Raw genomic sequence first — 72089 nt, 5'->3', positions numbered from 1 at the left:
TTGTCTCCTATGCATCAGTAACATCTGCTTTTCAACTACTCTGAGGTAGCAACAGTAGCTGAAGCAAAGAAAACAAAGCCAAACATACACTTGAAATATATGCCAGCAGTAGCAGATAGGCCACCCCAGGTTAGCCACAGAAATGTTTCACGTGTACAGAGTGTTACACTTACATTTGTGGGACACCCACTGACACGTACACAAAAGCAACAAAAATAACCAAACACTTTGGATCTACATGCAAAATGTGAGCTTTTGCTTATGACGTATACGTGCAGATGCAAACATCCACATGCAAGCGGCAAAAAAGTTCCTGTGTGAGTCACAGTAAACTCTGACAGATAAACATGATGTTGGAACGAGTTTATTTGACATTTGTGTCGGTCTCCTTCCTTTTGTGGTGTCTCTCTTGGCCCATCTTTAAGCATGACCTCCTGTTGTATTTGTTTTAGAGGTGGGACTCTGTAAAGCTGTTCAAAGAAACACAGACATGGATGGACACGCAGTATGGATTCGCACAATCGCACACACATACACAGTACATGCACAAACAAAAACATTGGTTTAACAGCCTAAACTCTAGGGTCACCTGCTGTTTGACTTTATGGATAGTAATAAATTCTGTCTCGACTTGTTTAGCTTCAGATTAAGATCGGAGAGACAAGCACGTCTTTCGACACTGGGAAGTAAACAATCAGAGGTAAACAAGTATACCATTGGTTCTCGCCTTTAATACTAAAAGTACATTGTGTCCATCATGAAATCCTGAAATGTAATAACAAGAAATTATGAAAACAAGCAAAACCAACAGCTGGCACATGCATCTCTGACTTTCAGGGTAAAATATCTAAGTTCTGGTCATTTATAAGAGCTCAGCACAATATCAAAGATCTGCACAGGTCTGGTTCAGATCTTATTATGGCTGCTGCTTAACAGATTCAGAGGCATAAAAAGATCTACACTGATTAAAGAACTGTTTGTTGGTTGGAGAGAGATACCTAAACAGAACACTGAAAACATACCATATGTTCAAACTGAGAAAATGGACCGTTATAAGCAAAAATAAAGTCATTTTGAATTTGAATGCAGGGACACATCTACAGAAGGTTTGGGCAGGGCCATGTTTGCCACTGTGTAGCATCCTCTCTTTTTTAAGCAACAGTCTGTAAACCTGTGGGGACTAACTAGACCAGCTGCTGGACCTTTGGAGAGGAATGGCGTTTAATTCTTGTTGGATAGACGATTCTAGCTGTTCAACAGTCCTGGGTCTTCATGGGTGTATTTTTCATTTTTATGATGCAGGACCCTTCTACTATCAAGCCATGCTGTTGTAATAAATGCAGGATCTGGTTTAGCATTGCCTTGCAGAAATATTCGAGACCTGGATGGGAGCCCATATAAAACCTGTTTATACCTTTAAGTTTTTTAAGATGCTTTTCCAGATGTGCAAGATGCCAACTCCATATGCATCAACACACCCCCATACTCTGATAACAAGCTGCATGGTCCTTGTTGTTCCCACCACAGAACAGTTTTCCACTTTGCTTCAGTCCATTTTAAATGAGCTTTGGCCGAGAGGATCCTGTTCACGACTGGGGCCTTTTATTAAATGTTAGAGCTTTAACATGTCTTTATGGATTGCATGGTGAACTGTGTTCACAGACAATGATTTCTGGATGTTTTACTAAGCTTATGCACTGATTCCCATGACAGAACCATGCCTGTTTTAACAGAGTGCTGCCAGAGGGCCCAAAAATCACAGGCAACCAGTTTTGATATTCAGCCTTATCCCTTGCGATTTCTCCACATTTTCTGAATCTTTTGATGATGTTACATACTGTAGATGATGAGATATTCTATAAGTCTTTACAATATTATGTTGAGCAACATTATTGTGAAATTGTTCCCTAATTTTAAGATCTGAAGATGCAAGTTTTGCAGTTTGGTGACCAATCTGTACTTCTGAGAAACTCTGCCTCTCTTTTATAAGTACTCATGTTACTGACCTGATGCCAGTTAACCTAATTAACTCCAAAATGTTCCTCCATCTTTTTATTTTAGTATCACTTAATTGTCCAGCCTATTTTTTGCCATCAAATTCAAAAGGAGTTTTACTTAAACTGGTCACACACTCCCAGTTTAAACATCTGTATTAATTGTGAATAAAATTGAGGTCGATTAGATTTGAAAAGCACTGCATTCTATTTTCATCTTTTTCTAATTACAACTAGTTGCATTTGAAATAACCTGCAATACACTAACACAAGGATTTTATGCCTCCAGCTGCTAATTGGTTGCAATGCGAGCAGTGATGTACTGATGATGGATGACTTCGGGTAAAGATAGATTGACTGCTCTGTAAATAAGAAAAGGTTTTATTGTATTGAGTAAAGTACATGAAAGAAAATAGAGAAACAGATGAATACAGACTGAATTTAAAAGTCAGTATTTTCTATTACTACCATCACGAAGTCATTAGTTAAGATTTGATGATGATGCACGTTCCTGGGTAGTCTTTCATCCCATACTGCACTGATAGCAAACATACCTTTGTTGACTACATGGTAATCAGGGAACTCCCACACATCAGTGCACACACACACACTGAACACACTCATACTCCCAGCCTGATTCATGCACATGCAGGCTAATGTGTGAGAGGTAACATATCAAAAGGAACTCCACCTAGTCTGTTCAGAAACAAAGATAAAGTACCCTTACAGGGACACACACACACACACACACACACACACACACACACACATCTGTTTCGGAAAACAATGAGGAAAAAGGCATCAGCTTTCAGGTGTGGAAAATTTGGAATAAACATCCTGAACTAATGTGAGCGGATGATGGAAAAATTATCTGGCAGCAAATAATAAACGGTGGTCTTGCCTAATAGTTATTAGATTTTATTGATAGTCCTTACAGTGACAAACAGCTGACTGCATTCTGTAAAGCAGAGACTGGAAGTCTGGAAATATTAGCACATGAGTGTAAGCCAGTGTAAAACATGACATTCTTTCTCATTATTTCATTCTTAAATGTGTTTTTAGGGCCTGGGGCTCAGCATGCTGTTCATCATATTTTGGCTCTGTCAGCCCTCATACTGTACTTCATTTCAATGATCACATACTGTGAAATATCATATTCCTGCTTGTTACACAAGTTCAAAACTGCTGTCTCAAAAATGTTTTCAACACAGTCATGCCTATCTCATTTCTAGTGCTTGGACAGGTTCGCTCATTTTCGCATATCTCGAAAGAATTGTCCAAAATTTAGCAATAACACATGCTGATTATGTCTATCCTCTTTATGCCTTCATAACAGTCTGCTTGAGCCAGCACCAGAACTTTTGAGATTTGATACTGAAAAAATTAGAATAGCCGTGCATCCATGTTCGGCCTTACAATGGCTGTGTTGCATCTGACCGAGTTTGCATGCACTGACTTCACTCCATTGCTGTGCATTGTTGGAGGTTTGGAAGAATACCGCATCTAAAGCAGGCTTGACGGTTTAATTCCTCTGACTCTAAAAGTGTTATTAAAAGACAAGTGTAACAATGTTGGTCAAGAATTATCTTAAGGCCAACAAGAATCGATTGTGGTCTTTGGGTTCAGCCTGTCACCAGAACACTGGAGACAAATCCGTCTCAATGCATATTTTATCAGGCAGCAAGACAAACCACACTCAAAATCAAAATCAAATGGACCACTTTCTGCTAGAACAATATTTCTCTTCTTGGGAAAGACTCCAAAGGCAGGAAAAAATATATAAAGGTTTTCAGGCTTCTTAGCCTTGTAAGGTGCAGAGTTACATGCTTTAACTCGGTTCTATCAGGATATCTCAAAAAACAAATTAGACCTGCTGCAAGTAACACATCAAATCTGGAACACCAGGGCTGCTGGTTAGGCTTGTATCTCTTTGTCTCTATCAGTGTCTATTTTTTGGACTCATTGTTTTTAACTGCTCAGACTGTTCCTCACCAGAGAAACAAACAGCTGAAGTGTGACATTAAAACACTCTGTGTGTATACATGATTCCCCCCCCAACCTGCATTGATCAATTAAACAAGCTAAAGTCTGTTTGAGCTGATAGACAAGCTGTCAATCAGCGCTTTTAGGTGGAAAATGCTCCTTATTTGAGAATTTTAAAACTTCAATTTATACATGTGTGTGCCACAAAATATGTGCATGTTTATATCTTTATATGCACACATACTAAGTGAAAACATACAGATTAAGGGGCCTCGAGAGTAAACAGTAATGGGACACATATCAATAACAATAACCAGAGGACAGCAGGGAACAAACAGTTACAGATATCAAAGCAAGTAGGAGACTAATGGGATGGAGAGGCCAGAGAGTTAGGTTTTGAGCCTGGACTTAAAAGCAGAGATGGAGGGTGCTCTTTTTATGTGAAGCTATAACCGATTCCACAAACATGAAGCAACAACTGTCACCTTTCTGTTTGAGATGTGACCTTTTGAGAGTTTTGCCAGTAGGTCTAACAGCACAGGGAGCTGAATGTGAACAAATGGGATATGCTGGGACATACGTACTAAGAGCCTTGAAAAAAACTGACTAAAATCTTAAAGTGATACATATATTTTTAAAGCACTGGTCAGCAGTGTTGGTCAAGTTACTTGAAAAAAGTAATCAGTAACTAATTACTGATTACTTCCCCAAAAAAGTAATCCTGTTACTTTTCTGATTACTTATTTTCAAAAGTAATTACTTAGTTACTTAGTTACTTTTTAAAAACACGATTTACAACCTGAAGAGGTGATAAAGCAATAGATCTTTCAGCCCAATTCTACTTTTTCTGCATAATCCATCATACAAAATGTAATCAAATGAAAAAGTCTTTTTTTTAAAAACTTGTTTTATCAGTTTTAATCTTTTAACTTTATGCATCAAGCAAAAATTAAATTATATGCACCATTCTCTGACTTGAAGAAATTAGTTTAACGTTTAAACCTATTTTTTGCACATTGTAGTAATAGTACAGTAATCCCTTACTTTACTCGTTACTTTAAAAAAGTAATCAGATTACAGTAACGCGTTGCTGCCCATCTCTGCCGGTCAGTAATTTTGCTGCTGAATTCTGGACCATCTGCAAACATGTCAAAAGAGACAGAAATTATTTGAGTTTATGTATGTTTACTGTATTTAAGACAACAATAAAAATTTGTTTGTCATGCATAAGCCTTAAAATATAAAGTGAGATTACTTAACTTGCTGTTGATGGAGATTTGGAAGAACCAAAGATGAAAATCTCAGTGTTATCACTGTTTAACTGGAAGAACTCCAGTAGGGGCTGGAGGGAATCGTGAAATTTTTTGTGGGACATATCGATAAATAAGTAACCAGCATAGTAATTAAGAGCAGACGTATATCTCCTAATAATAATAATAATAATAATAATAATAATAATAATAAGTGGAAAGGCAAGTGGAAACAATCCAAAACAAGACTGATGACAAGTGTTAGTGCAACTTCAAAAAGTGTGAGAGAAACAGAAAATGGAAAAAGGAGATTTTTGGTGCACCACCGTACACCTCTTTGGAACCAGTGACTGCCAACAACTACTCGCCAAATGCTTGGAGAATTAACATTTTTCCCTCTGGTTGCCACTGGATTACTGATCCCTCTTTAGGCCTCCATGACTCCATGGCTTTAACATCTGATTTCACCAAGCAACCACTTACCAGCCAGTAAAGCAATACACCGTTTCCTTAGCAAACAGTTGTTGTCTCTAGGCCTGTGTGCTTCACATTGTGTGCTCTGTCGACAATCATTTTACCCAAAATGAGAGTTCTAACTACAGTCATTTTTTTTTTTTTTTTACCTGCTGGACTGAAATATAACTGATTAAACAGAAAACTGACCAAAAGAGAAAACTCAGCTGAACAGAACATAGTTGGGACCATAAGTAGGAAACAACTAAAGGATAAGTGTAATTAGGCATAGTAAAATAAACAAGCTCTATTCTTCTGTTCATTTGTACAGTTTAGCGCTGCTCTGCTGTTTCTCATGCACCCTGCAACAGCTGAGGAACATCTCATTCAGATGCTGTAACATTCACACACGCACACAAAATCCTAAGACACGCAAATGCATTTACACAAATACAATCCGGCACACACTTTCAAACATGCTCACATGCACGGACACACACAGTCAGGTCACGGCCTCTTATTAATATTTCCTATTCTGGAGTGTTTTTTTGGCAGACTGAGCTGCACTGCTGCAGTGTGTGGCCTGGCTGCACAAACACATCAGAGTTTCACAAAAAAAAGCTCACTAGATTAAGTTTTATTGCCATCCTGGGAGTTGACTCATTGCACTGTCACACTAATGAGGGGTTCCCCTACTTCAATACCATTTTTCTCCCTTTCTGTTTATTTATGCATGCCGGTGTGACAGGTTGAATGACTATTGCATATAAAACTGTTCAGTTAATACTAATTCATATCAGTTGATATAAGGACGAAAATAATGTAAATATGGTAAGAAAATGGTTAAGAGTTTATTATTTTTCATGTTATATTAATGGCTTTCATGTTACTTAAGAGAACTGCAATCTATACATCAGTGATCGGCTAGTAAGCCTTTTCTGGGATCGATTAGTAGTGTCTCTATTCTCCACTAGGGGGCTTTCGCGCGTTCTCCTCACTGCAATAAACTACTGCATGAGAGACGCAAGTCATAATCACTCTCGTGATTCTTTTCCCCCTGTTTTCAGGTAAAAGTGTTTAAAAGTTGATATATTTCCAATGTGTACACTGTTAAGATATTTAAGAGGTAATCCTTCATTGTTTTGTAAGCGTTAAAAGCATTACATTGCAGTTTTGTGCACATATACGTGGCGGTTTTGAGCTGTGTTTTGTACTGTGTAATGGCCATTAAGATAACGGCAGGAGCTAAAAACACCGCGATTGTCAGCCATTTTGTCAGGAAACCTGCTCAAGTATATGTATAGTAAGCACTTTAGTATTTCGGTTTATTATTTAGTGTTTTTCTTCCACCATGTGACATTTAGCAGTACAGAATGTGAAACGTTTCTGCTCATTTTCACTGCAATAAACTACTGCATGAGAGACGCAAGTCATAATCACTCTCGTGATTCTTTTCCCCCTGTTTTCAGGGGTGTAACATTTGGAGGCACCGCTGGGATAGCTGCTTAGATGTCCGGTGTCCACAATCTGCACATCGTAGTCCAAGCCAGCTAAATCCCCCCCACTACAACCCAGGCAGACTGCAGTGAGGAAAGTGTTGCTGTCGAGGCGAACTGGTAGCTGTGTTTTAGCGCATGTTTCCTGAGGCCAGCCAGAGATCATCAGGGGCTGCAAAAGCGACTCAGCTCAGCGTCACCCGTACATGCAAAATTCTTCCAGCCTACTGCCACAATGTCTTCGGTGGAAGAGCTGCGAGAAGAGGTTGTGCGTGAAATGCACACTCTGTCCAAAGACCAACTAGTGTCAATCTGCGAGTTCCTTGGCATTGCAGAGAAAATAGATGTTAGCAGAAAAACACGACTGTCACTGCTAACACACATCCAAATACACATTGAGAGAGAAGGTATAACAGTACTTGAGGATGAAGGAATGTCAGAACTGTTGTTGCTTAATGATAAGATTGCTGAAATAATGAAAGAGACAATTGTTGAGACTGAACCAAATGCAAATGAAGAGGGTGATTCAGGACACAGAGAGCAACCAAATACTGCAACCTCACTGGTAACAGAGACAGCTAATGCAGTTAACACAGCAATTATTTCTCACTCCCAAGGTAATCGCTTTGTCCCTAACTCATCTGTGTCAAGTACCCCCCAACGACCAAGCCCTTACTGGCAGAAAGATTTCAAAATATCAGGCCAGATTGGCGAACCAGGTCAAAAAGACAAACTGACATTTTCCAGTCTTGCTCACCAGATCGAAAATGGACTGAGCAGAGGTTACTCAGAGCTTGACATTGTAGATGCTGTCATCAGAGCTATCTTGCCAGGTCTACAACTACGCAGAAAGGTATAAAACCACAAAATGTTGGTCAGCTCAGAAAAATGTTAGGCCTTCTCTCCTACTACAGACAATACATAAAAGACTTCTCCAGAAAAGCAGGTTGTTTGTATGAACTGTTAAAAGCTGACAAAACCACAAAGAACTCAGACACCACAAAAGGGACAAGGGCAAGACCAAAGAGAGCCAGTCAAGTTGTGCCCTCCTCAAAACAAATCGTGTGGACTGACCAGCATCAACGTGCGCTTGAGGAACTAATAGACTGTTTGCTCCACCCACCAGTGCTGGGGTTCCCAGATTTCACACAGCCGTTCATCGTACACACAGACGCCTCACACAAAGGGCTAGGCGCAGTGTTGTACCAGAGACAAGATGGTAAGCTGCGAGTTATTGCTTATGGCTCCCGTACTCTAACAGCGGCTGAAAAAAACTACCACTTCCATGCAGGAAAACTAGAATTTTTAGCATTGAAGTGGGCTATCACTGACAAATTCAGAGACTATTTGTACTATGCCCCAACATTTACTGTCTATAGCGATAACAACCCGCTAACGTACATTCTGTCAACAGCCAAACTGAATGCCACCACATCAAGATGGGTCGCTGAGCTCGCTGATTTTCACTTCACCATTAAGTACAAACCAGGGAAGGAAAACAGTGATGCAGATGCTTTATCAAGAATGCCACTTGATGTCGAAACCTTGATGAGAGACTGCTCTGAGGAAGTGCCACCGGACACTATTGCAGCTGCTATCCAGGCCATTGAGGTACAGAAAGACACACCTGCCGCATGGACACTCTCAGCTGCAGCAATGTCAGTCACAGCAGACGGTGAGCCAGCAGAAGCAACATTCACACCCATACCAAAAGAACAGCTTAATGAAGCGCAAAAGTCTGATCCTGTTATAAGCCCTGTATTACAGTGTAAACAGACAGATTCAAAACCACTGCCCAAAGAGCTAAGAACATTTGACCCTAAGACAAAATGCTTGTTCAGAGAGTGGGGCAAGTTAAGACTAGATAACAATGGCATCTTGTACAGGCTCACTTCTGCCCGGAAACAGCTAGTCCTGCCAGATCAGTTCAAAAAGACTGTACTTGAAGAGCTGCACAATAATATGGGCCATCAAGGTGTTGATCGCACAGTGTCTTTGATACGTGAACGCTTCTTTTGGCCACACATGCAGGCAGACATCGAGCATTATGTGACCAACGTTTGTTCCTGTGTAAAGCAGAAAAAGCCCAGCCATGAAACAAGAGCTCCTTTAACAAACATTGTAACTACGCAGCCCTTTGAGCTGGTGTGTATAGACTTTCTCCATCTTGAAAAATGCAAAGGCGGTTATGAATATATTCTAGTGATAACTGACCACTTCACACGTTTTGCCCAAGCCTATGCCACCACCTCAAAGTCAGGCAAAACTGCTGCAAACCTGATATTCAATGACTATGCCCTAAAGTTTGGCTTCCCCTGTCGCATTCACCATGACCAAGGAGGTGAATTTGAAAATCAGCTATTCAGTCAGCTCAAGAAACTGTGTGGCATGGCCGGTTCTAGGACAACACCCTATCACCCAATGGGGAACGGTCAAGTTGAACGTATGAACAGGACATTGTTGCAAATGCTTAGAACGCTAACTGAAACACAAAAGTCAAACTGGAAGGAATCTATCAACAAGTTAATGTATGCATATAATTGCACACGTTGTGAAGTCACTGGCTACTCCCCATTTTACCTACTGTTTGGACGGTCACCCAGGCTACCAGTAGATATGCTCTTTGGACTGTACTCAGAAACAGATTTTAGTGACCACAGAGACTATGTTGAAAAATGGAGAAAGGGCATGGAACAAGCATACTCTATAGCAAATGAGAATGCAAAGAAAGCTGCTGAAAAGGGCAAAAGACACTACGACACAAAAGTAAGGAGTTCTGTGTTACAACCTGGCGAGAGAGTTCTGGTCAAAAACCTGACACCTAGAGGAGGCCCAGGGAAACTGAGAGACTATTGGGAGGACACTGTTCACACAGTAGTCAGACAAATGGGGCCTGACCTCCCTATCTATGAGGTAAGACCGGAGAGAGGCAGAGGGCGCTCTAGAGTGCTTCACAGAAACTTGCTTATGTCATGTGACCACTTACCTTTTGAAAAAGTGCCTGAAAAAGATAATCGTACAAGACATGAACAGAAAAAGACTGATAAACCTGTCGCTGTTGTGCCAGACTCTGATGATGAGGGCAGTGTTGATGAATACCGCTGTCATTACGCACCACCTCAACCTGTGTCCCAGCCATCAGAACAAGAACTTCTCACAGCAACGTCTCAGCCCGCAGCTTCAGTCCCTGCTCTTGCACCAACACCAGAGCCTCTTGCTGGAGACCATCTGGAGGCGCCTGACCCAGCTGCCGTGGAGACAACTTGTGAGGAGGCAGAGCCCGCTGCAGGTGACATACCTGCCCCTCCTCCACCTGTGGTACTCGAGAGACTTGAGGAGGAGACACCTCAGCGGCCACAGCGAGAGAGACACCCGCCAAGACGGATGACGTATGACCAACTGGGCACCCCATCTTGCTACAGTGTTCAGCCAGCACCGCAACTGCTTCCTGTGTACCCGGGCCTGGTTCCATGGTTTCCAGCTGTGCAGTCATACTGCACCCAGCCCATTGGTTTGTATGGACTCCAGCAAATGTAAGTTGACACTTTTCCACTGATGACTTGAGAACTGTACTTAAAGACTGTCATCAAGAAAAAGACATGAACTTTTCCCCATCTGTGGATTATAACCATAGACAATAGACTTTGTGAAGACTCACATATGGACTGGTTATAGACTTTGTCTTCAGTCACCAGTGATGGACTGTGGTGAAACAGGTGTTAAACCCACAGAATTAAGGACATTGGTTCACTCTACTGTTGATGTCCTGACTACAAGAGAATATAGACTGAAAAGCATCTTGTTGGTATAATGTCGGGACGACATTTTTTGAGTGGGGGAGAGTGTGACAGGTTGAATGACTATTGCATATAAAACTGTTCAGTTAATACTAATTCATATCAGTTGATATAAGGACGAAAATAATGTAAATATGGTAAGAAAATGGTTAAGAGTTTATTATTTTTCATGTTATATTAATGGCTTTCATGTTACTTAAGAGAACTGCAATCTATACATCAGTGATCGGCTAGTAAGCCTTTTCTGGGATCGATTAGTAGTGTCTCTATTCTCCACTAGGGGGCTTTCGCGCGTTCTCCTCACTGCAATAAACTACTGCATGAGAGACGCAAGTCATAATCACTCTCGTGATTCTTTTCCCCCTGTTTTCAGGTAAAAGTGTTTAAAAGTTGATATATTTCCAATGTGTACACTGTTAAGATATTTAAGAGGTAATCCTTCATTGTTTTGTAAGCGTTAAAAGCATTACATTGCAGTTTTGTGCACATATACGTGGCGGTTTTGAGCTGTGTTTTGTACTGTGTAATGGCCATTAAGATAACGGCAGGAGCTAAAAACACCGCGATTGTCAGCCATTTTGTCAGGAAACCTGCTCAAGTATATGTATAGTAAGCACTTTAGTATTTCGGTTTATTATTTAGTGTTTTTCTTCCACCATGTGACATTTAGCAGTACAGAATGTGAAACGTTTCTGCTCATTTTCACTGCAATAAACTACTGCATGAGAGACGCAAGTCATAATCACTCTCGTGATTCTTTTCCCCCTGTTTTCAGGGGTGTAACACCGGTGTGTCTGTTTTTGAGCCTTCCTTTACCCTAGTCATCATTATCATCATCAACATCTTCTTTGCCACACAGCGCAATGTGATAATTTGTTTCAAAAGCATGGTGCAACTGCAACAACAGCAGTTGCTAGGAAATACAACAACGTCAAAACAGCTGCAAAAGTTGGGGAGGTAGCTCAGCATGCAAAATTTCTGACTTCCTAGGAGACTTCAGACTCCCTGTCTGTTACATTTAGATTAATTTATGTGCAGACACATTCAACCAAACAGGCATAAAACTACAATTGCAAGTGCTGTAGACTACAAATGAGTATAAAAATGACAGAATATGACTAATATGTACATTAGTTCTTCACAGCTTCACGGGACGGCTAAATATAAATTGATAGGCATTGCTAATTTTACAGTAAAACCTCTATTTTTACTATCAGTAAAGGTACAGTGTTCACAAGGAGGGGCTAGCCGTGAGTTTTTAGGTATTCTAACATCACAGAAAAGACAGCGGTGTTGGCCTGTTAATCCACTACCTTAAAACTGAATTATCTCAAGATGAGACCAGATCCATTGATGACAGCTCTCTATGGAGCAAGGGATGAGCTAAATCCTCTTCTGACATGGTTCAGATTTACTGAAACATCTGCTGGTCTGAGAGAAATTGGCATCAGTGCATCCGTTCTCTACATGTACGCACAAATAATAAAAGCGGAGAGGATGAACGAAACGGCCCAACAGTGCTGGATCCTATGAACATTTTGGAAACATTTAACAGAGCACAGCATCTTTTTGTTTTGTTGTCTGGCACCATGTAACCGCTGCGCTTTTTACTCGCAGTCTGTCATATATTACTCGTGTCTGCTTCGCTGACAGGGTGTTGATTGCTTTGTATTAATGCTGTCTGTTTGCAGTCAGTCTACACTGTCAAAGAAAACGTATGACCCACCGAGCAAATATCCTCTCTCTGTTGCCACCATGCAGAGCGAGAATTAATGTCACATCAAATGAAGGCTCATCTCTTCTCCCAATCAGCAGTCAAATGCAGAGCTGTTACATTATTGTTTCCAGTAGAAGGTATAATAAAATTGTTTTTTTAATACAATACAAATGGCTGTTAATCAAAACTTTGCAGGGAGAGTTCACGTACTAAACAACCTTCCTGCCAAAATAAAATCTCTTTAGTTTTTCTGGCATTGGGCTCATGGAGGCAATATTTGCTGTCAGCACTTTCTAAAATTCTCACTTCACGCGATTAATCCCAGATGATAATTATGTTTCAAATATGTGAAGGCATTTGTAGAATGGAAACAACTGAGACTTCTATAAACTGAGGCACTTGCTAATGCGCTAACCAGTGTTTTATTAAAACAATTACCTTCTGCATGTGATTACTTTACCAAAACAATAAAATCAGTAAAAATACACAGACAGGGGACAAAGGAGAGTGCAAGTGGTGTGTGTGTGTGCGTGTTAGAGAGTGCTAGTAATATTTTTTCTCAATTTTTTCCTAATTTCACTTAGAGAAACCTTTTAGTTGATAAAAAAAGCCTATTAAAGCAGATTTTACTAGTTTAAATAAAAATTTAACGTGCTGATAGTTACGTAGTACTTTTCTACTCCAAGTGTAACCCACATAAAAATAAAAAGAACTGAATCTATAACTAAATCGGAATCTTAAATTCCAACCGGAGTGTGTCCGTGAAGGCATCGCGACGCGTCATGACGCACGCCACGCCGCGAGGCTGCACGTGCCTGTTGTGACCAATCCTATTCGCGAGGCACTATTATATGCCTTCCGGGTTGTCGCCTCGAAAAGGACGCGGGGGAGAGGCGTTAGCGGATGGAAGCAACAGTACTTTGATACCGCCGTGGGTAGATGCGTGGGGGCTCGTATGTGACATCGCACGTAGTGAATGTGCAGGCTAGTGGTGCCCTGGAGAGACCACAGCGACACCACTACTTTGGATGGCGAGCTAGGCCCAACGAGCCAGAACCCCAGCTACAACTTCCTGCGGTCTGGTAGGAGGCTGCTGCGGCCTACACTCTCCCCTCTTGGTTTTCAGTCCCCTAAATCTCACTTCCGAGATTTCAGTCTTGGAATCTTAGTGCTGATCATCATACTTCCAATTTCAACCTGTCTAGACTGTCATACGCGTTGGACTTATATCAATCATGAAATAAACTTTATGGACATTGTTTGCCAGAGGTTGGACGAGGTTGCTGCACCGCTGTGCAGCGGATATTTTACAAGCTTGAATTATGTTTTATCTTTTCCTGTCTGCAGATTTTGTAAATGTTGGTATTTGGTAATTGCACTTTATTTTCACTATAAATAATAACTGTAATCACAATATCTGTGGTTGTATGTTTATTGTACTTCACTCACCTCCTAGAGCCGAATCTGATATCTTCTGAATTAGCCCAACTACTCATAACCAACTTTAATTATTTTAGCTTATGTACTTGCTACACAAGCACTCAAAGGATGTTTTACTACTAGTATTAAGAGGCAAGCAACAGTTGATTATATATAATTTAAGTTATCTTACATTCACTAATTACAGTAGGCTAAATCATTCATGTCAACCCTGTGCTTAGTAACCTATGGATATGAAAAGCCCACAAGCACCACGAGTAACCTTTTAACCTTTAAACAACCTTCTCAGAAGAGTGGAAGCTGTTATAGCAGCAAAGGGTGTGCCGACATCATATTAAACCCTTTGCATGCATATGAACTCGAGTTCATATGTGCATGAGGGCAGATGAGCAAATACTTTTGGCAATATCGTGCATTTTAAAAGTTTAGTTGCTGGTTTCAGTACTTCCTATATTGTTCCCCTAGAGGCAGGCTGCTCATATGCTGCAATATCATTCAGCTGCCCAGCTTTCTTGTTTGATGGTCTTACCAACTCGATAATATAGAAATTGACCTCAAAAGGTGAGGTAACTGAACTGAAATGCAGTTCCGATGTCCACCATCTTTTGTCAGCAGTTCTGCCCTCAAGTGATAATACTGCAGTTTTCACCAGAAGTGCAGGAAAATCAGTGTCAATATGAAGCAATAATAGCTCAAAACTAGTCAGAATAAGGTTTTTGGCAGTTTCCCAAGCCACATACTCAACTCTGCTACTCAACCTACAAATGCATTTTCATTACAAATGTGGCAGCATGCAAGTGTAAAATTAGAAGGCTTATAGTATAAGAGTTTAAGATTACCAGGATTGCCAAGAAGCATTGCTCCAACAAAACAATAATCAGCCAAATACATATTGTCTTGCTTTTTGTGCTGAATATTTAACAGAAGTTTTATCTTAAGATGATTTGGTCAGATAAAAAGAGGATGTTGTTGCATTTTAGTTGCCATTATTTGAAATTATGTGTAACACCAATATGAGCTAAAAATACCAGCAAGCCAACACACGGGGTCTCTTCCTTGCTAACATAGAGGTTTCATCAGATATCCACTCAGACTGGGATGATCAAACATTTCATGTGAGCCACTGATCACTGAATAGACCACCATACAGCTGGAGAGCATTCAAAGAGAGTCTGGAAGGTAGGCAAGTAAAGTATGCTGGCTGCTTCTGTTTCTCTCTCACCCAACTAACTGAGCAGACATGCAAATAAACCACATAGGGGACTCAGGTGTTTTTGGCTTTGTAGTCTTAAAAAGGAGACAGAAAGTGACTGCGAAAAAAACGAGACGGGGAGGGAAAAGATACAATGTTTTCCTTTTTCTGCCTCGGCTGTGAAACCCCATCTAGCTTTCGTTCCCTCTTCCATTGTGTCAGCCTCTCTTGTGTGCATTGCTGATGAGGCCCTTTGACACTGAAGAGGTTACCCGACTCCCATTGAAGAGGTTTTTCCTCTCAAACATGTGCACACTTACATGCACACATCCACAGTGTTCTTTTCTTTAGTCTTCCTCCACACAAGCCTTTGTCTCAACTTATTCCTTTATTCTTTGTTCCAAGTCTTTTAGTCACCTCTTTGCACTCACCAACAAAGCTAAGCTGAAGCCGATACCAAGAAGAAGTGTCAGAAGACACATCACTGTCAAGAGGGGGTAAAGGTGAGGAAGTAGAGGGGGTGTACAGAGGAAGATATCCTCTTTTTAGGTCCCAGTTATCTGTTCTTTTTCTCCAGTCTTACTTGTTGTATCTATCTCTCTAACAAACCACCAATGAAAGCTTGAGACCTCCCAAACACTCAACTTATTTTTTTCTTTCATTTCTTGGAACATCTCATAATGAAAACTCTAAAATTCCCCTTCTGGTGAAAGCCATCTTAGATGACAGACACCTTTTTGGAAAAAAAACATTAGTGACATGTTAAATCAATAACCACAATATACAACAAGACATTTAAGTGCACATAAGAATAAGAATGATCCTGATAGTAATTCATGCATACATGGAATTCCTTACAACAAAATGATAAAAATCTTGCTTCAATTATGCCAGAAAGTGGAAAACATGAAAACCATGTTTTATATTATGAGATGGGACGGGATTGTAAACAGGCTTAAGGGCCTCATTATGACAGGAATTTCTGGAACAAGTATCTACAGAGGCTTTTAAGCCAATTACAGCTCAAACCTTGATTTGTATATTGTCTTTCTCCTGATGATTACACATCTGCCACTCTGATTTTTCTGCAGCTACAGCTACAACTGATTTTATTACCACTGTCTTATGACTCAGATCGCAGACAAACTGCTATACATCAAAGATGCATTAACAAAAGTGTTAGTAATAGAGCCAGTTTTAATAGTAGTACTACTAATTGTGGTAATAACCATTAACTTTCTGGAAGAACGATTCAAACAGTAACAATGGTTCAGACATTAATGATTGATTTTGTTTTAACAATTAAGCAATGCTTTATAATCAAGTTCTATGTTCGTTTCCAGAAAAGGTCTCAATTTTCATTGAAAATTGAGAAAGAGAGACTTAAAACCCCTTGAAAACTGAACTTCTGGGAACTATTTTACTTCAGGGTGCACTGTTCTGGATTGGTGAGGCAAATTTAAAAGATTTCTATTGCCAAATCCATGTACATTTGTATTATTGTAGTAAATAAAATTGAATAGATTAATAAAGCTGAAGATTTGAATTAATCAACAGGCAGCTAAAAGCCCCAAAATGACCTTGAAGCAGACATGAAGTAAACTGTCTTCTTCTTTGCCACACAGCGCAATGTGATAATGATGTCAAGTGTCAAAGAAAACATCTACAAGACACTTATATGTGAATAGTTTCTGTACACCTTCCTGTGCAGCTGGGGTGGGGAACTCTAGGCCTCGAGGGCCGGTGTCCTGCAGGTTTTAGATCTCACCCTGGGTCAACACACTTGAATCAAATGATTAGTTCATTAGCAGCCTCTGGAGAACTTCAAGACTTGTTGAGGAGGTAATTTAGCCATTAAAATCAGCTGTGTTGGATCAAGGACACATCTAAAACCTGCAGGACACCGGCCCTCGAGGCCAAGAGTTCCCCACCCCAGCTGCACAGAAAGGTGTACAGAAACTATTCACATATAAGTGTCTTGTAGATGTCTTCTTTGACACTTTAAGAAGACAGTTTACTTCATGTCTGCTTCAAGGTCATTTTGGGGCTTTTTGCTGCCTGTAGATTAATCTGTAGATTACCCCTGCTGTACAGTCTGTTGCAAGATCAGAGGTGTATTGCAACTGATGGCTGGAACTCTAGTGTAAAGAAAATATTTTTATAAACAGGTATAAATCCTAGATCTGAGTGGTTGTGCTTTGCTTTGGTGTCAGATCAGTAAAAACTCAAAGACAGATGAGATGGGCTGTTTCAAAAATGAATAAAACAGAGAAGACTGACTAAAGCAGCATTCACTAAATCTCTCACACACAAGCCTCCACATACCTTCGCAGAGGCAGATCACCTCATTGCAATGCGATGTTTCCCCAGGACATCTTGGGTCCTAGCCTTGTTGTGGGCATCATCTTGACATGAACCACCCATGTGAATATTGCCACCAAGCAAGAGCAAGAGAGAGTTTGTGCTGGGTTGAGTCTTGTGTATGCAGAGTTGAAAAGAAAATTAAAAGTACCCCTATATTTTACGCTGTTGTGAAAACCTTCACATCACTCAAGCTTATCGTATTGAGTTAGCTAGCTAGCTAACCATGCAGTAAAGCCTGTGCAAAATTGTTGACTTGTTCTTCAACCCAAAATGTCAAATGACTGTGAGGCAGGATAGTTAAGTACAATAAATGCATAAGTAGATTTTAAAAATTGAAGAAAAGGAGGAATGTGCTAAATAAAATGTCGCTCAGCTAGGGCCTGTACTAGGATGCGTTTAGCATAAACATAACTTACTATTTTGCTCACGGTTTTTGCCAATCTAGCTTTGATCATATTTACATAAGTGGACATGGCAGCAGAGTGGTTGTCAGTATTTGTAGGACAAAAGGACCCAATTGAGGGGACACCAAAGCAGGCAAAATAACTCACAAGCTTGTTGGTAAAAAAAAAAAAAAAGGTTGAGTCCATGGGACACAACAACAAAGAAACGCCAACAATGACAAACGAGAGACAAAGGCAACCTGGGGCTCTATATACATACATGATGTAATCAAGGAAAATGGAAACATCAGTTTAACAAGATGCAGCTGAAACTAATTTAGACTAAAACAAAGGAAGTCGAACCAACAGCAAGACTCAAGAGACAAATTACAAACAAAATAAACAGGAAGTAACTAAATGGAGAATCAGTTAAAAAAGAATGGGGATGCAAGAATAAGCTGAAAATAATTAGTCAAATATTAAACCCCAACAACCGAATATAAAATCACAACTATATTTATTAGTACACTTTTTAGTAACAGTCTTATTATTCAGACAATGAAAAATATGACTTCAATCAATTATAAGTGCATTTTATTAACTTAGTGTGTTTCAGAGAGTCTATCATAATCCAGATGTTTTAGTCAAGCAAGAACTGTCACAACTGATAGCAACAAGTCATATTTGTTCCTGATGGGTGTTACACTCTGCCAGGGCTGCTCTTTGTCCCCAATTCTATTCATAATGTTTATGGACAGACTTTCTAGGTTCAGTCAAAACAATTAGTGTGTCAGTGATCTTAAGATTGTGTCTCTGCTTTTTGTAGTTTATGTGGCTTCATTTAACGATGACCTCCGGGTTACACTGGGACAGTTTGTAGCCAAGTGTGAAGTAGCTGGAATGAGAATTAGCACCTCGAAGTCTGAGGCCATGGCTCTCTGCTGGAAAAGGGTCGAGTGACCACTCTGGGTTGGGAATGTGTTGTTGTTCCAAGGGGAAAAGTTCAAGTATCTCAGGGTCTTGTTCACAAGCGAGGGGAGAAGAGAACACATGATTGGCACATAGAGTACTCCTGTCGATTTAGCGGCTGATCTTTCCACCCTGACTTATGTTCTGGGTAATGACCAAAAGAATGAGATCGCAGACACAAACGCCAGAAAAAAGTTTTCTTTGAAGAGTGCCTGGGCTCTCCTTTAAAGATAGGTGAGGAGCTTGTAGCTTGGAGGGAATCAGAGTAGAGCCAGTACTTTTCCACATGAAAAGCAGACAATTGAGGTGGTTCAGAGATGTGATCAGGATGCCTTCTGGGTGAGGTGTTTCAGGCATGCTTAGAGAACAGGCCCCAAGGTAGACCCAGGACACATTGAAGAGATTATGTCTCTTGGTTGGTCTGCGAGCAGTTTAGTGTCCCCCCCGGAAGAACTGGAGTAGGTGGCAGAAGAGAGAAAAGTCTGCAGTAAAAAAAATGGATAGTTGGATAAATATCGTGGTGAAAAATACCAAAGTTGCATAGCAGACATACTTTCAAGGATTTCCAACTCAGTGAGGCTACCTCAGCAAAGCTTTTTTTTTCAGTAAATTCCTGCTTAATTTGCAAAGGTTGGGTTTCCTTCACCATTCACTGTAAATACAATTTGTTTCTTTTTGAATTTCTTTTTTGCTCCTGCAACTCTCCACTAGCCACAAGACCATAACAAACTGAAGCTAAGCGGTCTGGGAAGATGTTTCAATAAACAATTTGTTTCTCTGAACTCTGTGATGCTTTAATGGCTCATATGCACACACATACAGATGCACAGACACACACAAAGAGACACACACACACACCAATCTAAATGAATACTGTCGTACTTATGAGAAAATCCCCTCTTTCTTTGCCACTACAGTAACCAGTTCGAACCTCTTTTCACTCCCACCTTATTTTCCTCTTCTCTCATCCCTCCATCCCAACCTCTCAACAATTTACATCCAGAAGTTGAGAAGCAGCTGGACAATAAAAGCAGCTTAAAAGGACACACTCCCACAGTGTTTATGTTAACCAGCCCTGAACAGCAATCAAACTGAAGAGTAAAGAGGCCAGTTGTTTTGGTCGCTAGCCAGATTTGTGCGTGTAGATCCATCTCTGGCTGCCACAGTCAAAGCGACTTTAGGACATTCTGGGGCAGACACGGCGTATGTTTGTGTAAGTTCATGAGGCGATGTATCCAAGAGGCCTGGGTTTGGGGGCTTTTAAAACACAGCTCAATAGCGCAGTTTCTCCAAACAAGCTGTTAGGACGATCAGATTAGACATTAGAAGAGGGAACATGCCCAAGATCAAGGATGAAAGAGCTTCCTCTGGTACATCTTACCAGCAACTGATGACACGTTATCATTTCTATCTGTAAATATAAGAAGACTGGTGCTGCATAGTGTAGCATTGTGCACCTCCTTTTTGATTTAGCTTACAGCCTGTACTGGACAGATAGTGGCTTATCTCATTTGAAAATAAAAATAAAAGCTTCTGAAGAATATATTTTATGAAACCTTTTTTTAATTCTACAAGGACACCTTAGCGAGAGAGGGCCACTTAAAGTGTAAGGCGTGCTAAGATGGTAGATAACTTTGTCTTTCATCTACTATATCTACTGTTTTTGTTTTGTTTTGTCTGTTTGAATTTACAAGCAACCATTCACTTCACAATGCCTTGTTTTTGCTCTAACACACACACACACACACACACACACACACACACACACACACACACACACACACACACACACACACACACACACACACACACACACACACGCTTTCTTTGGCTGCAAACTCTTCTTAGACCATCAAGACGTGGCCAACCAAATGTGTCACACAGGTACATCTTAGGCCCCTGAAGGTTCTTATCTAAATCAGACATTATGGGGTCAGCATGCCTAGCAACCACCTAGCAACGTGCTAAAATAACCTGATTTTAGCCTTTATGCACCTAAAACATGACAGCATCCTATTGTTTTAATTTAATGAAAAAGAACATCACATTTACAGACACAAACATTTGAAATTACATAATCTAAAAGGACTTGAGCATGGACATGTATGAGTAGCTTTAATTTAATGTTGGATTTTTCCCATTGACATTTTTAATTAGTTTGCTCTATTTTTGGAGTTTCTTTTTCGGTACATTTATTGCGGTGCTGTTGGAGTTTATTCATCTATAGGATAACACTGGTAGAAACTACCACTTGAAGTGTTAATAAAAGCTTTAACACAATTAGCTTTGTGTCAAAGCTTTCAAAGGTAGTTGTATGTGAGCTCATTTTTTTCTCCTGTAGCAAAGCTGTAATATTACAGTTTTTGCCCGTTGCTTGAACACTATAAACCCATGCTCAGACTAAAGTAACACAACGTGAAGCTTTTGTTACCATACCTCAAACACATGTACCCATACCTTAAACAAAAGCGCTGCTTTGCACCCCAGTACCAATTATGCAACACTCCTACTCCTTTATGCAACACACCTACCCCTTTATGCAACACACATGGTCCTGCATGCTACACTCTATTTCATACATAAGACACTTCGCTCACAAAATGAAATCTCAGGGTGCCATTCGGAAAACACATGTATCCAAAATACAAAACACATCGGATAATTGCAACCACTCAAATACACACCTGAAGGCACGTACTTGCAAAACCGAACACCAATTAGCCAACTACAAAAAGCCCTCAGCGTAGCCATTTCAAGAACTTTGCAAGCATGGATGGAGGGAGAGCAAGAGGAAGAGGAAGAGGTAGAGGAGGAGGAGGAAGAGGAGGAGAAGGCCGAAGAGGCCATGAACGGACCCATATTTCTGATGAAATAAGAGCAACTTTGGTGGACCATGTCATCAACCATGGCCTGACTATGAGGGAAGCTGGGCAGAGAGTCCACCCACATCTAAGCCGCTTCACAGTGGCATCTGTAATACGAACATTCCGACTAGAAAACAGGTCTGTCTTCACCTCTCTACCTTCTACTCTACTCAGATGGTTTCATAGCACTGTTCTACAGTATATCACATTACCATATCAAGTGTACGGGGTGCTAATGCTCCTTTTGCAGCCAAAGTGGCTGATTCCTTATATTGAAGTACAGTGTTGTACAGTGGATGACACAGTACATACAGTAAATTACTGTAAGAAAAATAAGCAAACCGATGACAATATGTGGTTGTATTCCTCCAGAATGACCCGAAGACCTTCTGGGGGAGGACGGTGTTGTGTATTTTGGGTTATAACAGGATCCGTAGTGGGCTTGCCCCGATGCATTAGGGGAAATGATGCTTTTCGGCTGTTGCTCGGGCTAGCTCCATGTTAAGTTGCTCCGTTATAATAAATACCGCAAGTTACGTCGTGGTCCGAGTATCATTGTTATACTAGTAACCCGGAGTGAAGATATAACAAAAGTGGCGACGAGGACGTCTGGACCGACGCTGCAGTCCGCTTTGGAGTTTTACATTTTTTTTTCCTGCTGATGCCTCGCGCTAACCTGGTGTTAGACGGCGCCGGAGGTAGGACGACGCTACCGGTGTGCGAAGGTGGATGCCGTTTTTTTTTTTCTCCTCAGCGAAACGGGGAGGAATGTACAGCGGACAGGACGACGAGGGCAGACTCCGTAAGTGACGTTAACCAAAACATAAACGGATAAAAGAGACGTTACGAAAAGGAACAGTTGTGAGGGGAAGAGTGCCATTCAACCAGGAGCCGAGTAATGGCTGGAGTTACTGGCCCTATCGGTCCCTTCGACGAAAGCACGGAGCAATGGAGCTCATATACGGAGCGTTTTGGATATTTCGTTGCGGCTAACGACATACAGGATGCTAAACTGGTGCCCATTTTTTTGAGTGTGATAGGCCCAAAGACTTTTACCCTGCTAAGGAGCCTGCTACAGCCAGCAAAGCCAGGCAGTAAAAGTTTCACAGAGATCGTGGACACACTGACCAAACACTTCTCGCCCAAGCCCCTCGTGATCGCTGAACGGTTCAAGTTTCACAAGCGAAACCAAGAAGAGGGTGAGTCTGTCACAATGTTCGTTGCATCGTTACGCAAATTAGCTGAACACTGTGAGTTTAAAGATGTTTTAAATGACACATTAAGAGACAGACTCGTGTGTGGTTTAAGAAATGAAGCTGCACAGAAGAAATTGCTCACAGAAAGTGATTTGACTCTTGAGAAGGCAATTAATATCAGTGTGACCATGGAAATGGCATCAAAAGAAGCCCATGCGCTACATGCTACAGACAGAGTACACAAACTAGACAATGGTAAAGCAAATGCACAGGGACCATGCTTCCGCTGTGGCAAGTTAGGACACCTTGCTAGTGATTGCTGGTGCAAAGAAATGGATTGCAACAACTGTGGAAAAAAAGGTCATGTAGCACGGGCATGCAGGAACAAAAGGTGCAAGGATAAGGGCTCAAAGCCTGGGAATAAAAGAGGCACTGCAAGATTCAAAAAAGAAAGACATGTTCACACAGTTAAGCTTCATGAGGATAGAGCAAATGACTCCTCAGATGAAGAAGTGTTGTCTGCAATAAATACTGTGCGAATACTGAAGGTGGACGAAACCTCAGACGGCTTTTGGGTCACGCCCAAACTGGAGGGACATGTTGTAAAAATGCAGATTGACACTGGGTCAAAAGCATCACTAGTGTCATATAATGTCTATAGGACATGTCTGAAGCACCTTCCACTCAAACCCTCCGACACAGTATTTAAAGGATATACTGGACATCGAGTGCCTATGAAAGGAATGGCAGAGGTGACTGTTCAATACAATGGCCAAACTGCTAAGCTGCCTGTGTATGTTACGCAGAAGAACTGCCCTGCTATAATGGGACGTGTGTGGCTCAAAACAATCAGACTCAACTGGCAAGAGGTGAGAAAGCTGTCGCATGGTTCCTCTCAGCTACAGGCCATACTGGGAAAACACCAGGAGGTTTTTCGTGAGGAGCTGGGCAGCATGAAAAAAATTACAGTGAAGCTGCATCTCAAGCCTGACTCCAAGCCAGTCTTTATGAAGGCTAGACCTGTGCCGTACGCCATTCGGCCCAAGGTGGAGTCTAATTTAGACGCATTGGTCAAGAATGGTGTTCTGGAGCCGGTTACGACCAGCGAGTGGGCCACGCCCATCGTTCCAGTTCCCAAAAAGGACGGCGGAATCCGGATCTGCGGAGACTTCAAGGTATCCGTGAATCCTGTATTAACAGCAGAGCAGTATCCCCTTCCACTGATTGATGACTTATTTGCTGGTCTGAGTGGAGGACAAAAGTTCAGCAAAATAGATCTCAACCAAGCTTACCTGCAAATGCACGTTGAAGAGCAGTCACGTGACATGTTGACTATTAACACACATAAGGGACTTTTCAGATTTTGCAGGTTGCCTTTTGGCATCACATCAGCTCCAGCATTGTTTCAACGAGCGATTGATCAAATCCTGAGCGGATTACCTGGTGTGCAATGCTATCTGGATGATATCCTGTGTACAGGAGCAGATGATGAAGAGCATCTGCGCAACTTGGATGCGACCCTTCAGAGGCTGAAGGAATACGGATTGAGAGTCCGTAAGGAGAAATGTGACTTTTTCCAGTCATCTGTGGAATATCTAGGGCACGTGATTGATGCAAATGGACTTCACACTGCACCTTCGAAGATCACAGCAATCGTGGATGCACCCCCACCACGAAATGTCAGTCAGTTAAAGTCTTTCTTAGGGCTGTTGAACTACTACGGACGGTTCATACCCAACTTGGCATCACTCCTGAAACCACTGCACAACCTGCTACGCAAGGAAGAAGCATGGGAGTGGACAGCAAGCGGCCAAGACGCCTTTCAAAAGGCAAAGGATTCACTGACTGCATCTGAGGTGCTAACCCACTTCAATCCCAAGTTCCCAATTCAGCTTGCTTGTGATGCTTCTCCCTATGGGGTGGGGGCAGTGATTTCCCACATTCTCCCAAATGGCGAAGAAAGGCCAATTGCATTCGCATCAAGGACATTAAACACAGCAGAGTCCAACTATGCTCAGCTGGAACGAGAGGCGCTGAGCATTGTATTCGGTGTTCGGAAATTCCACCAGTACCTGTACGGTAGGAAGTTTACACTGTTTACTGACCATAGGCCTCTCACAACCATCCTGGGACCCTATACAGGGATTCCATCTCTTGCTGCTTCACGTCTCCAGAGGTGGGCGTTGATATTGTCAGGACATTCTTATGACATCAAGTATCGCAAATCGGAGTCTCATTGCAATGCAGATGGGTTGTCCAGGTTACCCCTTCCTGTTAAAAAACCCGTCTCTGACACAGTTGAGATCCTCTACTTCAGGGAGGTAGAGACAGCACCTGTTTCGGCTGTGCAGGTGAAAAAGGCGTCCAGAAATGACCCTGTGTTGGCAGCAGTGCTGGACTGGATCATTAAGGGTCTGCCTGCAAGTAAGGGTGTAGACCTGAAGGCTTTCCTGGGAAAGCGGGCGGAGCTTTCTGTTCAGGCGGGATGTTTGCTGTGGGGGAGGAGAGTCATCATTCCCATGTCACTGCGACCAAAACTGTTGAAGCAACTGCATGCAGGACATAGTGGAATAGTGAGAATGAAGGAAATAGCGAGAAGCTATTTTTGGTGGCCAAATATGGACAAACAGATCGAGGAGATTGCTAAGAACTGCTCTTCGTGTCAGATGGTCCGGAACAACCCACCACTTGCTCCTCTTCATCCCTGGGAGTTCCCACAGGAGCCATGGCATCGGGTACACATTGACTTTGCAGGTCCATACGAGGACAAAATGTTTCTTGTAGCTGTTGATGCACACAGTAAATGGCCTGAAGTGACCATCATGAAATCAGCCACCACTGAAAAGACCATAGAAGCTCTAGGAGAAATGTGCAGTAGGTTTGGATCTCCTACTCAGATAGTCTCTGACAATGGACCTCAACTGGTTTCACAGGAAATGGAGGCTTTCCTACAGGCTAATGGAGTGCAGCACATTACGTCAGCTCCATACCATCCTGCAACGAATGGTCTTGCAGAAAGGTTTGTTCAGACAATGAAACATGCACTGAAAACATCACAAGGCCAAGGAACACTGCATCAGAGACTGCACAAGTTTCTGCTTAACTACCGGAATAGTCCACATGCGACCACAAGGACATCTCCTGCCAACGCAATGTTCAAAAGAGATCTGCGCACTACCTTTGATCTTTTGAAACCCTCAACTGTGAAGGACACTGTACAAAAACAACAAGAGAAACAAATCATGTACAGGGGTCAAAAGGTCAAGGGCAGAGTCTTCAGCACCGGCGAGTCAGTGCAGGCCAGGAACTACCGAGGAGTACACAAGTGGGTTCCTGCAACTGTCATTGCTCAAACTGGTCCAGTTTCATATACAGTTCAGGTGGCCGATGGAGTCTGGAGAAGACACGTGGATCAGCTACTCCGGTCCGCACCAGTGTCTGCAGAAGGGTCTTGCGGAGATCTTGAAAATGCACTCATCGACTCGTCAGCCCCTTCACACACACAAGTAGAGAACTCCACCACATCAGGAACAGTGGTTCCACCTGTAAAGGAGACTGTAAGAGAGACTGAGACATCTTCGGTGTCAGGAACAAAGGCTCCACAAGAGAGCACACAGACTGACGTTACCACAGACCGCCGATACCCCAATAGAGAGCGGCGGCCTCCTGTTCGTCTGAGTTATTAGATGGCACCTGACCCAAATGAACGGGGCAGAATAATCCCCATGGGTCATGGGGGAGGTTGAGGTAGTCCACCCTCACTCCCCAAGATAGCAATTAAAAGAGTTGGTGTTGTAACCTTACAGTTAAGAGGTGAAATGTTTGTGAGGCTATTACTGTCATGTGCCAGTGAAGACTGAAGTTTGTGAGTAGATCACCTGTTTATTTCATAGTACATCCTTTGTAAGAGGGGAGGAGATGTTGTGTATTTTGGGTTATAACAGGATCCGTAGTGGGCTTGCCCCGATGCATTAGGGGAAATGATGCTTTTCGGCTGTTGCTCGGGCTAGCTCCATGTTAAGTTGCTCCGTTATAATAAATACCGCAAGTTACGTCGTGGTCCGAGTATCATTGTTATACTAGTAACCCGGAGTGAAGATATAACAGACGGCAACGCCTGTTCACACAACAGCAGGAACTTGCCGTTGTGGACATAGTGAGGGCAGACAATGCCATCCGTCTCCACCAGCTACGACGGAAAATACTTGCAGACAGGCGAGTGTTCAGCAACATAAACCATGTGAGCATCACCACCATCAGACGCATCTTGGGTAAACTCAGCATCACCATGAAGCAGCTCTACAGAGTCCCATTCGAGAGGAACAGTGACAGGGTCAAAGGACTTCGAGCTGAATATGTACGGGTACGTGTAACTGTCCCTTACATTTACAATAGAGTATTGGTGAAGTCCAGTAGCAGCTGAATATGTACCATATCAGTACCACATGGATCTATTCTGAGAGCTACACAGGTACCTGTGTGATGGGGTGAGGGTGCCGTATGTGTAGCACTGTAGTACAGTGACATGTTCCCCTTTTTTTCAGAGAATCTCGGCCATGGAGCTGCACAGCCTCATGAATTCATTTTCATTGATGAAGCTGGATTCGACCTGAGCAAAACAAGACGACGGGGTCGTAATGTAATTGGCCAAAGGGCAATTGTGCACGTCCCAGGGCAGCGCGGGGGAAACATCACATTATGTGCCGCCATATGCCTTCGAGGGCTTCTGCACCATCATGCAATACTAGGTCCATACAATAGCCAACACATACTCACATTTCTAGATGCTCTCCATGATATAGTTGTACAGAACAGAGCAGATCAGCCCAGGTTTGTGGTGATATGGGATCATGTCAGTTTCCATCGGGCTGCTCTGGTCCAGGCCTGGTTCTCCAACCACAATCAATTTGAAGTGGTATACTTGCCCCCTTACTCACCATTTTTAAACCCTATTGAGGGTTTTTTTAGGCTTGGAGATGACGAGTATATGACCGCCAACCACATGCCCGCATGCCTCTTCTGCAGGCAATGGAACAGGCCTGCGGCGACATTCAGGTGACAGCAATCCATGGATGGTTTCGACATGCAAGAGGATATTTTCCCCGGTGCCCAGCGGGAGAGGACACTGCTTGCGATGTTGATGAGGTCCTGTGGCCAGACCCCAACAGACGGCGGGATCCATGAGCCCACTTATGCACAATTGTCATGGTTTTTTGTGTTTACAGTATAGTGTTTTTTCTATTGCAGTATTATTGTGTTGTGGTTTTTTTTTTTTTTGCTTTATCTGAATTCATGGTACTGCGATGTACACTATTGAGTAGGTCTATTTGCGTTTTTGGTTGTTTGGAAATGTGTCTCCTGTAAATGTGCCTTCTGAATACACAATGGAAATCAAGGACTGCAGTGTTTTATGTAAAGAAGACTAGTGTGTTCCCCCTGATCTGTAAGTGTTTGCATATGATGCAAGTATGTGTCATTTTGTCAACAGAGTTACATTTTGACAGAGGAATGTTAGGTTTTGACAGCAGAGTTTAGGTTTTGGGAGTGGAGTTTCATTTTGGCACAGATGTGTATGGTATATTTCCCAGTGTTGTGTCGTGTTTACTTGTGTTTAGAGTTTTGGCACAATGAGCGACGTTTTGCCAAATGTGTTCAAGCAACGGGCAAAAACTGTAACGAGCCAGTTAGAACATATTGCTCTGATTTGGGATTCCAGTTAAAAATGTTTAATAATTCTGTCTGTGGTGAGCTTAGGGTGTGGACAAGTGACACATTTGTCCTTATTTGCACATCAGTAGATTACCACATTGCGAGACATGTCAAACACACTTTCTGGAAAGGTTTCATGACACAGCCCAACTTTATGCTGGAGGACCCATCCACATAACCCTTCAGTCACACAGTTACATTTACATGCCTTTCAACAAGATTGCCTCATTTACTCAAGAGAATATCTGTCTATTGCACAGAGGAAAGTAAACACACAGACACACACGCCAACTCAGATCTGTGTGCAGCATAAGCTTCCTTTTCACTGCGAGAACTTTTGTCGGGCATGAGGCAGTCTGCCTTTCGTTTCCATTGTGCAGTAAGATCAGCCAGATTCACCACGTGATATAATCAATTCACTTTGAATGTGATGCCAGAAGATTGTAAGTTATGTGACTATCGATATACCCCATGATTTAAAGAAGTTTTTGAAATAAAAACTAGACTTTATAAAAATGAGAACTAACTGAAACCATATTTTCCAGCTAGTTCAAATAAAGATAAACACGGGAGATGTTGTTAGTCGTAGTTTTTGTCACTTGGGTCAAACAACCTGCCTCAAGAGACTTTTTTCATAATAACTCACACAGTTAAGAAATAAAGTAAAAACTAAAAAGAAAAACAGAAATAAAACAGTATTTGAACATTGCTGCTCACGAATAAGCACTTCTACACACGCATGGATATACTTATTTACAAGCATGTATACACAATCAGTCTAATCTATATGCATTCATAATTATATACAGACAATTCAGTACTTACACTACATTTGGCTCATGGAGCATCTTGTTTTCTTGAGACTCAGGATGTTTGACTGTGAGTCAGCCGCTTTCAAAAGTGCTATGTGATTGTGGTATCCATCTGAAATCATGCCTCTGATAAATATTCTTCATATTATAGCAATGAAAAAGGCTTAAACTGAAACTAATAAACATTAAACTGAAATACAAACAAAAGTACAAAGCTATAATTTTATTCATAAAATTGGGGGCAGAGGGGGCTGTGGCTCAGGAAGTAATCTCCAGTCTGCATGTTGAAGTATCCTTGGGCAACCCTGAGTTGCCCCTGATATATCCATCAGAGTGTTAGATAAGGTGGAAACATGCGCTCGTATGAATACATATGTAATGAATGAGCGTTGGACTAAAAAAAACAAGATAAAACAATGAGTGTTGAGGGACAAGCTTTATGATGACTGCTTTTATCTAATTTTATTTTCATCTCAGCTGCATGCCATATTTTAAATGTTTTTGAGATTCACATTGTGATACTTCTACTTATCTGCGATTTCTCTCAGATAAAAGATTAAAAAGTATTCTCTCATCAAAACACACTCCTGTCATAAATAATTAAATACCTTCCACATCAAATCGCATGCAAGGCCAAGAAAAACAAATTAAGCAAATTGTCTGTGTGTGTGAGTGTTTTTTTCCAAGGAGGGCAGACTATCCCTGCTGGGAGGAAGGATGGAGGTTTATTGTGTCTGGAACACGCTGCGCTCTGAGTAAATACTGGCAGCGTGTCCCTACTTCAGCTGATGAGACTGTCACCTCTGCAGTGATCTTCCCTCTCTCACACACTCTCACACACGCACACCTTTACAATGACCTGAAGTCCTTCTGATGCGTGTTGCAGACATATGAAAAATACTTTCTATTTGCATTCAAGAAGAAAACAAACAAACAAACATAAACATGCAGGAATTCCCTGACAGTGATTTCCAAACCTGTTCTTTTATAATTATCACAGCAGTTAGCCTGTGCTCTGGGAGTGACAGCTCTCCTTAGATCTCCTCAAGCATGCAACCAGATAACAGCCTGTCTGAGTGGCACTTGTTACAGGATGAAACCACCCTCATCATGCACACATGCAATCCCCATGTCCATCTATCTACAGTTTAATCAACTCAATCTATGTGGGTACCACTCCCCTTCTAAGTGCCTCTAGTTTACTCTTTGCTGATGAATAGCAATCAAGTGCCGCTTGTAGGTGAAAATATCACACAGCCTGATATTTACATTTCAGTCATTGTAAAAACCCTCATCACAGACTCATGCAATCCCATTCTGCAAAAGAGGGACACCTTGAAGTTAGAGTTAAAGTGGCTTTCCTACCCATTGTGCTCATCTTCTACCCGCTGCCATTCAGAGAACCAGGACTATTCTTTGTTTATACCTTAATTTTTAAAGGAAAACAACAATTTGAATCATGTTTGTGGCCGGAGTTACGTCACTTCCCAGCTGTATTTCAGTGTCTTATTTTTATGGCTGTCTTCCTTTTAGTATCATCACGAAATGTATCATATCTTATCGTGAACTCTACCATCTTATCATCTGAAGCGATCAGTGCGCTGCCTTAAGCATGTATTTGTCTTTATAGTTTCCTTTCATGCTTTAAAAATCAAAGCAAAAATGCTGCTAAATTTTTCATGCTGTTTTTATTATCTATAACACAAAAATGTTAGTCATGTTTTTCAGCAATACTTTATAAATAAATGAATAAATACAAAGGAAACCCTTTCACTGCTTTGAGCTGTTTGCTAATGTGCAGCATTCAGATGTGTGTTAACACAATGCTAAGTTGGAAAGATATCTTCAGTGATCTTAGAGAAGAAAATGCTGCTGCCCATCAATCTGGGAAGGTTTATAAGGCCAATCCCAAACAATTTGACAGCCATCAGTCTACGATGAGAAATATTATCCACAAACATTCAAGACAGCTGCTGATCTTCCCAGGAGAAGACATCCGAACAGGATAAGACTTCTAAGTAAATGTCCAAACAAATTTGGACGGATGAGACCGAACTGAATACATTTGGTGAAAAACGAAGCATATCAGCACAAACATCTCATACAATCTGTGAAGCACAGGGGTGACGATTTGGGGACCCTGACACTTTGCTATCAATTGGGCAATTTGCAATTTGTTCACGCAGTCCTGCCACAGGATTCTAGAGTCAGATGTGAGGCCATCTGTCCAACAACCAAATCTTGGTCACACAGGGTCACACTACAGATTCCAAGCACAGCAGCAAATCTACAACAGAAAGGCTGAAAAACAAAAAAACAAGGTGTTACAAAAACCCAGTGAAGGTTGAAATGCTCTGATGGGGCCTTAAGAGAGTTGCACATTATTTAATGTTAATGCAAGAGTGATAAAAATCTCTCACATTGTTGATTACTTCAATTTTTATTCTAAAGGTGGTTCTAACAGCTACCGAATCATCACATGTACTTAGTTCTGCACAGGACTTTTATCTAGTCAAGAGAAAACAGATTAAAAAACAAAAAACAAGAGCATGCATTGATTAATATGTCACCCAACAGAAGTTTGAACTTTTCCAAGATGACATATTTGTTTACTCTAATTACACTCTGAGCTTCAAAATGCAGCGTTTCCTTGTTTTGTTCACAAATGGAATATCAAAGGCGATGTAATCTCATGAACATGTGCTGTAAGTGTAAAAGTGATAACAGCATGGTGAGCTGGAGTAACAGAATCTAAAACTAAATCTAAAACAATGGCTGTGTGTGGATAAAACTCCTTCCTCCAGCTTGTGATCCTTCATTTAGTTAATTGCTGCAAGTATTTTAGTTTTCAACTCTGCCATAGAAGATTGGGCTGGTACCATTAGCCTCACAGCTGTGGCGGACCTCAGGGAAATCCTTGCAGATCAGCATGTTTACTTTAAGGGAATTCAACTGCACCTTTCACCTTTAAGTGTACGTCAGGGAAGAAATTACGCTTTCAGGAAACTTGTGTAAATACAGATTTATTAGGGATGAAAATGTTCCATGACAAACAAAAGAGGGGAAAAAACAAGTTCACAGTACATTTCATCAGTTCGTCTCCATAACATGGTGCACTGAAACGTTGTACAACTTTAAAAGCTCATTGTTGCCCTGCCTCTTTACAAAAATACTTTCCTTAAAAAGAAGAAGAAACACAACAGGCATAAGGGGGGAGGGATACTAGCAGAATTATCAAGATTTTCCATCACTTTTAATTTGCTCGATATCAGACAAAGAATGCATTTCCTTGTGGAAGCTAAGACGTGAGAACGATAGGCCCTCATGAGCACTAGTGACATGTGCAGCTCTACACTTGCACAATGAAGCAAACATGCTGGCAGCAAACTGAGGTCAGGTGGTTAAAAAAAATGCAACATAAACACAAAACAGAAGGCTATTGGTCCTGTGTTTGGTTGGAATTTGTCTGTCCTGATCCTGTGCTTGATTATGTAATAGGTGACTGGTCAGGTGAAGGTCCCGTGGAAAGGTATTGGCCATTTCATGGAGAGGTAGGACAGTTGTCAACATATCAGGTCCCAGGATGATACTATAACAACTAATGCATACAGTACTTGTAGATTACAAAGTGATGAAGACTGCTCACATATTAGTTCAAATTACGCCACAATATACATTCTTGCCAATTGATCTGCTGCAGCAGTGCAACCGCAGCAGAAAATAAATGGAGCACATTCAAACGTGACTCAGTTGTGACACAATAGGTAGAAAGTGGAAGCTGCCATCTTTTTTCGGTCTGTGATCTACTCAAGTGTTTTTTCATAACGCAAATCTTTCCGAATTCGAGGGGCCATTTGGCACTTTTTTTGTGTTTTGGACTTTAATAAAAGAAAGGAAGAAATAAAGATTTTAGAAGTACTTCATGATAACGGACACCTCATATCTGCTGGATCGTGGCAACAATTTTAATTAAATAACTGCTTAGTTGCTTAGACTCGACGCAACAAGGCCGACTGACATATGGCCCTACTTTACAAACCTTCATTTCACCGCAGAGCAATAATGAGGGCACGCATTGGAGTGGATGAGCCACATTCACTTAAAAGGAGAAAAACTAAACCTTCTTTACCATTAAGGCCAGCAGGATAGCATTTAGTGTACTGTAATATCTGAACCACACAGAAAGAAGAAACACATCTGGCTCAAACACATCATAAAAATCCAGTCGGCTATCAGAGTGTTTGTAAGAGTGAGACGGGCTTCACTAGCGTTCTGCACAGCTGTGGTGGCACACATAACGTTCAGATCCTTTTGGTTTATTGCATTGCTCATCTGACGGAAGAAGTCTGAATGGATTTTTTCTCAGCTGTTTTCTTGATGGAAGGTCACGAGATACACTCAAGTGAAAAGAGAAAAAGCAAAACAGCACTAAATACAGACATTTTCTAAAATAATTATTAGACCAAATACAAAAAAAATCTCCCAATACAGTATAAAACTGGAACTGAAATGTTGCACTATTCTGCCTTTTTCCCTTTTACTTGTACAGGGGAGAAAAAGAGCAGATCTATCAAAGGGAACACATGACTAAAACAAAACCAAATTGGGGGGAAAAAGGGGCGAGGAATCTTTACAGGGTGGTAAAAAGTTAGCGCTTAAGTCTGTCATACCTCCTCTTGTGATTCACCATCATATTTTTTAAATTCCAATCCAAGTCTAATATTTCTTTTAGCTATTGGCTATTTTCTAAAACACCTTAACAGTGAAATGCATCATCTCTAACATCTTATCTACATTTGTGGCTGTTTTACATTAATATACGTCTCTGTAATGAAGATGACTCGCTGTCAGCTGCTCCCCTTATTAAACAGAAGACATGCAGAAAGTTGACAAACCCTTTCTTTAAGATCTAGAAATAAAAGAGTTGTGCATTACCTCATTAGGAAATGATAAATCTACAATATCTGCATTATTCAGCTCTGATTGCAAAAGCAAATTTGCTTTTATTTATAGATCACAGAAAGGGTTTGCAGAAAAGCTTTTACCCTATTAATCATCTTTGTTCACTTGGCTGCGTTACAAATTGGACAAAGATGAACTGAATGCTGGAATACTTTTGGAAAAACTAAGCCTTATTGTTGTCGTCCTTTCTCTCTCCATGTGTGTGCTCTCAGCGGAGGTGCCTGGTTGAGGCAGGGGGCACATTACTGGGACTCGCGGACCTTGGCTTGTAGGGCATCGCAAGTCTTCTTAGCATCGCCTAACAACATTGCAGTGTTGGGTTTGTAGAAGATGGGGTTGTCAACAGCTGCGTAACCCACACCCAGGGAGCGTTTCATCACAATCACCTATGGAAGGAGACAAATTCACACAGGCTGGTAAGCTTCTGATTGGACAACAAACAGATGACAAAACAGAAGAAAAAATTTATAAGGACCATCTGCAAAAAGTGTTTTCCTCATCTTCTCCATTCAATCCCTCCATTAACAATGGTTGAGGCACTGCCGCACGACTTATAGCGCATAAATCTGCACCATGCCACGTGCATGGATCAAAATGGTAAAGGTTCAACTTGAATTTCTTGGAACGTCACAGTGAATCAAATCTGGCAACTAGGGAAGGAGGATCAAAAAACTTCTCATCTAACCATTAGAGATTAAAGTTGCTTTCTGTGTGATGCAATCTTTTTCAGGGTAAATCTACGGCACTATGGCTCTGGACTCAAAGGATTGTAGCTCCAATTAACACAGAATTATGGATGCTTGAATCTCTGAAATATTTGAATCCCCAATCTCTGACAGCAGATTTGGACGTCTGCAGAAAGCAAACTTTTGCAGGCAGGGGGATGATATTTTATTTACAGCCTCTCATATACAAGGAACATAATATCGTTTAAAACAGTCCAAATTAGGAGAATGGTTTGACAGATATTCAAGCTTATGGAAACAAAACAACAAACAAAACACATTTTCATTCAACTTCACTCTCATATTTCTCAGGTGTCAAATCCAAAATAATCTAAGGAAACTGAAATTTCTGTTGATACTGATATTTAAAAGTGGTGATGGTGTTCTCTCTTATTTTCCGACCACTATGAATTTTATGACAAAGAAAAAAATTGGAGGACTAAGCTGAAGTAGTTGTCTAGACAATGAAATTTCAAAATGGTCCATTAAACGAAATGTTCGTTGAAAAACGCTAAAAACACTCCAACTTTTACCCTTAGTTTCTTAGTAGGCAATTCCTAGTAAGAATGAGTCTCTGAGTCAAAGCCAAAGATTATTTAAATTATAAAAGTGGTGTGTGATGAAAGTGTAATTGAGCACTTAAAAAATAGTGATTTAAAATCTGTATGTGTGTCGCTGCATGTGCGGTTAGGTAGAATGTCCTGTTTTATTTCCTGTGTGGAAACTAGTGGGAGCACTGTATAAATCACAGATCTATGATCAGTGCCAGTGGGATGCTCCAAATGTTGATATTCCACACGGACACAGTCTCAGTAATGAGATCAGGATGGGACTGCACCTGGAACTGCAACAGTCTGTAAGAGCCTGGGTTTATATGTCTATACATGTGTGTTTTTGTCTTCTTTAGGTTTGTGTGCGTCTTTAAATGAAGCAGGTCTGCAGGTGCAGACAGTCGAACTGTTAACGCTTCCATTTGTTCCTCTTCGTGTTTTTGTGCTTCAGGATAAATCTTATTATCACTCATGCATGCGCCAGATTTCTCACCTGCTTCGCCTTCCAGACTTCCAGCACGGGCATACCAGCGATGATGGAGTTGGGGTCTTCTTGGGCCGCTGAGTTAACTGTGTCATTGGCGCCAATCACCAGGACCAGGTCAGTTTCTGATAGGATGTACGAACACATCTCCATTATTTCACATCAATTTATTTATTTTTAGGTAAAATACCAAACACTTTACCCACTCATTTTTGTTTGTTCATTTAATACTGAAACATGGGACTATTATGCTCTGGGGATGCTTTAATGTGCCTGGAACTGTGAATCTCATCAGTGTGGAAGGAATCTGTGGGATAAACTGGAGGTCAAGACCCATTCCTGAAGATCATCACGTTTAAAGGCGTTTGAGAGAGTCACTAAATAAAAATGGGCTGGAATTGCTCAGAAGACATTTGTGAGACTTGTTAAAAATGAAAACAAGCGATTGCAGGCTGTTACCAGCCAAAAAGGACACACAGCTGACCAACAGCTAATAATACTTTTAGCCTTGGTAGTTTTTATGAAATAACTTTGTTTCTGTGTGCAAACTAAAACTAATGTAAGCATCCAAAATAAAACTGGGATGCTTAGAAAGCTGTGTTAAAAATTCCTTGCTCTGTTGTAACAGCACGTGGGCAATACTTTTGGTTTTCATGAGAGGGCCAATAATTCTGTTCTCACCTATGTAAGGCCTTTGAAGGTTTTCCAATAGAAGTCAAACTATCCTTTTAACCCTACATTCGTAAATATAAATGGGTCTGATTGTAAACTCTGTAAAAAGGCAGCAGCATTTATGGATGAATTAATGACAATGTACAGATTTTAAATGACAGAAATAACTAGTTCTCACCAGGGAAATCCTCATTGATCTCCTCCATTTCCAGGACAATGTCATACGGGACACCAGCTTCAGCCAACAGCACATTTAGCTGACCAGGCATGCGGCCAGCAACCGGGTGAATACCAAACCTGAGGGTGAAAAAAAATGCATTAAAATGAATACTTCAAATCAGTCCCACCTACTACAAACTTAGTTCGTAGTTCTTCTTGACTGCCATCAACTTCCTTAAATCAAAGAGAATTGGACAAATGGAGTTGATGAGTGTGATTACAGTCTGGTTCCACACAAACACACCTACTGCACTCCCCCACCAGTGTTATTTGTTGAGTGTGTTTCTGGGCATACACAGCTCTCAAACTCAATTAGCCATGTAATGTAATCATGGTAGGAAATTAGCACCAGCCACTGAATACTGGTGGCTGGTTCTCCTTTTCTGAAACCTTCCAATCACTTTGGCCACTATTTGGAGGTTTGATCTTTTATTTTTGTTTGATGAGCTTCGGCGGATACAGACAGCAGATGGCCCGCTGATTCTGGGGTGAATTAGCAAGTCAGTTTATGCCTTTTGTGTATTTCGATACGGTCTGCATGCACAGGACGACAGTGGGGAACACAGTAGTTTTGGTCTGGATGAGCAGAAGTTGTGGCCAAGTGTTATATTGCTAGTACCCTGTAAAAAGGAGGAGGCTGGATGAAAAAGACAAGCGGAAGAGGTGACAAAAGCAGGTACAAAGAGTAAGAAAATAAGTGACAAAAAAAGAGTTTTAATAATACAGAACAAAGTTTTAAAAAATGAAAGAAAGAGATCAGAGTGAAGGAGGTTTTTTCTGTTTTTCTCTGACCACCCACTTTCCTCTAATCAAGTACAAATGCTCTAAGCAATAGCAGCTGCAAGAGCCACGATCAAACGACAGAGGCAGGACAATTACACATGCTTCCACTGTACCTTGTCCTTCGCATCCTCTCTTTCGCATTTCCTTTTTTACCACACACACATGCCCACTACGTCTTGTTGCCCTTGTCAGTCTCCGCTTGTTGGTCATGTCCTTCGTAGTATAACTTTTACATTATGTATCGATATACCCAAACAGCTTGCAGTGCAGCTACCATTTTTAGATGGCTCATTTGAAGTCCAAATCTGACCACTTACACTCACCACCACACACGCACGCACTGCCCGTTATGTGATATCACCACAGACCTTAAACTTGTGCACAGCGAACATCGGCTTTAACTCGAAACGGACCCAAATTTCCCGTAGAGGATCATCACTGGGACTGAGCCTCCAGCAGCTTTCGGTTAAAATGTTCTTCGTTTCCAATGCCAAAGGCAGCACATCAGGTGAGGAGTTAGACCAGGTGGTGTCTGAAGAAACTGGACTGTGGTGTGTGTCATCATGTGGTGGCACAGAGTGCACTCAAAACAAAGGAGGGTTTTGCTACAAATATAATTTTCGCTCATTTGATTTGCCTCAATGGAACTTCCAAAAATGGAAATCACTTAGAAGGATGGGACATTTTGATTTTGATGCACTAAAGGAGGTTCGGTGCCTCTCACTGAGGCACAAGTGAAAAGTAGATCTAAAAGTAGCAGCCATGTTGAAAATGACCTAGAGATGCTCAAGATTTACAACCCATAAAAATCCTGTTCATAAACAAAATTGATGGTATATTTTGTTGTCGTTTGGCAGCAGTTTATTTTGACAAATTAAATCTACTTTTAAAAAAGTCAACTTTATCATTCCTTTACCTGACACTCTTGCCCGCCTCTTTGAGCATCTTCACCAAGTCCGCAATGGGGTACTGGGCCTTTGCAGCACAGAGACCGTAACCTGAAATAGATTTCAAAGCAGTAACAGACAACAAAAATTAGATGATTATATATACCCAGCACAAACAAACCCTTTACATTTAGCCAAAACATATTTGTGGTTACAGCTATATAGCTTACAGAAAGCACATGCAGGAAAGGAGCGTAGCTAGAGTGAGGCAGCCAACACAGCGCCTGAATGTTTATTTGTAAAATCCCTTTCATCTCACTCAGTCTCTGTGACTGAAACAATCTTCTAATCTTCAAATCTAATTTCTGCAGTCTAATTACGCTGCTTTAATGACTCACCAATAATATAAATATTTTGAAAATGAACTGAATGACCAAAGAGTAAAAACAGAGTATTTTTTAACCCACTTTATTTCCTTGTAATATCCTGCTTTTGTCATTTTAAGATTTCTTACATAAATTCATGTTGACATTTAATGTCAATGTAGCATAAAACTCAATACACAGAGTACTTCTGCCTCCCAGCCTTGGATTTATCTCATGTTTGATAATAATTCTGGAGTATGCTACTTGATTTTTTCTTTTCTTTTTCTTTTTTTAAACTCACGCTGTTGCTCACACACACAAACACATGTCAAACGGTCCGGTGATGTTTACTAACCTTGTCACAACAACCAGTCAAAAACTTTCATGTTACAGCACACCAATCAAAATGACAGTTCTACTGAAGACAAACAGAGACCCCACCCCCCAAAAAATCTCCAGAAAATTGGTTGACCCACTGCCACCCAGCTCAAAAATGAAAAATGTAGCGCTTTTCACTTCTCTGCCTCCCTCTGTCAAAATTACTGTATCCCTCTGCGCTTCCAAAATTCTCAGTGGAGCTTCTCGTATAAGAACAACAAGTGGACCCAGGCCATGAAGACACGAGCCGGATGAATGCCAAGAATGCACCGTGTTTATCGGGGCAGTGTCTTAATCATTTCCACAGATGTCAGGCAAACTGACTGTGACAGCTTCAATTTAGAGGGAATTGGTGAAATGAAAACAAGGGCACTGACTGAAAGCTGTTGCAGAGAAACAACACCAAACTACTGCTGCCTCACACAGCTCAACAAACCATGCATTTGGCTGATGTGAGTTATGCAGGCATAGCCATAAAAAATATTACTTCTATACTCTGGCTATTGTCATGTTTTAGCAATTAAATTTCCGATTGTTCTGCACATTTTAATGTACTGGGTTCTGTACAGCGACATATGAAGCGTTGTCTCCAGTGGAAACAGTCTGGCTGTATAAGTTTTACATTTACCTGTCATCACAGGTGACAAATGGCACATGTGCAGTGAAAAGGCCTTAAAACTATAAAACTACAGAGTTGAAAACAAATCTAAGATTAAGAATGTTTGAATGTTTAACACTAAGTGGAATTTTAGAAGCTTGCTGACATCCAGACTTTGCAACAAAGTCTGGATAGCTGATTGATGTTGTTTAAAACGGCCAATTATTCAACAGATTGTTTTATAATTTGTTTTAATGGATTTCAGTTCCCAGGACTGGGATCTTATTCACAAGTGATAGGAACATGGAGCACATGGAGTTGGACCGGCAGATCGGCGACGGTTTTAGCAGTAATTTCGGAGATGTAACAGAGTGTCACAGTGAAGAGAGAGTCAAGCCAAAAGGCAAAGCTTTCATTTAACAACCGATCTACGTCCCAACCCTCACCCATGATCATGAGATCTTTGTAATGACCAGAACACAAGCAGCCGAAATGCATTTCCCCCACTGGGTGGTTAGAATCAGCCTTAAAGAGAGAGTAAGGAGCCAAGACATCTGGATGTCACAGTGCCTCCAATTGGAGATTTTCTGGGCATGACAAACTTGAAGAAGATCCCAAAGTAGTACCAGAATTCACTGGTGAGATTATATTATCATATGGCCTGAGTAGAGTTTGAGATGGAGAACTGTGAGAGGGAGAAGAACATCTGGAATACCCTTGACTCACCTCGCCTGCTTTCAAGGTGAGTCAACTTCAGATAAGCGAACGATAATGATTTTAATCATCGTATTTGCGCTGGAATCTTTTCAAGTAGACTGATTCCTAATTATTCCTGATTGCTACTTATTAAAAGCTCATATTGTCCAGCATGTGTCCCTACTAGCTGGAAGCTGCCCAAAATGCCTGGTTTCAGCCAGTTTTTTCTACTCTTGAGTCTGTATGATGTCAAAGAGAGGAGATATCCTCCATATGATAATTTCAAGCACACATCTCTGGCCATTAGCACAGAAGCCCCACCCACCTGTTGTTCAAACCTTCTGTTTCTGAGGGGAAGCCAATCAGAAGAAAGCTGGTTTAAACAAGACAGCAATGAATGACCCGAGAAGCTGGTCCAAGTACAAGATAAACGATTATTACTCTGAAATGTAAATCATTCAAAACCTTTCAAAATATGGAGCAGGAAATAAGTAATAACAGACCAACTGAAGAAATGTCTGGTATTTTATTATTCATCCTGTCTTGGTGTTGATTTGTTTGTGAAACATTTTTGAGAAAAGGCTAAGAAAATATCTGTTTTTGGGGGGCTGGTTTTGGTTTTAGCTGTCAGGCGTGTTCCTGTTCATCTGCCATTATTCCCAGAAAAGAAGCGGGGGTGGGATGGTTTAACCTAAATTGGATGCCACTCTCTCCATGGATCACCTCTTTTTCACTTGACCACGTGACCATTTTAATTTGCAATTCTTGTAAATTGCAGCGGTTTCCTCTGAAGACTTCATTTTTGTATACAGGCACTCAGCGCTGTGACTGGAATCACCAGTTTGCAGATTAGATGCCTTTGGTCTGTGTTTACATGTACCCACGTGAGCGAAACAACCCTTTGGAACTGCGAATGGTTAACAACAGTCTAGACGAGGGGACCGAAATGTCAGTGGGCCACACAATAATGAGTTTAGAGCAGCAGCTCCAAGGACAATCGTTATAGTCCAGGTGGGAGGTTCAGGCACATATCTAGACAAATATTGAAAACACGTGAAACAAAGAAAATCATATAGCTGGAACAAAGACTGGAACCCACTCTTTAACCCTGAAAAAGGAACTAGAAGCCAATTTGGAGTGTGGTATTTGAATTGTCAACAAAAAAACCAACATAGCCTCATTCCATCTAATTTCCCCCTTTGACCTTGCATACATAAGCTGCACTGCAGAATGTCTATTTACGAGCACTGACGACCACACAGAAACCTAACAGCGGGTTTACGTGTGTGTGCATGTGCTTTTGTGTGTGTTCGTGCACGTGCGCTCCACCAGGACTTGTCAATTAACCCAGCAAAATGATGTAACACGGGTTAACAAAAGGTTAAATAAACAGAACACACTGTGCTAATGATGGCAAAAAAGAGACTGGCAAAGTCAAAGTACTGTATTTTTCCACTCACATAAAATCCTCAGTGTGAGTATAGGGTTGTGTGTGTATGTCTTACCTGGAGTGATGATTATGTTTTGGGCCTCTTTAATCATCTCGACAGTCTGATCCACATTGACTTCTGTGTGTGTCCCTGTGATCTCCATGGGCTTTCCTGTGCCGGTGGAAGATGTGCCGTAGCCTCCCAAGATCACATTAGCCAGTGAGCGATTCATGGCCTAGAGGAGGGGGGGAAATTAAGATACTTTCTTTCATATTTACTTTACACTAAACGCTGTTGTCTAAAACAAAACATGGCAATGAATTTCACACATTTGTGACCGGAATATTTAGAAAAGCCACTCCACAGTCTTGCTATAATGGAAAAGTTAAGAGTCCCTCCTGGTGGACAGATAAGGAAAAACCACATTAAACTATCTGCTACATGAGATGCTGAGTCTGTGCTCCACTCACCACACACATAATATATGACAAAATGGCTCCAGATGACCCGATGAGAGCTCCGACGATGGTCAGCAGGTTGTTGTTGAGAAGGAAGCCCTCGGCACACAGGGCCCAGCCTGAGTAACTGTTGAGTACGGTGATTACCACCGGCATGTCAGCACCTCCAATAGCTGCTGTCAGTGTTACACCCTGGAAGAAAGGAGTAGGAAATGTGTGGTTAAACCCACTCCTGTGATCATCTTAAGTATTCGTTAGAGCAGCAAAATTGAGAGCAGCTATGAGCTCAACTGACAGACACGTTTGCTGACGTTGTCGAATGATATTGGCCGCGATTTTTGCATATATGTTGTCCAGTATGTGCCAATATTAGAACTTTGTGCTGCGAACATACAGCAGCGCAGCAGCGGAGTTCTTAAATCATCACTGCAAATTCCTCCAACACAATCAGGAGTTGAGTAGCTAAAACTGGCACAAAGGCCCCTGACGTTTCTTGTCTATATCAGATATTATGAAGCCAGTGCAGCAGCTCCATAATGTAGTGGTTTACACATTTACCTAACAAACAAAACATCTCGGGTTTGACTCTGGGAGGAGACACAAATCCCTTTGGGACTGCATTAAGAAGAGCATCTGGTATAAAAAACCAAAAAAAACCCAGAACAGATATGGACCCACCCACCGAGGTGACAAAGTAGCAGCTGAAAGTAGCTTTAATGCGTTGCTCAGCAACCACATACCAACAGGCTACAATGACCCATTTGTGGTGTGTATACACCTGTAACACCTTGAAAAAAAGCATTGTGTCATTTTAATTCCAGGGCAATGATATCTAATTTCTAACCACAAAACTTTCATTATGCATGACATATTATGACATCATAAGCCGCCACCGAACAACAGACCAAACAATCCTGTAGCGTGTGTGAGTGCCAAAACTTGGGCTCTGTCGTGTCAACTCTACACTTAGTCCTCACTCTGAGTGTATAGAGCCGAGCCCTGCACATTCCTGCTCCGTGATACTGCACATGAACTTGGTGCTTTATTGAAACAGAGCAGAGCAGGATCCAGTGTGACTTTTACAGTTTATACAGAGATTGGTACACAATGAAAACATCTCTGTCCTTCCTCAGCAGTGTGCACACAGAGCAAGACTAATGTTTCTTTCTTTTACTTCCCTTGGTAGGTGCTAATCCATAAAATCCGACTGTCAAAATACAACTAATAATTTGTTAGGTTAATGTCTGAATGTTACAATGTTAGGATTAAGGTTAAGTAATGTAATATATGCAATAGTCGCACTCTAGTGTTGAGACACTCACATTCAAACAAAACCTTACAAACTTTTAAATATACTAGAATGAAACTCCTGTCCACTTAGTGTTTTGTAATAATTAAATAAACAACATTTTATTTTCAACGGATAAAAACATCATCCTAGTTTTAGACATATTTTTCACAATCAAATTTTTCTTGTCCTCCATTCCCGCTATCATCTGAACAGCTTTCGTTTAATAAGAGCCAACTGTAGTTACGAAAGCCTCAGCAGGATCCAGAAGTGTTAAGAAACGCACACATGTAGAGTAGATGATGCATTATACTGTATTTGAACGACTGATTAGAGGACAGAAATATAAAACAGACTGTGAAATGATATCCATCAACCTTCTCCAGGGACATGCTAATGTTTTTAGGGGGATTGGCACGTGTAAAAACTGAAACTCCAACACGCGGCTGTGCATAAAATTTCTTCCGTTTTTAACATGTACTGCCTGGCTTCACTTAATGTATAAAGTACTCAGCATCAGTAAATGAAACTTTGAAGGCCTAAAGACTCTCTAAAGAGAACAATTATCACTTTCCTTTATTATTTACACTGTAAAACGCTTCTCTATAGATCCTAAGTCTAACTTCATAGAATATAACTATTGCTAATTGTAAATCTAAAGACTGTCAGTAAAAAATAGATTTAAAAGTAGGTGGGGTTGTTGTTTATTGTTATTGTTCACTGTCACATGCTTAACATTTGACACTGCTATGGAGAAATGCCTGCATTGAAGATGTCTGTCTCTGATTTCTACAGAATTTCAAACGTTAAGCTTAACGACAGTGGAGAATATTAACCCAGCAGTTTGGCCACTGCCAACTCTCTGCTCCATTCTGAATTTCTGGGCAGCTACTGTTTCCTGTGCAAAAAGCCTCCTGACATTTATGAGCAAATCCCTTCGTTTTGTCTCTTTTCTACACCTCTCTGGCATCATTTCTCTTGACTTCTTTATGCCCTTTCACCACTCGTGAAAATTTTTACCATCATGTCCAGTCTGTCGGTATGAAATAACTTCTCAATCTGTGATTTTTAAGAGCGAAAAAACAGACTTCATACATAAACACAGCATACCATGACAGCAGAGAGAGCAGACACTGATCCGAGACAGGTGATGCCTGTGGTGTAACTTGGATCCAGCATGTAGGGAATCATCCCACCGACACTTGCTGCCATAAGAGTGGCATTCAGGGCGTGACGACCGGGGAGCATCAGAGGAGCGCTGTTCAACATACCTGCATGTGGAGAAAAGTGGTGAGAACAAAAAAAAAATCTGCTAGGTGTACACTCAAACTCCTAGCAGTAGCTTTTTTTTGTATGTGTGACATTTATCATTTTAGATTTCTTCCTTCGCAACCACCACTTGAGACTTGTCATTAACTGAATGCCATGTAGATGCATAATTTGTCCTTATGAAACACTTTCAGTCAACATGGAAATTACAGTGTGATTACAAGGACTGGAGCCAGCACATGAACCTGATGAACTGGGCTTCTTTTTTAACGCTTCACAGCTAGCAGCGGTGACACGAAGCAGCAGACTTCCTTATGTGGATAAACACAGTATGATCAAGCTGGCAGCAAAGTGTGCATATGTGTGTCTGTGCATATAGTCGATGCAGGTTAGAGTTAAGTTTGTTAATCAATAAAGATAACATTTTTTTTCTTTGATCATTTTTCACCTCCAAATGTCAAAAAATAATTGCAGGTCAGTTAACTGGTCATGTTTAGGAAAAACAATCGCAAATAAAACTTTACCATACATATGAAATATAATAATAATAATAATAATAATAATAATAATAATAATAATAATAATAATAATAATAATAATAATAGATTGCATTTATATAGCACTTTTCGGGGCCCTCAAAGCGCTTTACAATTCCACTATTCATTCACTCTCACATTCACACACTGGTGGAGGCAGCTACAGTTGTAGCCACAGCTGCCCTGGGGCAGACTGACAGAAGCGAGGGAGGTAGGTGAAGTGTCTTGCCCAAGGACACAACGACCGAGACTGTCTGAGCCGGGGCTCAAACCGGCAACCTTCCGATTACAAGACGAACTGCCAACTCGATCGTGGCTCAATCATCTCAATTATAACAAAAACAAGAAGTGAGTTAAACGAATTGCAGTATTCAGACAGGAACTAGAAACTAAAGATGGATGGAGCTGCCGTGATGGCACCTGGTCTCAACAGTAACGCTTTGGACTTTTATAGTCAGAAGGTACCTGAAGAAAACAGTTCCAAGTTCTCTTATCTAGCAAGTATGGTTAGTAAGTTGCAATGCACACATGTCTGCTTATCTGAAACAACACAGCAATAACAAAATACAAGAATTCACTCACTGAAGCTAAAACACAAACTTCCTAGATGGTCTGTACCACACTGTAATCCACATCACTTGTTCCTACCAAACAGCAAAAGCATGGCTGAGAAGTCTAGTTCAGTAAATCTGAGTAGCAGGTGTGAAACCTAGCTTCAAGCTATCTGCATCTACACTCTGTGTTGGCACATCTGCCAAAGAAACCACATCCCTAACTTTTGGCCTTAACAGTATCTAAACGGATTCACTCAGTACAAAGTTGTTATGAAGCGGGAAACTATCCATAATGGACCAAACTGTTGTAAGCTGGGCATTTTAACATGGAAGTCTCTGGAGACTGAGGTGGTTTAGGAGCAGCCTCAAGTGGCCAGTAAGAGAACTGTACTTTTTGGCACTTCCATACCAGCTTCATTTTTCAGGCATTGAGGTTGCCACCCATAATTAAGACTTCTTATTAACTTAAACAAGGAGTTTACTTTTGCTTATATAGTGTTTATGCTAAGCAAAGCTCAATGACTCCCAGCTCCAGTTGAAGAATTAATGCAGAGACTCGAGATTGGCAGTGATCTTCTAATCTGGCTCTTGGAAAGAAAGTAAAGGAAGAGCACATCTGAGCTTAAAAAATATTTTTCTAAAAAGAGCTTTGCAAAATTAACATTAACTGTAGCTTTACAGATCACAGCTGACCCAGATCCATGGTTTTCCTAATATGTATCGTGCACCTAAAAGTAGCATCTCATGATGGACTGTATCTGCCTCCTCTCTGGCAACCAGGATGATCAAAAGTGTAATAAATATGCTTTATAATAACATGTCAGCATTATTCCAAAGTGTGCCTGTACATCAGCAAGTGTAAATGTTTCTTTTCCATTCAATATTTAGTATATGCAACTGCAGCTCTCACCTTGCAGTTTGCCATATGCTACCAAAGAGCCGCTAAAAGTGACTCCACCGATGTAGGCTCCAAGATACGCAACTATCTTGGTGAGGTTGGCTGCAGGGTCTGTGGCGAAGTGTGGGTACTCAATCATGTATTCAGCCACACAGGTGAGCACAGCAGCCAAGCCAACCAAACTGTGGAAAGCAGCCACCAGCTGGGGCAAGTCACTGATCTGGATCTTCTTAGCAATGGCCAGGCCTAGAGAGAAGGAGAGATAAGAAGTAAATAAAGTTTAGTGGCCCTGAAAGACCCACACACAAATAACATGCAAATCACAAGCACATGCACATGCACTCAGGACTGCTGGGAAGTGGGCCCATCTAAAGAGCCAGGTGTTGCTGATGAGGCTTGCTTGGGGAAATTCCGTGTGTGTGAGTTGGTCTACACTTTCTGTACATGTGCGTGTGTGAAATACATTCCCGTATCTGGGGTTAAAAAGAAAAACAGCATTATTGTCTGTGTGGATAGTTTAGTCTGGGTTTCGGCTTTGTGGCTGGAACAATTAGCATTTAAATGATCAAACAATCCTCAAAGAGAGAGAAAGTGAGTAATGTGTGATGCTGACCATTCTGACAGATCTGCTTTGTCTGGCAGAGATTTAGTCATGATGTAAATATCACTGCTCTTAACACACCTGCTAACCTAATGTAGCCAAGGCCAGAATACATGCAAACAATGCAAAAGCCGCATTCAATATATTGGAGTCAAGAGACATTCCTACTTCTGTGCAGGGGAGAAGGACAAGTCGATCTTTTAAAATCTATGCACAGCTGCAAGAAGGGAGTTTGTGAATCATTTGGCGTTACGATGATTTCAATCAACTTGAATACAACCTGACTAAGCTAATTAACACACAAATAGTTGTGCTTTTCATTGCTTAATTGAACACATTAAGTAGTTATGGTGGAAGCTGAAAAGAGTTAAACATTAACTCTTGAATTCAGTAACTTGTGGAACATCCTTTAACAATCGAGTATGTCCAGTAAGTGCTTTTGCAACATGCAGAATGCTGACGAGGAACAGTGGAGCCTTCCTTCATACAAAACTCCCGGGATGTCAAGATCAAAAAAATCCCTCTAAAGGTCATACCTCAGGATCTTAGCTGGATTAGAGTCAAACCTAATCAAAACCTGAATCTTGTTTCATTGTCTTCCAGCTCTTCTGGTGCTAATTAACTTGTGTGCTTGTTGCTTTGCATCAATACTGCTGCAACACCCAACCTCTCCCAATCTCAAGGTTATGGACTGCTGCCTTGACAAAGTTACTTCATACAATTTAGCTTCATTATTTCATTTAGATATATATCCATTATATTGTTGCAAGGTGTGTGTGTGTGTGTGTGTGTGTGTGTGTGTGTGTGTGTGTGTGTGTGTGTGTGTGTGTGTGTGTGTGTGTGTGTGTGTGTGTGAGAAGATGTCTGCAGGTGTTTTGCTGCTACCCTTGTGCTTACCTCTTTTTGCACTGAAACCTTGGGATGATCTTTGCAGTACGTCTAAAACAATTTGGCTCATTGTAGACTGATGAACATTCAGGTCCCTGTAGTTTTCTAGCCTTTCCCACTTCTTTTTACCTCAGTAATGCTTCTAAGATCTTGTGAAAGCTGTCGCAATCAAAGCATGTTAAATGCCAAGCAGGTTTTCCTTAAGAGGAGCAGACTTTGCATGCCTTTATTTACAGGAATGGCACCTCCTGCAGCCCACGCATCAAATCTCATGTCTTAAATCTGAACACCAGACATTAGTAGGTTTTAAGCTTGCAGTGTAATTTATTACTCACCATGTTAAATAAAGACAAATGTCTCTGTGTCATTGCTTTACTCAGACTGTTTTTATCTCCATTTGTGACTTAGATGAATATCAGACTGCATGTCATCAGTAACCAGTACTGAGATCCTGGTAATTTTAAAGTTTTTATTTGCAACTCTAAATGCAAACAGACTCACCAGCAGTGCCACCCACAGCCATGGCTGCACTCATTTGTGCCAGGAGCTCAGGACTTGGTTTGAGGGCACCCAGAGTGGCTGCAATCCCGCCTGCGACTCCCATCATACCTAAAGTGTTACCCAGACGGGCTGTGGTCTGGTTAGAAAGGCCAGCCAGGGCACCAACGCAGCACAAGCCTGAGCCTAAGTACATCATCTGGTCAGGGAAAGAGCGAGAATGGAAAAGAAGGGTGGACAAGGATTAAGGAACCACAGGATGAATAAGAAAAAAAAAAGAAAAGTCCAAGTGATTTTACTTAGAGTTCCTGCACAACATCTGTGGAATCAAAGAATACATTTTGGAGGTCTCAAGGACTTTTATATAGTCATGAGCTGTTTTGCATCAATGCACATGGATAAAGAAAATAGCTTCAGTGAGAAAACATGAAAACACTTTAACTAACGGACACAACTTAAATGTCCTCTTTCACCTGTTCAATGTTATATCCAGACTGCAGGGCAGCAGCGTAGCCTCCGACGAAGACACCACCAGGTAGCAAATAGAGGTAGTTGTACTCTGGGGGATCAGTGGGACGTTTGAACATGTCCAACATCTTCTTAGTCACCAGAAAACCACCTGATGAGGAAATGAAGACACTTATATTGACAACTGCTAAGTCAATTAAAATTAACAAAATAATCATTTATACAGAAAAACACAAAAAACTTTAACTAAAAACAAGAAGAAGAAGAAGAAAAAGAGTAAAAATAGTTGACGCACCTGAAAAACAGTTTCTACATTTTTAGACTAACAGGTGTTTTATAGGCCATAGCTAAAATTTGTTGCCAAGCCCAATAACCAATGTTAGGAATTTAATGAGTCTACTTTATGTCAGGGTAAATATTTCAAGTAGAAAACCTCAAAAGTGTCAAACCGGGAGCAGACAGTGTCTTACTGCTTTACAGGACAAGATCACATTACTGCATGTATGCCTCCCTTTTCCCCTCTGGCATGGCTGTAGCCACGTGCATGCACATGCACTAATACACAGAGGGGTGAATCGGAGGTTAGCATCTCTTTCTGTCCCGTACATGTAATTTTAGTCACATAATGTCCCATTTAAAACATGTACTAATAATCGACTATTATTCCAGACCAGACTGGGTCAATACAGTTACATATTTGGACAGAGACAACTTTCTTTTTTCTAATTTTGGGTTCTGTACGTTACCACAATGAATTTTAAATGAAACAACTCAGATGCAGTTTGAGTGTAGACTTTAAGCTTGAATTCAGTGGGTTGAACAAAAAGATTGCATAAAATGTGAGGAACTGAAGTATTTTTTAAGCCTAATCCCTTCATTTTAGGCGCTCAAATGCAATTGGACAAATTAAATAACTGAAAATAAAACGTTCGTTTCTAATACTTGGTTGAAAACCTTTTGCTGGCAATAACAGTCTGAAGTCTTGAACTCATGGACGTTTAGTCTTCAACAAGTGAAATGCACGCTCAACTGGGTTAAGATCACGTGACTGACTTGGTCAATCAAAAATATTCCACTTCTTGCTCAAATAAACTCTTGGATTGCTTTGGCTGTATGTTTTGGTCACTGTCCATCTGTATTATGGAACGCTGTTCAATCAATTTTAGTGCATTTAGCGGGATTTGAGCAGACAGTATGTCTCTGAACGCCTCAGAATTCATTCGGCTGCGTCTGTCCTGTGTCACATCATCACTAAACACTAGTGTCCCAGTGCCACTGGCAGCCATGCACGCCCAAGCCATCACACTGCCTCTGCTGTGTTTTACAGACGATGTGGTTGCTTTGGATCATGAGCTGTTCCACGCCTTCTCCATACTTTCTTCTTGCCATTGTTCTGGTAGAGGTTGATCTTTGTTTCATCCTTCCAAAGAATGTTTTTCCAGAACTGCTGGGGATTTTTTTGTTTTGATTTTTTGCATCATCCAGTCAAACTTCTCTATTCTTGAGACTTGTGAGTGGCTTGCACCTTGCAGTGAACCCTCTGTATTTACTTTCATGCAGTCTTCTCTTTATTGTAGACTTAGATATCGATACGCCTACCTCCTGGAGAGTGTCGTTCATTTTTTGTCCTACACCTCTTGAACGTAGACACCCTCAAATGAAAACTGAGTGTACACATCATATCCATGTCCATTATATAACTATAATTGGAATATGTTTCAGTAAACAGGTTTTTAAAAAAAACAAAAACAAAAAACAACTTGTTTCAGTGCCCAAATATATATGGATCTAACTGTATATTAATATGGAGGAACGTCTGTGTATGGGCTGAGCCAGTATTGGTCTCTTTTTGGGGGTAATTCTTAACCAAAAATGGGGCTAGTGGCACTATATTTGGAAAGCTTGCAAGAAAAACAGCCTATAAACAAGATTAAGAGTTTACACTCATGCTGGAAGAGTTGTGCTTGAACTCATTCAGACAGCATAATATTGATTTACTGTGTCAGATTAAGCAATAACAGAGTTATGAAATTCTGATAAACACTGCTTATCTTACTTCATTTAGCACCTCACCATGATAACATCTGCTAAATACTGTGCTGGGAATGCTGCCGGTAACCAAAGAATGTACATACAACATTTTTAGCCTGTTATTTTCAGTAAAAGATGAGGTATTTCACAAGACCAGTAAAAACTTTGACCCGTTAATAAAGTTAAGAAAAAGGCAACTAGCTGTTAAAAAAGCTCATCGTGCTATCACGTGATAGCAAACAAATTAAATACTCAAAATGTTAAAACATCAATTATACAATCTTTAAAATGTCAAAATGCTTTTGCTTCGCTTACATGACTACATTTAATGGCCACTTTGTTAGGTACATCTTGCTAATACTTGGTTGGTCCTTAATTCCTTGGTCCACAGATTCAACAAGGTGCTGGAAAGATTCCTCAGAGATTCTAGTCCATGTTGACATGACATCATCACACAGTTGCTCACTATGGAGTACAGTGAACCAATTTTCTTGTTCAAGACACCAGTTTGAGCTTTTTTATACTCACTAGACCAGGCAACGTTTTTCCAATTGTCAGTTGTTCAATTTTGGTTAGCCTGTGTTAAGTGTGGCCTCAGCTTCCTGTTTCTTAGCTGACAGGAGTGACACCTGGTATGATCTTCTGCAGCTAAAGCCCATATGTTTCAAGATATGACGTGCTGTTCATTCTTGATACTTTTCTGCGTACTTTGGTTGTAACAAGTAGTTATTTACTACTAATACTTACTTGCTACTTGCTTCTATTACTGTAATTTGCTTTTAGTGAGCAGTAAAACAGGTATACGTAATAAACTGGCCAATTAGTTGATATTAGCTTTAAAGAGGCATTTGAATATTTGACTTATCAGCAAGAAAGTGCCTGTTGAACATGCAGATATCAGAATCCCAGTTTTGCATGTTTTTGGTTTTATTTTTTCAGTTCGGTAGCTTAGAAAAACGTAGCTCTGGGTTTTTTACCCTTCTTGCAGTGCAACCACCACACTGGAGCTTTCAGGCATTTTTCAGATTTTTGCTAACAGATGGAATTGATAAGGCAGCATGTTCACATTTTACATAGACCTAATTGCGCTCTGTCTTTATTGTGTTTGTCCGTTTCCATGGCGTGTTAAGTTTGTTCCGATGGGGTTATGGTAATGTGGTATACTGCTATGAAATATGTCTGAGGAACCCAACTCAAAGGGAACATTAAAAAAATAACTGGTAGGTATGTCAATGAAGGCTGTGGTATTTCAGAAGAAAGAGCAAAGTTAAGTGAAAGCGCTAAAAAGTGGTTTGTACAGTGATGCATTTGAAAGCAATGATTGATCTGTGGTAAGATTCCACTTAATGCCCTCTGCATCTCTAACACTCAACTGACGCATCAGTATATTTTAACAAACAAACCAAATGTATCTGTTATGCAAGTCAACTGTTTATTTGCTTGCATCAAAGTCTGTCCTGGTGTCTAGCAGTGAGCTAATAGGAGAAATTAAAACTAAATCATGGCTCAGCCCTGGAGGAACACTCTGTTTTTCCCAGGACTATTACAGAGCGATGAGTATTATAATGACTCCAGGAACAGTTTGTCATTATAATGGAAATTATTGAGGCTAATAGCAGGAATGGATGTGTGTGGTCCGAGCGAGAGCCACCGACTCTGGGCTGAGCAGGTGGGCAGAGAGGGCAGCTGCAAAACTTGGGTTTGAAATGATGTTATTGCACAATCAATATTAAACACCTCAATCTTCAGCCCAAGATGATATATTATTGGCTCTGGGTTGCTGTAACTGGCAGGGGTTACCGTGAGGTGTCTGTGTTAGGGTGACTCACCAGCAATGTTGACCGAAGAGATGAAGGCAGCGAGCACAGCCAGTGTCTCAGCAGTCGAAGTTGGGACGTAGCCCCCTCCCATCAGGGACAGACCACCCACAGCCGTCAGACCTGTAGACCACAGACATTTCAGTATTCATGAACCTACGCTTTCATAATACACATAATACAGTGGGGGGGGGGGGGGGGGGTGTTCAAAAATTTGGTGAAGATGTCACAAAAACAGCACAGAACTTCAAAACATGAATTCAGTTGTCGAAAAAATAAAAAGTTAATCTTGACACTTATTAGATTTGGTTTAATCAGACAGTTTCCTCGGAATACTGTTTGTTTTCCAGATAGGAAAAAGATACGGAGATAAAAAAATGGATGGAAAGGAAAAGAGTGTGTGCGTTTTTACCAAAAGAGACTCAGGAAACCTCGATAACATCAGTCCTGTAATGATTTACAGGCAGTAGGATGCAATGCACAACTACCATTGGAGCCTGCATTCACATGGGCTTGTGACTGTGTGCTATTTTGGTTGACTAACAGGTAGTGTGTGTGTTTGTGTGTTTGAAGTCAACAGTGTTAGATTGGACTTTCAAATGAGGAAAAAAGGAAGTCTGACCTCCTTTTTTCTCAGACAAAATGCAGCTTTATAAACACGCCTGTATGTTGGCTTCAACTTTTAAAGCTGCCAAACACTCTTTCGCCACTTGTATTTATGTAAATACAACCTCATTTTAAATTAGCTGTCGCAAATAGAAACCACTGTTGCAGGATAACCTGGAGCATTAATACTTTAAAGTTGGTTTTTAATCACCCCACAGAAACCACCAAAAAATGAGTCAGGGTGCCACTAATCAATCTTCTTTTAATAATGATTAATGTTACACTCTCATGAACAAAGTGACCGTATGCACTCTGTATACATCTCACACAAACTGAATCCATGTTCTGTATTTACGTATGTAACCTAGTGATGATCCCTGTAACTGTCCACATTTTCCAACCACGCTGATCCAGTCAGTTTTCCATTAATTTGCTTACTACAGCATTCTGCAAACAGCCAGCCTCGACACTGGTCGTTGATAACAATCATCTGTCAAGTCAGCGGTCTTCTGCATGAATGTGGTTGCGTGTGCTGAACTAGACCGACAGATACTAATACAATGTAAGCAAGTCAAATTTGAATACTGAGGTTTTAACAAGCAACAGTTACATAATACATTGAAGTTGGTACTATTTAAATTTAACAACCAAATAGTTTTAAACTTTTTTATACCACATGCAAATTTCTTGAGATGCAAGTATATACGTCCAGTAGGTGTGTTACATTTTTCTTTGGCTTTCACCTCTTTTAACTAACAGCCTTTTTTAACTGTATTTTCTTTTTTTTAATATCTAAAAATGTCCTTAGAATTCCAACTTTGCTTTAAATTTGATAACAAACAAACTTTTAGCTTTTAAGTTGCAGCGTATTAAGCATGGCCTTGATTATTTCAAGCTTATTCTTCAAGTTTCCTTCCCTCTTTCTACTTTTTTTTTTAGGTCACATACTCATTTTAATGTTTATTGTCCTTTTGTTTGCCATATAGATGGGTATCTGTTATGGTTAAATGGTTAAATAAAATTACCAGGTGGGCCCACTTCCTAAACGTAATCTGAATGGGATTTTTTTTGCATTTTCTCAGGGGAGGTTTTTTGTGTGTGTTGTTTTTGTTTTACCTACAGCTAATGTCAACATATATATGTTGATGTTAGAAGCCTTGACGACTCAACAAAGAGTTACATTAGGGCACTACGGTCTTTACTTCTTTCTGCTCCTGATCAATGAATAATGTGTGCAAATGCAACCTGACTGAAAAAACCAAAACAAAAAAAACAAACAAAAGCAATGTTGCCACTTGTCAACAGGAACTGAGCTGCACAATAAAAAAAAAAGTCCATGCTGTAATTAGTCATGGCAAGAATGTGCCCCTCCTTAAGACTCCAGTATACCCGCCATGTTGGTCGCCTTGTGTGCCACTGTTATGATAAAACCGACGTCTTTTTATGCTCGCCAATGACACACAAGCCGCTGCTGCAGTATTCACAGGAGAAACAAACAAGATGGGGTTAACAGCGAGGATAAAAGTGCCATTAGGCCTGTTTTGGTTGGAGATTTCCTATTAAAAGGGAGTTCTTCATTCCCACCATCTCCAAGGGCTTGTGCATGTGACTGCTGGGGTTTTCTCTCTAATATAGAAAGCACCTTGAGCTAATTGTTCTGAAATACTTCTAAATAAATAAAACTAAACTGGACCTACAGAATAAACTGATCAGTCACTAGGAGGACAGCAAATAACTAGTTAACTCCTTGCAACTAGTCACTAACAATGGAAAAAGGGGGGAAAATGAGAATTTGATTTTTTATTTTTTAAAGAAAAGAAAACAGATGCAGTTACATCTTGTAGGTGGAGATCAAAGACATTCCTGTCCAACTTAATGAACGGATAAGCCCAAAAGCAAGCCAATAGGCATCAGTGGACACATGCAAACTGTAAGGTATCAACAGATGTCTGCACTGGGTGGCCTAACGCCCTGTGTGTGTGTCTATGTATCAAACATTAGGTTTCAGGCAGTAAATCAGGGCTCTCAAGTAGATTAAAGCCTTATTATAAGTCACCAGATATGAAGATACATTTCAATGAGCCACTGGATGTGAAACCAGTATCTGAAGAATCTAAGATGACCCACCAGTCGGAGTCACTACTGGCTGTAACACAATAATGTCCTGAAAAGAATAAAACTGTCCCTCATTGCAACACTAAATTCCAACATGATTCCCTAATGTCTGTAAGTTATTGTGTGTGTGTGTCTTTATGATGCCTGGCACAACAACAACAATTCTGCAGGTTTCACTGTTTCCATAACCACAGTCAGTGACAGAGGTTTTTAAAAAAGCCAGTGAGTCCCTGCCAAATATGAGAGGAAAAAAATACCTGGACAAAGAGGAAGGTGAGAGGGGAAAGGAGGTGAAGGGAGCAGACAAGATGGAAAGAAAAACAAAAAACAAAAAAACGTTTCGGGAAATCTATCAAGTTCTACCAATATTAAGCGACGAACCCCATGAACCCCATGTGCCTTTTCGAGCCATCTCATTTAAGACAGCACTGGACAAACTTCACAGAAGGGTAAATGATATATAGGTGTCGCTAATAAAATTTCAAAGAAAGTGAAAACTATCTCTTAGATATTACACTGCTTGGCTCTGCAGGCGAGCTCTGATGTCCGGCTGTGCACACGAGTAAACGAGCAAAAGACTTCCCTGACCCTCAGAGATCACCAACGGCGTGTTACTTCCTACCTCAGTGTGTAGCTGTGGAGTGATCAAAGCTGTGAGAACACACACGTACCATTTACCTCTCTAACCTCTTAACCCTTCTGTGTTAAGCAGCAGCCGCAATAAGAACTCGATCCTGAAAGTTTTAGAACGAAGGGCAAAAAGGCAACAGCAGGGTTACAGCAGCCAGCTGGGTGTGATCGATCAAAGATTAAGGTTAATGCTATATATATATATATATATATATATATATATATATATATATATATATATTATTTTTTTTTTTTTTTTTTTTTTTTTAATTAATGTATTGCTATTCTATATCTATATACCACGAGGTAGAGGATGTTGTGTTTCAGTAAATTCTACTCTGCTGGACAGTAAAGATGTACGGGTGTCAGTGGGGATTAATGACACTTGTGAGTACACATGATTAATAATTTTGGTTAAACAGCTTAAAGTCAAACTTTCAAAAAAGTTCTTTTTTTATTAGTTAAAACATCCAGCGTCCAGTCAAGAAGTGCATAAAATTACCGGTTCGTGTGATTCAGACTGAATAAGGAAACATCAATATTCATGTCTGTAATTACAATTATTCTTAGAAATGTAAACGTGATAAATGTGTATCACGCGGCTATAAATCAGGCACTGTGTGGATCTGTGATTTGTGCTTACACAGATGGGGAGAAACGATGACTTCATTCATACTAGACAGAAAAATGACTTCCGTTATGGGAAGTTTAACTCACAAACTGTAATGAGACACATTGCAAATAACTGACCTGAGATGGCGTTGGTGACAGACATGAGAGGAGAGTGCAAAGCAGGAGTGACTCCCCACACTGTGTGGTATCCCACGATGCCAGCCAGACCAAAGGTGGTGACTATCTGAGTGAAGGCAGCGTTGGGAGCTGACAGGCCCAGACCAAGCAGGGTGGCGATGCCTGGCACAGAGAGAAGAGAAGTTAAGGAAATAAAAGAAGTAGAGTAGCTCTGACTGCACAGCTGAAGGACACATTAAGAGTGAAATGCAAAATGTATGCCTACTGAGAAGCTCCTATTTATTATTCACAGAATTAGGTGGAGAAAGTGTTTTAAATGTGCTGGCTCTTTTTCCTGGAATATTCTATAGAAGGAGCTGAAACTGTCAGGACTGGTTTATGTTGGAGCTGAAGTCTAAGAAAACAGTTCTGTCTTCATTTTAATCTCAAATATACGTAACTGGAAAAATAAAGGGCGCATATGTGGTGGGCACTTGACCACCCATGTTGTCCTAATTCCCTTCACTTTAGCAGACAAGTTTATTTTATTACTTTGGCGACTATTCTTTTACACACTGAATGCACATCCATGATGATCTAAATGGCTGCAGATAAATGGGTATTTACAGGCAGTCCACACTGATTAAGAGGAGCTAACATCAGTAGTTGTGTGTTGGTGTTAAGTAGGAAACTACTCAAGCACCTAAACAATGTGTGAACCGCATCCACTACATGTGCTGCACTGACACAGAGGCACCATAGGAACACCACAGCTCTACTTCAAACCAACACTCAGCGTGATGCTGTTTTTACAATGCACACTTCCTGACACTAACAGGGTGCCGGTGTGTGCATCTGTAACCTGCCTCTGTCACTTCTCGCCTCCTGTACACATTCCAACTGTTAACAAAAAGCTGAAAGACCTCGACCTCCCCTAAGACCCTTTGATGACAGTTAAAATATATGAGAGTAAACTGTGTTAAAGAACACTTTAGTTGAATTACTCCACCCTAAATCTAAATTTAATGGTACACCCACAGTTATCTGCAACAACCAACCTCCAGTGTAAACCCCAGCGCTGGTGAGTGTGGCCCTGAAAGGGGAAATCTGTGCAGCCTTCTCTGCCTCCAGTTCCTGGACGCTCTTCGTTTTAGGAGGCGCTGCGACGGGCACGTTGAGAGGCTGAGGAGCGGGGAACAGGTTCTTTCCTTTCTGGAGGTGACAAATAGAGAAACAAAAAGAGCAAACCATTTTTATGGCTCAGCTGGTGATGATCTTTGTCTGATTTAAAAAAAAAAAAAAAAACGGTGCAATGTTATGAATTTAATATATGACACTTATCATGAAAGCAGTCCAAGCAAAGACCTCACTGATGGTGATAACAGGAGGCATCCCAGTAAGATGCCCAAGGCCAGCTTAACTGACTCCTTTCGATGTGGAGGGATAGCAGCTCTACCCTGACCCCCCTCACGAATGGTCAATCTTTACCCTTTTAACTGTTCAGATCAATGAGGCAAGCTAATGGACAGGTACAATAAAAAATTGCTGTGTTTCAGCAGCATTTGTAAGACCATTACTATATGAGTTAATTCATCTCTGAAATCTGCTCTTTTGAAGAAGTGAATAAGATTACAGACTAATATAAGCAAAATAATCTCTTATCTCTCTTTTCCTGTGCTAAAAAACATGGATTGAAGAAATCTGCAGCAGCTGTAGTGTGGTTTGCATACGGACATCCATATTGTAGTCAATATTTCAGCTGATTATTGCATTAACTTTGCTTAACCTAAAATTCTTAGAAGAATTCCATAAACAGGAGGTGAAAAATAAACTTGATGGTAGCGTTGCTTGTAAATCATTAGACAAAGCAAAAATGAGAACCTCTGACTGCAATATTTAAATAACATAGAAATTAGAGTATATCATGTGGCATAAAGATTTAATTTGCCTTGGGGTTTGGTGTAATGAGAGGACACTGCTTCATTTGCAGCTCTATAGAGACTATGATGCAAGAAGAATGCATGCTAAGAGTGACATCTAGTGACTGAGACATGATCCTACAACATGTGCAGATGGATGGATGGATGGAAAGGACCAGTAAAGAACAGCTAGAAAATATTAGGTAAGGACAGCCAGAGAAAAGGCAGAAAATGTCCACCCAGCCAAAGATCACATTGGCGATACCAGCACGTTTGGCTTTGGACTGCACAAGACCTCATACCTCCATGACAACAGATCCTCTGACAACGTGATCCATGGTCCCATAGTCGAACTCGTCCTTGACATTAAAGTAAAAGTTCTCCTTGTCAGGGCTGATCGCCCGGATCAACTTGGTGATGTTGTTGGAATACAAAGTGCTGGACTGAGTTGGTAAACGGCTGGGTAGGTCTGTGTAGCCAACATGGGTCACGCCCTGTAACAAAAAAATTAATATTTAAAAAAATTAAACTAAGCCAATCAATTAAAGAAAACCAAACAAAAACTTCCTTTTGTTTAAGTGTGAGAACGTCTGAAGAGTGTATGCACTGACCTTGTATACAGACAGCTCTCCAGGTTCTGTGGTTTCAATGTTTCCACCTGCCTCAGCAGCCAGGTCCACCACCACCGAGCCATCTTTCATACTTTCTACCATTGGCTTGGTGATTAGGATGGGTGCCCGCCTACCTGCATTGTTAAAACAGAAAGACTAGGCTATTAATGCATCACTGGAAAGATGATTAAAATGTGCCCACATTTACAAAGTATCATATCACATCAGCCTCAATGGAACCTCAATCTCAAAGTATAACCCAGCAAGTAACTCATAGTCACTGCAGTTAAGCTTACTGTGCCCACACTACATTTAAAAATTGTTAAAACCAAAAGATTATTGGAGCTAATGGGCACTTTTCTAAGAGTTGAGACGAGAATACACATCTCAAATCCTATTTCAAATGGAGAGAAATCTCTTTATGCAACCTTGATGCTGAGGACAGGGCTCGTGGCCACAGCCAACATTCTTATTCTGCCTGACACTGCGCTTCTCTGCATACCAGGGATAAGAGCAGTGCTGATGACAATGTCCACGTCCTGACACTGCTTAGCAAACAGCTTCATCTCTGCCTCTATAAACTCCTTAGACATTTCCTTGGCGTAGCCTCCCTGGCCTTCTCCTGACTCCTTAATGTCCACCTCCAGTGGTTCTGCACCCAGAGATTTAAACTGCTCCAAAGCTGCAGCTCTAGGAGAGAGGAAAATGAGAGGTTACTAGTAATTTCGAAATCTCAGATGAGAGCACATTACACGTGTGATAAAAACTGCAAAGATTAATATATTATTTAATGGAAAACTATTTGGTAACCATTTACTGAAGGAAATACCATCCTTCCTGTGCTCTGTTAAAGGAAAAAGTCCCAAACATTTAGCAGTTCTGCCTTCTGAAATCAGAGAACTTTATTTTCCACTTTGTGCATGAAAATAAAGTAACTGTCACCCAAATCAAGATATCAAGTTGGGATATGAGAGATAACAAGCACTACATTCAATAAAGAAAAACAATAATCATGAAAATATCAGAAGAATAATCACTTCTAAAAATGATTATGTGGTACAATATGAGAAACACTGTATGTCCATAAAACTTGAAGAGAAACACACTGTGAATACTGTGTTACAGCAATAACATGTGTTAATGTCTCAGTCACACTAGAGTAAAAATAGGAAGCCAACCTTGTGACTAGGAAAAACAAAATTGGTGGTTGTCTAGTGATTGCACTGAATTTTGTGCAGTAGCTGTGGCGACAAGCTGGTCAACCAGACGTTAAGCATACAACACCCTTAATGAGCACAACTCAGCCATTCTCAGATGCAATCGTTGGCATGTTTTTGCAGTAGGGAACGTGACTCAGATGGTTACCAACTGCACCAACTACGTCCCCATTATTGATGAGGTTGTGACTGAATTTATCACAGCTAATCACTATATTATCACAAACAGAGTATGCCAGCTGGACCCCAATCAATCGCAGACAGATTGCAGACTGAATCTGGCTTAATAGTGGCTTTAATTTTGACTTTATCTGTTAGGTCTACAAAGTCTGCAAATAGTCAGAGATCTGTCTGTGATTGTTTTCAGTCATCCAGGTCATCGTAGTCTAAGGAGCTTGGAATGAAAAGCGTCTGGACTTCTTTCTCTTCAAGCAACTCAAAGAAGTCCAGACGCTTTTCTTTCCAAGCTCCTTAGACAAGTCCGAGATCTGGTTGCTGACTTTAACTGCTGTAAAATAAAATCTATAGGACAGCAAGTTCACTGCACACAGAAAATTAGCATGACTGTAGAATTAACTTTATAAAACTGAACGGTATAGTATATGAAGGGATGAAGGCCCTTACATTTACAAAGCCCTTGTTTTCTTTGAATTTTCCATGTATAGCAGGTATAAGGAACTCAAAGGAAAGAAGGCATGCGTCATAATTTTATCCCATTTTTTACATCATTACTGCACATTTCCTTCACTTTTCTCTTAGCTTTTTACTGCTGCTGCTTCAAAGTGTTCAACTGCCAAAGACAGCTTTTATTGTGAAAAAGCCAAAGGAGACACAACGCCTTTGTCGCTGTGATTAACTGCGATATTAGATGTTGCCATTGTAGCCGCTAGTTCTACACTAAATTAATAATACTGACTATATTAGCTGGTGAACAAAAAACAATAACAAATAATATTTTACAGTCAATAACTTTTCTAACCTCGTATCAAATCCTCTGACAATGGCTCCCATGGCTCTGGCGGTGCCCGCTGCTGCCAACCCAGCCACGCCACCTCCAATGATGAGCACCTATTAAAGAAGGCGTACAAATACTAGTTAAGGATGACCAGAGTTATGGCCCATGCTTAAAGCTAAAACTGGCAGAGTCACATTCACAGACGCATACCTTCTAAATAAAAGAAATGCTACCTCCAAAAGTACACGGACTCAGACTACACACCTTTGCAGGAGGCACTTTCCCGGCTGCTGTAATTTGTCCAGTGAAAAACCGTCCAAAGCTGTTAGCTGCCAGCACCACTGCCTTGTACCTGAAAAGACAGGGAATTCATAACAAAGAAAACAATGAATATAGATGTGCTACATGCAAAAAAGAAAGAAAAATTGAGCAGTTGCTAAAACATCTGAAGAAATGTTTTCCTTTTTCTGGTCTGGGTCTGTAATTCAACATTTTGTTTATAAGACAAGAGTACAGGAAGACAGGAGCAGATCATTCAACTGGACGCAAGCAGTCAACAATACATGCCTTGAAGGCACCGTGAACATACCCTGCGATGTTTGCCATGGAGCTCAGTGCATCGTAACCCTGGGCAATGGTGACTCTGGGCACCTGGTCCATAGCCAGGACAGTTGCTTTCTTCTTGGACAGCATGTCCATCAGCTCAGGGTTCTGAGCTGGATAGATGAAGCTGATCAAAGTAGATGCATCCTTCATCATATCCACCTCATGCACACCCAGAGCAGGGTTGAAAATAGGAGCACGGACCTGGAAGCAGACAAAGCTCACATAGTTCAAAACGAACGTAGTGTGACCAGAAATAACTGATCAGATCTTATCGAGATCAGTTTATCCCAGAGTATATATCAAAGCTACTATAGAGTACTGCAAGTGTTTCCTATATTTTTATAGATATGTATATTTCTACCTTTTCTTCGACATCAGCCAACTACAGTGCAGTGTTTTAGTTTTAGTGTTTTTTAGTTCTGACTTTTTTTATGCTATGAAGTTAACACCATCAGTTCCAGTCCAGACTCACCCACTGGTTTCATCAGTAGTATATTACAGTTACCAAGGCTCTTTCATGAGTGACCAATGTACTAAAACTCAGGTCCATACTGGTACGTATAGTATCCAAGGAAGTAAGGATCCAGTAGGTTGTGTTTAAAGTAAGTCATCCACAGCAACCTTCACTTCTCTCTGACATTTTTCCACTTTCATATTAGTTTAGATTATAAAATAACAAACCTTTAATTATAAATGATTATCAAATAAGAACCTGTAAAAGCATGAAGCTGCTTCTCATTTTCTTAGAATCGCTGCCTTTTTCTCATCCTCAACCACCATGTCTGACGTGAAGACAGACAGTTTAATTGTTTTGGGATAGTGACATGTTTTTTTTCCCTGCATTCACATACTCTGTCATCCCTCCACATCCTCCTACACTTACACCACAAGACACACATCACGCCAAAAGCTGCTGTCATCATCAAAACTATGACTTCCTTCCTTTCCCCCACTTCCTTCTATTATCCTTCATTACCTCTTCTTAACCAGTCAGTCAGATAGTGATACATTTCTGGCACAGGTTTCATTCAACCGCCTTTTGTGGCCTCCTCTTCCCTCTCTACACAACACACCCTCTCTTTATTTAAGACTTACCTTAACCACCACATCAGAGGCTAAGACATCTTTGAGGTCTTTAATTGTTGCTCCAGCCTGGGCGTACTGTTCATCACCGAACTTGGAAGACTCTCCAGCTCCGGACTCCACAACAACATTGAAACCCTGTTTAATGAGTGCCTGGACGCCGGCAGGCGATAGCGCCACTCTGCGTTCATTCTGGAAAATTTCTTTGGGAACGCCGACTGTGAGTTGTTTGTATGGAATACCTAGAGAGGGGAAAATGATCTGGTGAAACTCACAAACTGAAGGAAATTTTTTAATGAGCTACAAAAGCTAAGGTGAAATAAATAAATATTGAATCCTTAATGAAGAAAGATGGTAGAAATGTGCAGTGTGTTTCTGGGTTTGTACGACTGAAGATGCCATGTTCCAAAACAGCAGAAAGATATAGTGACAATAAACAAGCCACAACATTTTGCTTATGCTATGGATCTTTGCTACTACTACATGAAAGGACAACTTAGCTGAGTTTACCATAAACATATAAATAACGGCCTTTGTTTGCATTCCTGATAAGATTTTTCTCTTCATGTGACATTTGCAAATTAGCAGTAAACACAAACTACAGCTTGGACTGCTGGTAAATTCATCAGTTTTGCAGGTATTTTGAGTCTCTCATTTACTAATCAAATCATTTACTGATTCAAATGGTGACATAAAAAGGGGAGTATGATATGAGAGAATAACAAGGGATAAATTAGTAGCAAAAGAGAAACTGAAAAGAAAACAACAGAAAGAACAAACTGAAAACGTCAGAGTCTTTTTATAATACTTTCTTTTTCAAGTGACAGGCAGGCGCATGCTTTATTGGCTCCTATGGGAAATTCCACTGCAGTTCCTTCCTGCTGCCTCCTCAACCCATACACATGAACCTTTACTCTTTTTTGCTCCTGCTGCTGCAGTGACCCATCCTATGGCCACTTTTACAGGAAGCGTTGCAGCACAAGACGGCTCAGAATTTATTTTTCTGAGCCAACCATGTGAATATGGTCTATAAATCAAAGGTCAGTACTGATATAAGAACCCTATCTACCAAAATAAAATGCTCTCAGGTAGCCTTCCGGCAAAAATTAGGATTACTGAATAAGCACGCTGAGTAGACAAAAGCAGATAAATCCATTCACTAAAAGCAGTGACCAAGGGCTGTTGATTACCTTTTTTTGCTAAAGACCTAATCAATTACCGCATATGTAACGTGACATTTTCAACAAACTAAACTAATGTAGTCCGATTGCAAACATACGGATAGATCGATGATGATGATCAAAGTGATCCGTGTTAATCCCTTCACATATCAACAACACTTGCAACATAGACGTGCTCGGAAGACCCGGTGCAGACACAAGAGACAAGACAAGTGAAGATAGTCTTATGAGTTGAAGATAACTTATTACGTTACTGTGAGAGCAATGAAAGCTTCCACGACTGAAACCCTGAGCCTGCAGCCTCGACACCTTCCCCTATGAATGAAACATTGAAAAGGGCAGACCCTCAGAGGCACGTGATTGTTGTTTTTAAATAAACATGTTTACACTGTGCCGATTTTCTTGGAAATGAGGACAAGAGGAAATGCTGAGAGGCTGACAGACCTGGGTTGTTTCAAAGGAGGGGATGCTTAGACGTACGGCAAACCAGCCTTTTATTATACAGGGACATTATAATCATTGATTGGGCTGAGATAAAAACTTACAAATAAGATTACGGTGATTTTTATTTTTTTAGATTAGTGCTGAAGCAGTTCTCTGACAATTTTACAAAAGAAGTCAGAAGCATCATGCTGTGCTCATTTGCTAACTCTAATCCCACAGTCAGTTATGTCTGTAAGCTTGCTTGCAAGTTATGCCAACACCATACACAACATGCAGCAAAGTCTGATCTTGTCCACTTTAAAGAACAAAACCCGTCTCACGTAAACACATGCTTTCAGGTTATGCTGTGAGTATATAGGTTCTCTGGAGGTCAAAGCATAATCACACGTAAGCATGTGTGCCCCTCCTACATGAGATCATAATCTGACACTTGTGTGTCCAGAATAAACGCTGCCAGCTGTTACTGGAGCGAGCTGAACTGTAGAAAATCAACCCATGTCACCATGAAGCAAAGGAAACCAGCACACGCAGACATAAAGCTCCTCTAACCAGCTGGTACTGGCTTCACAGTCATCACACCTGCTGCCTCAGAGCCTTCAAACTGAGAATGTCCCTGAAACTGGGTTATGCACTATATGATATTTAAACAGTATGCAACACCGACTCTAAAGCAAAACTCCAAACTGAAAAACTGCTGGATGAGACTGAACTTTGTCCTCTGGATTAACTATTTCATAACACTGACCTTCAAAACAAGCATGCAAGAATGAATGAATAGAATGCTGCAACAGTGATTAAGGTGAACTGAATAACCCTCTATCTGTTTTATATAATGCGTAGCAGACACCTGTAACACTCATGCTGTACACCTGACACTGAGAAAAGACATGGATGCTACAGGTGGTGTTGCTCCTGTGGCTATCAGCGGTTAAATATCTACCTATATCTCAAAGACATGTCTCAATGAAACAGCAGAAAAACCCAGCCTGCTATTAAAGAATGACCAATCATACATAATTGTGAATTTCATGGCATTATTCTTATATAGGAACACTAGGTCACAAAAGCTTACACCTAGCAATAAAACACTGTTCCAGGCCTGGGTCACCTTGCCCATTTTATGGATTACGAAGACAGTCAATAAAACAAAGAGTCACACCACACTGATTATAGCATTAATGATTCTTTAACTTACGCTCCTCACTGTGCAGTGCCTTACCTGGACTAGCACATCGCCCGAGGGCTTGATGGGTCCTAAAAAAACGCAGACATGTTGACTTGATGGTACGGCCACTCTGCAGCTTTACAGCAGAAACCCCGCTGAACACAGGCGCTGAGCAGCTGGCTGCCACAACTCGGAGGAGGCTAGCCATGGTGCACGCACACACACCTGACACTCACACTGCAGGAGGAGCTATAGAGGACAGACAACAGCCCTCCTGGGAGGAGACATGAAAAGAGAGAGAGGGGAGGGTGGTTAGAGGTTAAGAAGAACTGCAGGATGAAACTATGTTGAAGTGAGAGGAAAAAATAAGCATGTTGAATATTTTTCTCGATCCCAGAACTAGAATCCAACTACACACATGCCAAATCCTTTCACAGAAAACTGTCCTTCCCTTGCACATCAAGGACATGCAAGTGACCACTGTTTATGCAACAGGTCACATAGCTGCACTAAAATTCAGCACCTTATTATGAGTGCGTTGTTTGATCGCATATCAACCTAACTGTGCACTAATAAAGCCACAGAGAACTACAATCACTTATTTTAATTGCAACAAACCAAATGATTCAAAGGCAGTAAACAGCATATGTGGCGTAGTGTGTTTGCTTTAAAAGAAGATAATATGACTGGGATAAACTAGGAGAGGAGGCTGGTGCAGAAGGGTTCAAACTAGACCGCACTGGCTACAAGCTCTACTGTGCCACTTTTTATGTCTTGAGTAAAGGTTAAAAACATGCACCAATCATTAGTGCAGAGAGTGGCGTTCAAGGGACTCAATGAACTGAGGAATCCTCAATATTTCAAGTAATTTGTCAAGCAAAAAAATCATATTATTTGCTGCTACACCTTTGTGAGTGGAAAATATAGTTACTGTGTAAACTGCAATCAATGCTATTAATTGAGCTGTTCGTAATTTTTTTGTAAAAAGTTTAAAGAGCTAATAACAATGTCTTAGTACACAAAAAACACAAGTGATAAATTATAAACAGCAATCAATACATCATTAAATCTAAATACAGTCATACAATCATAGCGTAGGCACATTAATGAATATGCCTGCAAACATTTTAAATTAAGTTATTTATTGTTATTTCATTATTGAATTAAGCTCTCAATCTAGAGTTAAACAGTAGTGAAAATGTAACAGGCCACATATGACCAACAATATTCAAAAACTACCCAAGAAAACCAAACTGTACAACTTCATAAACAAAAAACAGTCATTTGATGTTTACTGATAATTAAGAAGCTCATTAACAATGGGATCTCTCAGTGTACAGCCTTGGATGTGCATACACTGTTTGGATATTCATGCTAGACATTTTTAGTAGTATTATTATCATCATTATTATTGATTTTTCAGGCATTCAGTTGGAGCACAAAAGCTGAGCAGTCCTCAGTAAACCAAGGCTGAAGTTAAACAGGCCTGAATGAAACGTGGCAACATAAACGCAAACTGAACTACGTGTATGAATTAATAAATAAATAACAACACGAATAAAGGTCGATAAAAGTTAATTGTGGATCATTTAAAGGCAGTAGTTGAGGGTTTGTTTGTTTTTTTTAACCTGTAACTACCACGTCATTGAGTTTCAGCTAACAGTTAGCTAAAGATACATAAAAATAACCACCAACATCATCATCAAGCTGCTTGGGTCTGCTGCTTTGTTTTCTATGCTTAACCCGCTCTGAGCACCGTTAACCTTTCCACCACCTCGTGAGTCACCAGTAAAACAAAACCACATATCAATGGCTTCCTTACAATAACAACAACACAGCGGTGTCATTCAAAGAATCTGGAGCATAAAAGCTGGTGCATTAAACGCATTTCAGGCGGGCCAGCTCTCACACAGCTTCCCCTGCGACTCAAGAGACAACACGCTCACAATCCAGGCGGGCTGCTCGCTTCTTTTTGTCTATACCCGTGACAAAATATATAACGGGGGGGGGGGGGGGGGTAAGGAAGCTAACCCGAGCTAACATAAAGCGCGCTAGCTTGCATACAAAGTCATATGGTTCTGATTCATACATGTAGGCGACGTGTGAGTCAAAAAGGCCCCTCGCACACTCGCAGAAATGCAAACCGAAACAAATGTATGGTGGAAAGCGAGAGTGGAGAGGTTAACGATTGATAACTCGACTGACCTTTGAAGACAGTCCCCGGCTCTGTGCAGCACAGGCGAACTTTGCGACGACCCGGAAGGAGTGAGGAGAAGCGGCCGGCACAGAGACGTGATTGGACCACGGGAGATGCGTCAGAGGATATCAGGCGGCGCATGTTGCGCTGTTACTGTCAGTGCCGTTTCTCTGTCTTGTCAACGTTTCCTTTTATGCTTTATGATAACTTTTCCACATATTATATGTCATCAGATTTACAGCCTTAACAGCCTTAAATCAGACGAAAAGTTATGGTGAAGCCTTTCCATGTGCTGGAAAAGACTAATGAGCACATTTCTGTAATGTACCTGAAAAATGCATAAAAAAACGTTGAAGGTGCAACTCTGCATGGCCCCACTGAGGCGCGCTCTACTACAGTTTACTAAATATGAGGCTCCGCTTGATTCATAGAGTTTACTGTACAGTTTTTGTGTTGCTATTCGCATTTGCTTTCATTTCGTGGATAAAGCAGCCCGCAGCCAATACTCTCATTCTTTTTGTTCCTGCACAGAGGAATTCTTGGTCTCCCCAAAGTAGCACTGAGCCAAAAAAATAGGCTATTGCCAGCTGTGTTTCATTAATGCATGCTCAGTGCTGTGAAAAAGTATATACCCCTTCCTTTCTGCAAATAAAAAGCAGGAAGAGGTCGGATATTTTTTCAAAGCACTGAAAAATGCAATGTATGAGGACCCACATGTGCTTATATCTCAGGTTACCCCAGAAAGATTCATTCTGAGCTATGAGAAGCCCCATCTACATTTGGAGTAAACATTACAAAATTCACTTTTGCATGGGTCTACAGATGCTTACTTGGGGACCTGGATTAAAAAAAATATACTTAGGGCCAACTTTCAGGGCTGAGACTTGCACTGAGGTTGATTTAATTGTGTGCGATTCATGTGCATTAATTTGTGCACATGTAACAGTCTCACATAGTCACAAAGTCAGCTGTGCACTTTGCATACTTGGCATGCCCACTGTTAATAACTAGGATGTCCTTGCTTTAAGGTGACCCTCTCTGTGGCTCTACTAGGCATCATATAAGCAAAACAAAAAATTCATGATGTCACAAAGGTAGACACAGAGGTCCAATTCATAGGATTTGGTCAATATTAGTGAGGGGCTTTTTTAAGGTGTTTACCTTGAGTTGTTTATCTTTTCAGTAAACCTAGCTGACAATGTTTTTCACAATCCAGACTCCAAAATACTCTTCTATTCAGATTAGAACAAGTTTTTTGTGGTCACCAGAAGGTTGGGGGTCCCTGGAGTTTTTTTGTTCATCGTGGCAGGTCAGTTATCTCAATTTACTATGCATACAAATATATTTGTACAAATTTAAATCTTTTGTCTGTGTTTATGATTTGGAGACTGATGTTATACGTGTCCTCCCCCTTGTGATGTCATCATGTGCGACCTCATACTGACCTGAGGCTGTTGTGCATTTGATTATGTTAGCATGTCATTGTAATCTTACATATAAAACACTAAACTCAACACCTGGGCTTCATTTGGTATGTTGGAGACTGCACAGCTGTATGAAATTCAGCGTTCTCGTGCAAAGTGTAATATGAATGGTGCTGTGAAGTCAGTGGAAGGAGGCTTTCACTCTGTTATTCTTGGTCTTAACCCAAAGATCTCTCATCATGGTAAATGTAAGCTGGTACACTGTCTGAAATGAAATCTGACATCATGATTGTCTCTTAAATGATGTATTTGCTATGAAAAATCACATTGTTGTGCTAACGGGGAGGTGAATTCTTACTGTTTTTACCTTTTAACTGTGTATCATTATTACAAAAACTGATACACGACCTGTTTTGACACTTAAACAACAAGATAGCAGCTTCTTTATGTGTCTTTGTTTATGCTATTCTTAGCTTCTTTTCTCTCACATTCATTCACTTAAAGCACAGCACATGTAAACAGAACAAATCCTCTATTTCTCATACACAGTGATCATCTGGTTCTCTTTATCAGGACCACAGAGCGGGATGCATTGTGGCTGCACCTGGTTCTCATTGTATTTCATTTCACCCTACAGACAGCTCTTCTAATTGCACTGACAGCCTGCATTCTTCCATTGTCTTTATTTTGTCCCTATTCTCACTAAATTCCATTTTTGAGGCAAAGAAACTTGTGCAAGAATATTTAAAAAGTCATAACTCTTCAAAGCATGTGTTTTTCAGTCCATCTGACAAAAAATTCTACCTGTTGCACTTCCTCGCTATGTGCAGTAGATCCACTAATGATTTGTTACAAATGAAATTACATATAAAATACTAACAATGTGCAGTTTTCATACTTATGTGGATACTTTATTTATATAATATAAAAAATTGCATTTGATTTATCGTACAAAACATGAAATATTTGCTTGTTTTATAGAATAAGGGCAATAATTCTAGAGTAAGCCATTTATAGTCACTTTTATTAGGGAAACCTGTTCAACCTCTTTTAATGCAAATATCTAATCAGCCAGTCACATCACATGGTTATCACTGTATTTAGGCAACAGAAGACTGGAAAGACTACCTGTTCTGATGAGGCTCCATTTCTACTGGAACATTCATATGGTAGGATCTGAATCTGGCATAAACAGCCTGAAAAGCATGGATCCACCCTGTCAGTTTAAGCTGTTGGCCATGTAATAGCATGCCAGTCATGTCAATGTGGACCAAAAAAACTCCAACGCCTTGTTGAATCTACACCACAAAGAATTAAAAGGTGTTCAACCCAGTAGTAGCAATGTTTACCTAATAAAAACTGCCCAGTTAGTGAACATAACAATAATTACTAAGATCACTACTAAGAATGCTCTAAATATTCTGCAAAACAGAATTTCTGTCACCATTTCAGTGATTATGTTTGCATTTGAAGAGATCTGGGGGTTTATAGGTTCAAATTGCAGCTATTTCAAGTCAGATTTGGAGGTTTTA

The 72089-nt window shown here is 40.7% G+C and overlaps 1 protein-coding gene across 1 annotated transcript; it reads right to left on the bottom strand.

The window, feature by feature from the left end:
- Positions 1–32654: 32654 nt before the first annotated feature.
- Positions 32655–69191, bottom strand: nnt (nicotinamide nucleotide transhydrogenase). Its single transcript, XM_085359742.1, has 22 exons — positions 69142–69191; positions 66991–67210; positions 64159–64388; positions 63047–63264; positions 62722–62809; positions 62482–62570; positions 60788–60975; positions 60286–60419; positions 59977–60168; positions 58814–58967; positions 57777–57938; positions 53688–53798; positions 49833–49978; positions 49363–49558; positions 47385–47618; positions 45226–45386; positions 42840–43019; positions 42445–42604; positions 38932–39013; positions 37192–37310; positions 36351–36466; positions 32655–34967 (listed from the first exon to the last, which is right to left on the bottom strand). The coding sequence occupies exons 2-22, from the start codon at positions 67142–67144 to the stop codon at positions 34824–34826; spliced, it is 3258 nt and encodes a 1085-aa protein (XP_085215868.1). The 5' UTR covers positions 67145–67210; positions 69142–69191; the 3' UTR covers positions 32655–34823.
- Between the last annotated feature and the right edge of the window lie 2898 nt (positions 69192–72089).

Source organism: Diplotaxodon limnothrissa, linkage group LG7, assembly GCF_057381915.1.
Source record: "Diplotaxodon limnothrissa isolate DT_005_m linkage group LG7, D_limnothrissa_male_GT1.1, whole genome shotgun sequence".
NCBI lineage: Eukaryota > Metazoa > Chordata > Actinopteri > Cichliformes > Cichlidae > Diplotaxodon > Diplotaxodon limnothrissa.
Note: the sequence above shows the minus strand (reverse complement) of the source record. Positions and strands in the feature narration are given on the sequence as shown.

Bases quoted from the DNA above. Each gene is read 5' to 3' on its own strand.
- nnt (XM_085359742.1), bottom strand. From the start codon at position 67,144: ATGGCTAGCCTCCTCCGAGTTGTGGCAGCCAGCTGCTCAGCGCCTGTG. The intron at 49,559-49,832 runs GTGAAAGAGGAC...TTCCCTGACCAG, and splicing joins CTGGATATAACATTGAACAG to ATGATGTACTTAGGCTCAGG. The intron at 34,968-36,350 runs GTGAGAAATCTG...CTCCTTCCATAG, and splicing joins AAGTCTGGAAGGCGAAGCAG to GTGATTGTGATGAAACGCTC.